A 72,089-nucleotide genomic window follows, 5' to 3' on the forward strand; every position below is an offset into this window, starting at 1 on the left:
AAAGATTTTATTTATTTATTTATTTAAGAGCGAGAGAATGCATAAGTAGGCAGAGCAGCAGGCAGAAGAAGAGGGAGAAGCAGGTTTCCTGCTGAGCAGGGAGACTGATGTGGAGCTCCATCCTGGGTCCCTGAGATCATGATCTGAGCTGAAGGCAGACTCTCAAACAACTGAGCCACATGCAACCTTCAAGTTGTATTTCTGATTCTTTTATCTTAGGCTCCTTTAAAGTTTAACCCAGATAATAATTAATGTATTTAAATTTTTTTCACACATGGCACTGACATACATTCCAGACAACTTGATATTGTTTAAATGTATTATTTCCTTAAGGAAATAGGCTCTCAGAAAAAAAAAAAAAAAAAGAAAAGAAAAGAAAAGAAAAGAAAATAGGCTCTCAGGATGCCTGGGTGGCTCAGCAGTTTAGCGCCTGTCTTCAGCCCAGGGCATGATCCTGGAATCCTGAGATCGAATCCCACATCAGACTCCCTGCAGGGAGCCTGCTTCTTCCTCTGCCTGTGTCTCTGTCTCTCTCTCTCTGGGTCTCTCATGAATAAATAAATAAAATCTTGGAAAAAGAAAGAAAGAAAGAAAGAAAGAAAGAAAGAAAGAAAGAAAGAAAGAAAGAAAGAAAGAAAGAAAGCTCTCTGCTCCCACTTAACTGTTGTTCAGATCTTTTCCATTCTGTTTCCCTGGCCCACAATTCCCCTATGTATTTTGGTTTGATATCATTGTGGAGAAAGAAATAAAGAAATACAGAAATACAAAGATGAAAACAATTCCCAGCACACCAACAGCACTGTCCTAGGAATGCTGGGAATGGAGTAAGTTGGTAGAGCTTGGTAGGATCTGGTCCCATGGGTCTACACATAGGACAACAAACTCCATTTGGCTATAGGTCCAAGTTAATAGGTTCAAAGGGGAGTGAGATTGAATTACACGGGCTTTGTGGTGGATGGAGAAATCTCTGGTTTGGACTTGTATCATCACAGCAAGGCGATGGCAAGAGTGGTCTCTCTTCTTAGTTTAAGGGAATGTCTAGTTTCTTGACTTGGAGGTAAATCATCTTTTCTTTATTTTTTCTTGGTCTGCAGTGATAAAAAAAAAAAACATGGAGAGGAGATAAAGAAATTGTGAGGAGGCTGAAAACCAAAATAAAGTGGGTAAGAAATAAATGGAACAACAAATGAATGTAAGCTTTGTCCAGGCTCAGTCTTGCAGTGGATTCGAAGTGGCAATTCCTAAGAAGAATATTGACAGAGCTTGGTGATTAACTAATGTGATGGAGTTGTTCCAGAAATGCTCTTCTGGGGATAGGACTGGCCTATGTTCCTTATTTAAAGTGTTCACTTTTCTATGTAATAGAGGATGTGGGTAATGACTACATTTAATCTTATATTGGTTAAAATGATGATTGCAAAATCTAGACATTGTTATCGTCAGTTCTTGCAAATACAAGTTAAGAAATTATTTTTACCAAAGTGTATTTACTTTTTACGCTTGGGCAAGAGAAAAATCAAATTGCAAATTTTCTCAATCATCTTATCTTTACAAATACCAGAAAGTTGCTGATACTCATTGTAGAAATGTTGCTTTCTTCATCCTGCTGTTCCCGGACATACCCTCTGGACATGCTCTGCCTGATATTAATATTGAAATCTGGAAGAGAGCTGCCCCTGCACCCTCCAGCTCCTCACAGAATTTTCCCCGCATGGGGGTCCTTAGTCTTGCCTCAGCTTCTGGGGCAGGCTAATATGGGGAGTGCAGCAGGAGCCCACTCGAATCCTCTGGCAGTGCTGGGGTTGTCTCTGGCTCCAGATGTAGGAGCCCAAAGAAGCCAGCTGTGCTCCCAGGGTCTCTATGCCAACAACAGTAATAGCAGAAGCAACAGCAGCAACAACAGAAATAAGAATAACATTAGGAACGCTAGCAGCTACAGGAACACCAGCAACAGCAATAGTAACAACAGTGACAAGATTGGCAACAATAGTAACAGTGACAACAACAGCAATAATAGTAAAAATGGCAACAAAAATAGCAACAACAGTAACCACCACCACAGCAATGGGAACCACAGCAACAGCAATAGTAATGGCAGCAACAACAGCAGCAACAATAGTAACAGTGACAAAAACAGCAGCAACAATAGTAACAATGACAACAACAGCAACAACAGTAACCACCACCACAGCAATGGGAACCACAGCAACAGCAATAGTAATGGCAGCAACAACAGCAGCAACAATAGTAACAGTGACAAAAACAGCAGCAACAATAGTAACAATGACAACAACAGCAACAACAGTAACCACCACCACAGCAATGGGAACCACAGCAACAGCAATAGTAATGACAGCAACAACAGCAGCAAAAATAGTAACAGTGACAACAACAGCAACAATCATAACAATGGCAACAATAGCAAGAACAGTAATCACCACAACAATGGGAACCACAAGAGCAGCAATAGTAATGGCAGCAACAACAGCAACAATAGTAACAGTGACAACAACAACGGCAACAATAGTAACAATGGCAATATTAATAGCAACAACAGCAATCACCACCACAACAATGGGAACCACAGCAGCAGCAATAGTAATGGCAGCAACAACAGCAGCAACAATAGTGACAGTGACAACAGCAGCAGCAACAATAGTGACAAAGGCAATATTAGCAGCAACAACAGTAACCACCACCACAACAATGGGAACCACAGAAGTAGCAATTGTAATGGCAGCAACAACAGCATCAACAATAGTAACAGTGACAACAACAACAGCAACAACAGTAACCACCACCACAACAATGGGAACCACAGAAGTAGCAATTGTAATGGCAGCAACAATAGCAGCAACAATAGTAACAGTGACAACAACAACAGCAACAACAGTAACCACCACCACAACAATGGGAACCACAGAAGTAGCAATTGTAATGGCAGCAACAACAGCAGCAACAATAGTGACAACAACAGCAACAATCATAACATTGGCAAAAACAATAGCAACAACAGCAATCACCACCACAACAATGGGAACCACAGCAGCAGCAATAGTAATGGCAGCAACAACAGCAGCAAAAATAGTAACAGTGACAACAGCAGCAGCAACAATAGTGACAATGGCAATATTAGCAGCAACAACAGCAATCACCACCACAACAATGGGAACCACAGAAGCAGCAATAGTAATGGCAGCAACAACAGCAGCAACAATAGTGACAGTGACAACAGCAGCAGCAACAAGAGTGACAATGGCAATATTAGCAGCAACAACAGTAACCACCACAACAATGGGAACCAGAGAAGCAGCAATAGTAATGGCAGCAACAACAGCAGCAACAATAGTAACAGTGACAACAACAGCGACAACAGTAACCACCACCACAACAATGGGAACCAGAGAAGCAGCAATAGTAATGGCAGCCACAACAACAGCAATAATAGTAACAATGGCAACAACAGCAGCAGCAACAGTAACCACCGCCACGACAATGGGAACCACAGCAGCAGCAATAGTAATGGCAGCAACAACAGCAGCAAAAATAGTAACAGTGACAACAGCAGCAGCAACAATAGTGACAATGGCAATATTAGCAGCAACAACAGCAATCACCACCACAACAATGGGAACCACAGAAGCAGCAATAGTAATGGCAGCAACAACAGCAGCAACAATAGTGACAGTGACAACAGCAGCAGCAACAAGAGTGACAATGGCAATATTAGCAGCAACAACAGTAACCACCACAACAATGGGAACCACAGAAGCAGCAATTGTAATGGCAGCAACAATAGCAGCAACAATAGTAACAATGGCAACAACAGCAGCAGCAACAGCAATCACCACCACAACAATGGGAACCACAGCAGCAGCAATAGTAATGGCAGCAACAACAGCAGCAACAATAGTAACAATGGCAACAACAGCAGCAACAATAGTGACAATGGCAATATTAACAGCAACAACAGCAATCACCGCCACAACAATGGGAACCACAGAAGCAGCAATAGTAATGGCAGCAACAACAGCAGCAACAATAGTGACAGTGACAACAGCAGCAGCAACAAGAGTGACAATGGCAATATTAGCAGCAACAACAGTAACCACCACAACAATGGGAACCACAGAAGCAGCAATTGTAATGGCAGCAACAATAGCAGCAACAATCATAACAATGGCAACAACAGCAGCAGCAACAGCAATCACCACCACAACAATGGGAACCACAGCAGCAGCAATAGTAATGGCAGCAACAACAGCAGCAACAATAGTAACAGTGACAACAACAGCGACAACAGTAACCACCACCACAACAATGGGAACCAGAGAAGCAGCAATAGTAATGGCAGCCACAACAACAGCAATAATAGTAACAATGGCAACAACAGCAGCAGCAACAGTAACCACCGCCACGACAATGGGAACCACAGCAGCAGCAATAGTAATGGCAGCAACAACAGCAGCAAAAATAGTGACAACAACAGCAACAATCATAACATTGGCAACAACAATAGCAACAACAGTAACCACCACCACAACAATGGGAACCACAGCAGCAGCAATAGCAATGGCAGCAACAACAGCAGCAACAATAGTGACAATGGCAATATTAGCAGCAAGAACAGTAACCACCACAACAACAATGGGAACCACAGAAGCAACAATAGTAATCACTGCAACAGCAGCATCAGTGACACTAAAGACAGCAACAACAATGGGGGGGTAGCAGTAGGAACAACACAGCAGCAACAGTAACAACAGCAACAATGACAGCAACCATAGCAACAGCAGCAGCTGCAGTGGCAATGACGGTAACCACAGCAACAATAACAACAGCAGCAGCAGCAATAATAACCATAGTAACCATAGCAACAACAGGAACAGTAGCAGCAAGAAACAGCAGCAGCAACAATAGCAACAACAGCAACAGCAGCAGCAACAATAGGAACAACAGGAACAACAACAGCAACAATAACAACAGCAGCAGTAGTAACAGCAGCAGCAATAACAATGATAGCAACCATAGCAACAGCAGCAATAGTAACCATAGCAACCATAGCAACAGCAGCAATAGTAACCATAGCAATCATAGCAACAGCAGCAGCAGCAATGACAGTAAGGACTTCAAAAACAACAGGAATGGTAGCAGCAAGAAAAATAGCAGCAGCAACAGTAATAACAGCAGCAATGACAGCAACAATAGCAACAGCAATAACAATAACCACAACAGCAACAACAGGAGTAGCAGCAGCAGCAGCAGCAACAGCAACAGCAATAATAGTAACCACAGCAATAGTAGCAGCAGCAGCAGCAATAGTAACCATAGCAACAATAGGAGCAGCAACAGTAACAGCAGCAGCAACAATGGCAACAACAGCAGCAATAGTAACAACAGCAACAAGAGGAACCACAGCAACCACAATGGGAACCACAACAGCAGCAATAGTAATGATAGTAACAGCAGCAACAACAGCAGTAACAAGCAACAATACTTAACAGGAACCACAGCAACAAAAACAGTTAACAACAGCAGCAACAACAGTAACTATAGTAATCACAGCAATAGCAGCAGCAGTGACAGTAAGGTCAGCAATAACAATAGCAGCAGGAACAACAGCAGCAATGGCAATGACAGAAAGCACAGCAACAACAGGAGCAGCAGCAGCTACTGTAACAACAGCAGCAACAATAGCAAGAATGGCAACAACAGCAGCAGCCACAGTAACCATAGCAACAGCAGCAGCAGCAGCGCTAACTGACCGCTGTCCCGGGGCCCCCAGGGCCTGGGTTCCAGGACTGGCTCCGCTTTGTCACTTCCCGGCCTCCCGGTGACTCTTTCATGTCTCTTGCCTTCCTGTTTTCGGTTGTCACCGGGCCTAGTAATACTAGCACCTGTTGGAGGGGCCGCCCGGGACCGGGCGAGCAGCCTGTGAGAAGGGCTTCGGAGGCGGGAGCTGAGAGCTCCGAGGGATCTTAGGCAGCAGGCGGGAGGGTGACCTGAGAGGTGCATGGGAAGTCCCCGCGGCTGTCTGTACGTAGGCGGGCTTCGGGGCCGGAGGACTTGGGGAGACCTGCCCCACCCTGGTTTTGCGCCACCGCCTCAGCGTGGGGGCGGCGGCCGGGCTCAGCTCTCCGAGGGACACCTCTGTGCCCGCGGGCTGCTCCTGTTCGCCTCCCCGCCTCCCCCGCCGGGTGGGTTCACCTGCTGCTCTCCTCCGCAGCCCCCCGAGCTCACAGAGGCCTGGCTTCCCTTTCAAGGTGAGCTGGGTTATGGAAGACAGACAGCAGAAAAGCCCAAGTCTTCATAGAAGTATTTGTGGATCACACAAACAGAAAGCATGCAGAAAAACAGGAATGAGAAAAAACAAAACAAAACAAAACAAAAAAAAACAGGAATGAGGTTTGAGATACCTCCTTCGTCTCCGGAGCCAGCCTGATGGGGAAGGAAGCTTCTTACAGGTAGACGTGTGTGTATCTATCAGCGAGCTATGCTTCCCTATCTCAAAACTGTTCAGAATATATTTTAAAATTTGATTTCCAATCGGTTGTCTAGGTACACAGTTACCTGTTTTACAGAACAGCTGTGAAAACTTCTATGAATAAAACCGGTGGCCATGGGACATTTACAAAGGGCCAGGCACTTGACATGCATTTACCTCATTACAAAAATCCAGTGAGTAGAAATTGTTGTTCCCATTTATAGATGAAGAAACCAAGGCTCAGATGAGTCAAGGCCACATAATGGGAAATGTCAAGACTTGGCCTATCAGACTGTACGGGCCACGCTCCTCCCCACCACACATTACCGCCTTCCCAGGGCTGGAGCTGGCTGCCAAAGCCTGGAGGACCCACCTTTAGACATGCTGCAGAAGGAACTCAGCATTTACTTTATAGCTATTTCGGGAACACCTGCTCTGTGTGTGCCAGGTACTGTGCTAAGTCCTAGGGATGCGGCAGTAAATGGGGTACAGTCTGTCTTTAAGTGGAGGCTCGTGTGCGTGGGAAGCTTCACTGAGCTAGGGATACAGAGGGACAGTTGGCCTAGATCAAAAATCTCAAGCTCAAATATACGCAGCAGGCAGAAAAGATAAATGTACGAGGCATGAGGCATGGGGGTATGGTGCACTGCAGCCCCCTCCAGGAGGCATGTCCTTCAAAACACCGAGCCATCGCTCAGCTCCTACAAACCACCAGCAAGAGAAAATGCCTGGGCAGTGTTACCAAATCTGAATTTTTTTTTTCTTTAACAGATCCTGGAAATCCAGTTTATGTGGAATTTCTCACTTTAAAAATGTCACATGGGTCAAGCAAAGCACCTGAGGCCCTGAGGTCCTGTGGGCCACCAGTGTGCAACCTCTGGCTGAGCTAAAGGCCTCTCATAATGCTGAGCTCCAAGCTCGCTCTAGAAAAAGCCTCAGACCACAGTGATGCCTCCCCAGCCACATCTGCCGCGGTGCTGAGTATGTTAATGTGAACATTGTGGAGAAAGGATAAAATTCAGTTCAGTTCATGGTGCTCATGGGCTGGAACTGGAGTATAAAATGAATTTAAAAAGCGTCTAAGCATATTGCATCAAGAAGCTTGAGGGCAGTGTACCCTATGTTTTCTTTGCTAGACTTTCTTAAGTTTAATTTTTGAATAGGTTCAGGTGGTCCAAAATTCAGAAAGTACAACAAAATGTGCATTGGAAATCCCTCCCACCTGTGTTCCACAGCCACCGATTCCACAGATAGCCAATATTCTGGTTCTTGCATATTCTTCCAGAGACAAGGTAAATTTATTTTTATAGAAATAGTAGAAAATGTACTTTCTATATTTTTCTTTTTAAAAAATTAATTAAGTAATTAATTGATTCATGTATTTATAAACATGAGGTTTGAGCTCACACCCCCAAGATCAAGACCTGAACTGAAATCAAAAGTCAGATACTTAACTGACTCGGTCAGCAAGGTGCCCTCCTCTTTTTAAAAATAATAATATATCTTAGAGGGCTTTCCTTCTCAGTGTGTATAAAGCTGCCTTGTTCTTTTAATGGCTTAGTATTTTATTGCATGACATGCCATGATTTATGTAAGTGGTCTCCAAATCAATGAACATTTAGGTTGTTTCCAATCTTTTGTTACATAAAAAAAATTGTCTTAAATAGTGATCCTGTACATATGTCATTTTGTACATAAAATTCCTAGAAGTGTGGAATTGCTAGGTAAAAAGAAATGTACATTTTTGATACTATTGTCATTTTGCCATCATAGAGATTTCAGATTTCACTGGCAACGTAGGACAGTGTTTCCCCACATTCTTCCCCAACACAATGTTACCAAGTGGGTTGATCTTCAACAATCTAAGTTGTAAGTAGTACAGTGTTCATTTGTACTTCTCTCACTACGTAGGAAGTGAGCATATTTTCATATCCTTAAGAGCTGTTTTTATTTTCCTTTCACTGAATTATCTGTTCAAGTCCTTAACCCATTTTTTTTCTTTTGCGTGGTTCCTCTTTGTTAGAGCTCTTTATATACTAAGAAAAGTAGCTCCTTGTACAGGAGTGAATATTTTCTCCATGTTTGCTATTATTTTCTTAACTTATGTTAGTTTTCAATACAGATGTCTTTATTTTTATAAAGGCAAACTTATTGATCTTTTTAAATATGGGTCCTGGATTTTTTTTGCTGTACTTACATAGTCCTTCCCTTTTATGAAAGTATAAGGGTATTCTCACTATTTTACTGTTTCTTTTTTTTTTAAAGATTTTATTCATTTATTCATAAGAGACACAGAGAGGCAGAGAGATATAGGCAGGGAGGGAAGCAGGCCCCCTGCAGGGACCCTGGGATCATGACCTGAGCCAAAGGCAGGTGCTCAACCACTGAGCCACCCAGGAATCCCTATTTTACTGTTCCTTTGTTTGTATTTTCCGGTCTTTGAGTTCATGTGACTTGATCTCAATGGATGGTATGAGGTATAAATTCAACCTCATGTTTTTTTTTTTTCTTTTCCAACTGGCTACAGAGTTGGCCCCAACCTGTATGGAGGATTTCAGCTCCCTACCTCTGCATGTTTTCAGCTTCATCAATAGTCTCAGGCAAAGCCTTCCCTTTGGTCTCCGGGAGCAGCAACACCAGTCCCCCAGCAACCAAGCCAACCACAGCTGGAAGCCAAACAGATGCAAATCACATTAAGTGCTAGAACACACAGGCTTTATAATCAGAACTCCTCTTACTTCTTAAAAGTTTTTTTGCATGTGATTTTCTATACTTACAGATTTCTTTGCTATCTCTGACTGTCCTATAAATATTTTGCTGATTCCAAACTCCGTTGGGTTACAATTCCTTATAGGGAGATGAAATACTTAACATTTTAAGTCAAGGTTATTCTAGGCTAGAGAACATTGCCATAATATTAAGATACATTGGAGTTAGAAAATAACTCTGAAAAAAATCCACTCTAAGGAAAGGAAGAACATAATCCTGCCAATATAAAGCACTTAGTAATGAAAATGAGTCAGAAACTTGGAACATGACTAGCATCCAGAAGTAATGAATCATATATTACTGCATCACAGTGTTTAAAAGTATAGCCAGGCTTATGCTTTTAGTTCTAACTGGAGTGTTCGATAAATTCCTTTTGTTCCTTTTTCCTTTGTCTCTGGCTGTAATGTTTAGCACATGCTGGGGGCTGATAGTAAACAGTAGAGTGTTTATGTGTCTTTAAATTCTCATTAACGTTTTGGGTTTTAAGATTCTGTTTTGCTATAATAGAATGTAGGAAATAGATGAGGGTTGTTCACTAGTTTTGGAGTTCCAAAAAAATGCACACTGTCCTCCGTTTTTACATCTTTACAAAATGATGGAAACAGAGGCCACAGAGCTCAGTGGTTCTGGATGCTGGCTGTGGCTCTGGGTGCCTGGGGTCCCATTCTGAGCCCCCACTCACTGGTCTCAGAGCCCTGGGAAATTCAGCTCTAGGTTCTCGGCCATCAAGTGGGGTGATATTCCCACCTCACATGCTTGTTTGAGACTGAAATGAATTCCTGTTTGTTACGTGGCAATGCCTGCCACAGAATATGAACGAAGTAGCCACCCTCAGCAGAGTCTCTCCAAACATCTAAAGAGTCACTCCGCTGTAACTCATGCAAATAATAAATATATCACTCTGGCTTTGGTTCTCTGCAGTGAGTGAATTATGAAGAGAATATAATAGATGAATCAAATTATCATCCCTTTAACTTTTTATATTTGCAAAGGTAGGCTTAATTAACTAGGGTATTTCTTAACAGTTTTTTTCCAGTGCTCTTTCAACTGCTCATTTGTTGATTTTCAGGCTTCTAGATAACCGCTTCTGACTACTTCAAGACCACAATCATCAGTATACCATCACTGCGTGCAAAAGAAAGGGAAAGGAGTAAAAATGTCCAAATATTAGTTTTGTTTTGTGCTAACTACTCAGATTGGTGACAAAAGAAGATGGAACTATAAGTATCAATAAAAGTGGGAGTTGGCTTTGAGTTTACTTGAAATGGTGAAATGTAGTTAAAATCCTTTATCTTTTCCAGGGATGGTAAATCCTGAGAGAGAGTCAACAGAGGCTCTGCTAGGTCTGGACTTTGCATCACACTGTTAAATGGTACTTAGAGAAATCTGAAGTCTCTGTTCTCCGCCCAGAAATGTCTCACTGTCCACCTAAGGGAATGGCCAAGACTAAGTTGCCTCCACCTTCCCTGAAAGGCAGGGGTACAGAGTGTTGTGGTACTTTCCCAGGATGGAAAGAGGCTCTGCACACGTCCCTCAGTGTTGGGAGAGGAAGACTTCCAGGGTCCCCTAAGTGGTACCAGCCACTCTGTTGCCAAATCATGCTTATACTAAGATAAAGAGCTTGTGTTCTATCAACTTTGGCCATCTTGCTCTTATTAAGTTGCAATGTAGAGGCATTCATTGGGTCTGTTTTGAGGGTGAGTTTTATCAGCTGTGTGGAACATTTGCTGGCACATCTATAGCAGTGGAAAATTCCCCCCTCACAAATCCCTTGAGAAGAGGAATAAGCAGAGATGCTTATGTGCGACAATGTGGAGCGGTAAGAGAAAAGCCATGTGGGTGCAGAGCGTCTTGTCCTCCCTATCCTCAAATTAAGTGAGTGTTGTAGGCCCATGGGGAAAACTGTTACATTTTTGTCAAATTAAAAGTGGCTTCCAATGGGTCTAAAAGAAGACTGAGCTGGGTGCCTTGAGGCTTTCTGGCTAACATGAAGAGGTGAATGCTATGTGTGTGAATCTGAGCACTTCTCCTCACACCTCTCTGTGGTGCACAAGAGGTGGTCTGTCCTACTGTCCACAGTTGTGGAGAAAGGAATGGACATGAATAAATGGGAGTGTCCAGGATTTCTGGACCCCTTTCACAGTCTGTAGACAACATGTTCAACATCGGCCTCTGAGTGTTAACTGCTGATAATCAATCAGATTTGTCCCTGTCACCTTCCATGCTACAGGCTGGGCAGTGGGGGGAGGAGGAGGGCTCTATATTGGTACATTCCTTCAGTATTGGAGGGAAGGGCTGTTTCAACCCTCCTTCAATCTAACTGCCCAAGGAATTTGAGGAAGGGGTGCCTGACACCAACATAGGTGTGCCATTACGCTAATATATTTCCTTAATGGTAGTCTTTGTTTCCCCTGGGTTTTGAAATTGCTCTTTGCAAAATTTTAACCACTTTCTTTGAAGTAATGAAGTGAAAAACTTTGTACTTTCCCACATTTGGCCATAAAGGAAGCAGAAAGGATGAGCTCTTCGGCAAAGGGACCCAAGGAGGGGTGGAAATTGGTGAGGAGAGAGTTAGGGGTGTTTTTCAGGCAAACGTCTTTCTAGTTCACTCCTTGAACATTGTCCAGCTAAGGCCAGGAGTCCTAGTGGCTCCTACACTTGAGTCTTAGTAGCTACTAATAGGATTACCTATGCTAATATTTAACACTAAGAGTAGGTACTAATTACTAGCTGCGCTTGGTAGTGGCCAGTATGCATGATGCCTATTTTGAGATGGAACAATGGAGGTCCCTAGAAAAATAGATTTTCATTCAAAGACACATCTGAGGATTTGTTACCAAAAACCACCAGTGGGAGCTCATGCCAGATATTGGTAAGCCGGTAGACCAGGAAGGGTGTGATGATGCCACCGATGTCACACATTGAGGAGCAGACAAGGACACCAAGATTCCTGAAATGCAGGAAACTGACTTAACTTCCAGTTTCTCATCGGACAGTAGTTATCTCCCACCCAACCCCCAAGTAAATTCTTCCCCAAATCTCTAAAATGTCTGTGAACTGAAAAACAGTGTTCACATTTTTTTCAACACACAGATGGTGTATGATTCATAATTCCACTCATATTCTGCTATACTTGTGTTATATTAGCTTTTCTGGATATTTTTAATTTAATTTTCAGTTTTTACATTGGTCATCTGGCTTCCCTACACTGTTCTATGGTCCTGTTCATACCGTTTCCTTTCTTTTAGGGTTTTTTTTTTTTTTTTTTACTTTTTATTTATTTGAGAGAGAGTGAGTTAGAGAGGGAGACAGAACGAGCTGTTGAGGGGAGGGTCAGAGGGAGAGGGAGAAGCAGATTCTCTGCTGAGCAAGGAGCCTGACTATGCCTGGGGCTCAATCCCAGGACCCGGGGATCATGACCTGAGCTGAAGGCAGACACCTACCCAACTGAGCCACCCAGGTGCCCCCTGTTTGTGCTGTTTCTGATTACTCTCTCCCATGGCCATTTGGTAATCTCTCTCTCTCTCTTGCAATCAATACCTCTGTCTCACCACACAGTGTCTGTATTTCACCCTAGCCTATAACTGAGATGTGGCCTGGCTACTGTCTTTAAATGTCCTTGTCATAACTCTCTTGCCCTGTGTTTTGAAAAGGGAGGTGCCCTCTGCTGGCACTTGTAGTAGTTCTAGCCAGTAAGTAAATGTCCCATTCACCCTCTTCGCGTTGAGGAAAATGCGCTCACCTGATGAACGTAGGGTACAGTTCCGCATTGACCAGGCAAACCATTTCGAAGGCCATTGTAATCCCCATTCTACCCAAGCACGAGACCGTAACTCTTAGCCACTGTAGATCTGAGGGGCAAAAATGCACCACTTACACACACCACATACAATCCCTGGTCTGCGAACCATACTCCAGAGGTGTGCAAGGGGAAGTCCACATTCCATAATGGGATGAGAATGCAAAATTCTTCTTCTCTAAACTCAAGACTTTTGAACGAAATCTCCCATGTCTGTTAGTTTTAACCTTGGGCACGAGTCTAACACTCTCTTTAGATCTCAGTCACTAGGGAAAACAGGATTTTACAGGTTTCCAGAGCTGAGCCAACCCTAGTTTATACAGGTTACCCAAAAGAAACAGCAAAATATGGGCAAATCTTAAATAATTGCTAATAACTAAAGGGTTCAAACAAAGTTCCATGTTGCCAATAAGATTCTTTTGTACAGGTTTTTGCTCCCATTAATTGAGAAAGCACTTTGAAAGGAAGGAAAGGAACTAAATAGTTGTGCATTGTTTGCATTGGCCTAAGCTTTCTTATTTTTTCTGCAGGATGATGCAGGGACCTCAAAGGAGTTGCCTAAATAGTAGTTGGGAAATGCTGGAAGAAGCCTTCACCCTGGGCCTGCTCTACCGCAAAGCCCATGCTCTCTCTGTTCTGGGCCAGCTTGAGGGCCTGTAGCAGGTGTTCTCTTAACCTTTCTTGTTATAGTATATTAGGGAACAATCAGGTATGATTATATTACACCAGGCAACTGTTGGGTACAATTGTTCTTAAAGACAGGGTGGCGACATGGGTTTGCTCAGGAAGGTCCCAGATTCTTTCCAAATTGACTTCGATGATAAATTACATGGTAATTTATCACATCAGAGAGCTGTGACATCCCCTCTTCTCAAGGCCTTGGAAGACAAGAACCCAGCTTGGCTTGACACTCACCTTCAGGGATGAAAACCGATGCAAGGCAGGCTGCCCCTGCCACTATATTTGATGTAGCCCATGGATACCGACGACCTATACGGTCAATAGTGAGGATGATGATGATGGCAGCTGGGAATTCCACCAGGGCAGAGTAGAAGAAATCCAAGTAGATATTGCTCCCTGCAAGGCCCATGTGCATGATGAGGCCTTGGTAGAGAACAGAGCTTGTGAACCTGAGCAAAGAGGAGAGCTCAGGTCAAGCCAAACACCAAAAGCAAGTCATCAACAAGGAGAGCCTTCTGGAAAAATAAGAACTGATTGTGGGTCACCTTTCTTTGTCACCTATTTATTGCTATTCCCTCCACTCTACTGCTTTTACATTATCTGATCCACTGTGGTGGCTGACTGTGACCCCAGAACCAGGAAAGGAGAAGAAATCAGGATGGCATTCCCTGGCTGAATTGAAAGGTAGGAAAAAAATATCTTTCTAGAGTGATTTATTTGGCTAAACTGTATCAGGTTATTAGTGGATGTTAATTATTTCTCTCTTTGTGGTCTTCTAATAGAATTGGGATCAAGGGGATTGACTACTTAATTCAAATTTTAGGGAACGAGAGAACCAAATGGGTACCAAATAACCAAACAGGTAAAACCTCTCCTCTTGCTGATTTCTCTCCTGACATAATACAGACAGCATTTTGACATTTTGTTTTGTTGACCGGAAGTGTTCATCATCTGTAATGGCAAATATGAGGACACTTGGCAAGAGTCAAAACTATTCAGAAAAGGGAAGGATTCAAAGCCAAATTTCCCTGCTGCATTTTATATGCAGTATTATGCAGTATTGTCAAGCTTGCTAAATTAGTTCCTGAGGAGCTTTGTTTCTGTCCGTGATTCCAAATCTTCATTTGGCCAGTGTAAGTAAGTCCTGGGGTACACCGAAAGGAAAGCGGGCTGCACTAAGCAAGGCTTGGTGCTGAATGAAGGGCTCAGAGCCCTAGGGGCAGCCTGCAGACAGTGGAAACCATCATGTGTCAGCCACGAGATTGTGCAGCCAGTGGATTACTCTTTGTGGTTTATTCTCATTTATAAGTTTCTTTCTTTCTCTAATAGACAAGACAGAGAAAAAACCATGTACGATAAGAAGAGATCTATACTCATCGTAGGTATAAAAGGAATAGTTCTCAGTTTGGGCTGTATATCAGACTCACCTGGAGGATGTTAAAGTATTGGTGCCTAGACATTTCCCTGGATCAATTCAATCAATATTTTCTGGGGCCAGGGTGTGGGTTCTGGTGTAGGCATTTTATAATCTCGCAGGAGATTCTAAGGCAATGCCAAGGTTGAGAGTATACTTATCTATACTTTGAGACTGTAAGCTGATTTTAAACACCTGCTTGAAAAAATGATATCAGGAAAAACTGCTTTGAATGAATCCCCTTACTGTCCACTGTTAGTAGTTATACTGGATCGAGGCTGTGTGACAGTGCTCTCTTATTCGTTCCCCTAATGTGGATGATGGGGCTTAAAAAACGTTTTTAGAGTGAAAAACATTCCTTACCAGTTGTACATCAAGATCAAAGTGTGTTTTCTTATTTGAGGGGTTCTGATCAAGTCAAGAAATGACGGATTCAACTTCTCATCAACTTCTTCATCAGGTCTGAGGCTCTAGGAATGGAAACAGGAGGAACAGCTTTGTGTGGTTAAAGACGACATCCCTGGGTATTGCAGGGAATCACAACAGTATCTGACCCTTGCTGAGGGCTCATAGTGAACTTTTCATACTTACTAGTTCATTAAATCTTGGCTATCCTGGAAGTCGGTTTCTATCTTTTTCACCCTCTTCCACAGAAGAGGAAGCTGGGATAAGGGGTTTTAGGTAAGTAACTCATGTGCATATGTCCAGCAACTGAAGGTCAAGCACAGTGGGGTAGAAGGAGGCCCAGCCCAGGGGCTCTGATGGCTGAGGGCACAGGGTGGTGGGTGTGCTCCCTGCCAGACCAGATGTCGCCCAGCAGTCAGGAGGCTCTGTTCTAGGACCTTGGCACTTGGAACAGCTTGGTATCACCTGGAACTTGTTAGAATGAAAGACCTGGGGCCCCTTTCCAGACACCTGAACTGGAATCTGCAATTCTGCAAGGTCCCCAGGAGCAACCTGGGCACAGGTATTAACATTTGAGAAGCCCTGCTCTAGGAGAAAACAGCAGGTGGTGCAGTTGAGATTCAGTCTCCAGGGTTTGGGAAGCAGAACCTTTGTTCCTACAGCAGCGCGGGAGGGTGTGTAAAAGCCTGAGGAGTGAAGGGAAGAACCTCCAGCAGACTTAACCGCTCTCACATGAACTCTGAACTTTGGCAAGACAGTGACTCACATGTGCTTTAGTCCCTGAGCAATCTCCAAGAGGATCTAAAACTTCAATCAGTGCTATGCTGGTCATCAGTGGAAAAAAGTATCTATCCCAACCACCCAGAAACCAGAGAGGAGGTGGGAAAAGTCCCAATACTCACTCTAAATCATGTCAATCATAAATGCTTACTGGCAACCTATCTTAGATCCTTGCACAGAGACGATCACTCTTATTTTGACAGTTTTCTAACCAGTTTGAGTTTTGCTTTTCCATCCCCTGTCAGAGCAAAAGGCTTACACCAAAGGTGATAAGGTCTACCAAAGGCAAACCATGACATGCAGAGAAAATGGACACCCCTGTAACTTCTCTTATTTCAGAAGGCAGGAGACTGATCAAAACATTTAGGGGCAAGTTTTTATCCAGAATGTTTAAAATTCTAAGAAATTATTTATGTCTGAAGACTCTTCCCTCTGGGGAAATCTCCCCTCCCTGAGTGTCTCAGTGGCCATATGGTAAGGAAGACATCGGGTATTTGGGTATGAGTGACCCACACAGCCTTGGGTTGCACACAATAGAAGCTCCTTGTTTGCCTTTAAATGACTGTTGGGTTCCTTTTAGTTTCATGTTTTTGATTGATTTTGAATTTTTTACCAGGGTCCATGAATCCTAGTACAACAGAAATATCCTGTTGCATATGGTGGACCCCTTCTGTGACACTCCCATCGCCCCCCCCATTGAGAATGCATGGCTTTCCCAGATCCTCCTGTCACTGTTCCCCAATCTGATAGTTTAGCCACTTGCTCACCTGAAGGGAGGCAGGCAGAGATTTTCCATTTTTCTTTGCAATGTACTTAAGGATCCTCATGGCTTTAGCATTTTTACTCTGGGAGATCAGCCACCTCGGAGACTCAGGAATGCACCTAGGGTATAGCACAAGTGTGGTCAGTGCTGTTTAGTATGGAATCGGGGGGGGGGGTCTTCCTGAACCCCCATCCCCAGAGGTCGTAATCAAATTTCTGCAAGAGATCTTACACAATGAAGTTAGGTTGGATCTACAAAGGAAATAAAATTGTGTAGGGGCTGGACAGCAAAGGAAATCAACAAAATGAAAAATTAGCCTATTGGATGGGAGAAAATACACAAATCATGTATCAGGAAAAGGGTGAATATCAAAAATATACAAAGAACTACAACTCAAGAGCAAAAAAAAAAAAAAATCTGACTTAAAAATGGGCAGAGGATCCTAATACACATTTTCCCAAAAGACATACACATGGCCAATTCGTACATGAAAAGATGCTCAGCATCACTCATCACCAGGGATATCCAAATCGAAGCCACAATAAGATGTCACTTCACATCTGTTGGAATGGCCAGAATCAAAAAGATAAGAAATAACAAAAGCAAGCGCCCCGTGCGGCCCAGGCATGCCCAGAGCTGGTGCAGCGGCCCCGGCCCTGGGAGCGCCCGGGCGGGAGCTGGCGGCCGGGCTCGGAGGGGCCAGGTCCTTCATGATGAAAGATTTTGAGATGCTTCTTTCTGTGTGTAGTTGGTAGTTTGGGTGGTGAAGAGATGGCTGACAGTGTCAAAACCTTTCTCCAGGACCTTGCCAGGGGAATCAAAGACTCCATCTGGGGAATTTGTACCATCTCAAAACTGGATGCTCGGATCCAACAAAAGCGAGAGGAGCAGCGTCGAAGAAGGGCAAGCAGTGCCTGGCGCAGAGGAGAGCCCAGAGTATAGAAAGGAAGCAAGAGAGTGAGCCACGTATCGTTAGTAGAATTTTCCAATGCTGCGCTTGGAATGGTGGTGTCTTCTGGTTAAGTCTCCTCCTGTTTTATCGAGTGTTTATTCCTGTTCTGCAGTCAGTGACAGCCCAGATTATTGGTGATCCATCACTGCATGGAGACGTTTGGTCGTGGCTGGAATTCTTCCTTACGTCCATCTTCAGTGCTCTTTGGGTGCTCCCTCTGTTTGTGCTCAGCAAAGTTGTAAATGCCATTTGGTTTCAAGACATAGCTGACCTGGCATTTGAGGTATCAGGGAGGAAGCCTCACCCATTCCCTAGTGTCAGCAAAATAATTGCTGACATGCTCTTCAACCTCTTGCTGCAGGCTCTTTTCCTCATCCAGGGGATGTTTGTGAGTCTCTTTCCCACCCACCTTGTTGGTCAGCTGGTTAGTCTTCTGCACATGTCCCTTCTCTACTCACTGTACTGCTTTGAATATCGTTGGTTCAATAAAGGAATTGAAATGCACCAGCGGTTGTCAAACATAGAAAGGAATTGGCCTTACTACGTTGGATTTGGTTTGCCCTTGGCTTTCCTCACAGCAATGCAGTCTTCATATATTATCAGTGGCTGCCTCTTCTCCATCCTCTTTCCTCTATTCATTATCAGCACCAATGAAGCAAAGACACCTGGCAAAGCATCCCTTTTCCAGCTGCACCTCTTCTCTTTGGTGGTTTTCTTAAGCAACAGACTTTTCCACAAGACAGTCTACCTGCAGTCTGCCCTGAGTAGCTCAACCTCTGCAGAAAAATTCCCTTCACCGCATCCATCTCCTGCCAAACTGAAGGCTGCTGCAGGCCATTGATTGCCTGCCATCCAGAGGGGATGGGTGGATTGGAAGGAGGCTGTAGGAGCTCTTTTTCTTGTCCCCTCCTCTGCCAGGGAAGGCAGGACCCACTCTGCCAAGGGCCCTTTGCATATTCCCTTGTCTCTGAGGAGCTGGGATTTTTGTCTCTGGTGTGCTTAAGGCAGAATCTTCCTGACACCAGTGTGTGGATTTTTAACACCGGTGAGTCTGAATGGACCACAGGTTTTTCTGTAGTTCTTTTCTAGCACTTGCCAGCCCCCGTGCCCGGACTGATTGGAATACGTTTTTGGTCCCTGTGCCATCGATCCTCCCAATTCCCTGTCCTGCCTTCCACCACCCTTGGATGAACGGATTTTGTAATTCTAGCTGTTGTATTTTGTGGGCCTGTTTTTGTTGTTGTTGTTGTTCTTGTGTTTTTCTGTGAAGCACATATATTGGATGAGGGAGATAAAGGAGTATCTCATCTGCTCCTGGTCACTCCCTTTATAGCCATCACTGTCTTGTTTCTTGTAACTCAGGTTAGATTTTGGTCTCTCTTGCTCCACTGCAAAAATACAAGCCTGAAGAGATGGGACAGGAGGAAAGACCTCACAGTCAGATGCAGTTCTATCATGGGGGGTAGAGCGAGTATTTTATGTTTATTATTCTGAGAGCTGATTTCTCAAAGGAAGGGGTAAGAGTTTGAGGTAAGGTGTCGCAGAGCTCACAAGCGAGGCTGCTGAATTTAGCAGAACACTGGGATGCTTTAATAGAAGCTCCTTGTTTGCCTTTAAATGATTGTTGGGTTCCTTTTAGGAACCCATATCTCCTTGAGCAGGACTCTAGCCACTTGGATCTGTGTTTGGAGAGGACTCTTGGAGCAGCTGGTTCAGGGTGGGTGGTAGGAAGAGGGACTGGCTGGAAGGAGTAGCAGGACCGCCCTGGTGGTAGTTCTGGCCAGGAGTTGGGAAGGCTCCAGGTCGGGGCATCACTCGGAGAGGTGGGGCTCAAAGGTAACTTGGGAAGGAAGTCTGTGGGAGTGCAATGGAGAGAGGAACCAGACACAATTCCTCAGTTAAGACTTGACATTAGGAACAAAAATGGGGTGTGCTCAGTGGCAATCAACCCACGGCCCACAACGTGCATCTTTTCCACTGTGATGCCCTAGGGAGATTTTTCTAGATCACATTTGGTGGGGGTTCAGCTCAGTCGCCCACACCTCAGGAAGCAGAGCCAGTTCGGCCAGGGTTGCAAGAGCTGAAGAGCCAAGAAGGTGAAGGACTTGGGAACCAGGTCAGGAAAGACGGGAACCATAAATGGCTAGCCTGCAAGGGAAACATCTGGAAGGACTCTCAGTGGCATATCCAGATAGTTCAAGAACTGCCCAGTAGAATAGAAATTAATTTTTTGAAGCTCTAAGTGCAGAATTGGTAACCCCCTGGGTAAACTTACTGAGAATGTAAATTTGGTTGAAGCTCATGTTTTTTTTTGTTTGCTTCTTTTGTTTTGTTTTATCCCAGAAACATGGACCTGGGCTTTCTGTGGAAGGAGACTGAAGGACACCTTGGAATTTGGAAAGATGCTGTGCATTCGGAGAGTCAGCTTTTCAGTAAAATGAAATAGTTTAAGTTATTTCCTGTTTTGTTCCAAATAGACTTACCAGTAATAGAGCAAGAAGCAGATGTTGGGCAGAGTAACAGTGAACTGCAGCCACCTCCAGTGAGGAAGCACATACGCCACCCCAGCCAGCAGCAGGAGCCCAACGGTGAAGGCCACTTGGTAAACGATGCCCACAGTTCTCCGATAGCTCCGCCCGACAAATTCTGTAACTGCAGAGAGAATCCAAATGGTCAATGTAAGTCAGTATGACAATGAGTTGGCTGCCCGACTCTGGGGAAGCACCAATGCCAACCTCAAAAACGAAGGCAAAGGGCACCTGAGTGGCTCAGTTGGCTAAGCAGTTGCCTTTAGCTCAGATCATGATCCCAGAGTCCTGGGATTGAGCCCCTAGTTTGGCTCCCTGCTCAGCAAGGAGTCTACCTCTCCCCCAGTTCATGCTCTCTCTCTCAAATAAATAAATATATATTTTTTTAATAGGAGGACAAATTCTAGAGTTTTTTTATACAACTTTCTGAAAAACTTTCATGTTCTTTGGGGACTATTTTGTCATGATTATTGCTGTTATATTAATTAATATAAGATCTTGTAATTCCACATTGGGTGGGGTGAGAGGCCTGCCAGTGTGAACAAAATGTTTGATTTATAGGGTCATTTCAAGGGCAATTACACCTGAATTTAATATGTGTGCAAAAAAATTTTTTTGAAGCAATCCAAAGTTGTTTTTATTTTTTTTGTTTTGCCTTTTTTCTAAAACAAAACAAAACAAAACAAAAACCCAACAACCAATAATCCAGTTGTTTTATTTGCAAAATTTTGATCAAGAATAGTAAGGCAATGGTAATTTAAGACCTGAATAAATGGATCAAACACTGACTTGAGACTGTAGGTGATTTTTATGTAAATGAACATCTCAATATAGCTTGTTGTCTTATATGAATTAAGTATTTTCTTGGCAATCCTGATAATGTGTGTAAATGGCTTGGAAACCTGGCAGTGGGTTTCCATACTGATTGGTCAGCTAGGACTCACTTGCAAGAACTGATTTTTAAATCTCCAGGAATTTTGCAAGCTGGTTATTAAATGTATTGGTATCTTAAAGCCAGTCATGGTGGGAATATTTACAATTTAGAAATCAGACAACCCCCCAAACCAGGGCTTTTTATTGTCCAAGAGCCAGGTTATCACATACCACTGCATGTGGTAAAAAAAAAAATATCAGCTTTATCCCATTCCATGAAGTCTGCAGTACATGGATTTAGGGACTAGTCATTTCTGCATCACAAACATACTAGAATTTAAATTCCAGATATTTCATGAGCCACAGATCTTTTGTTTTAAATGTTTCGTAATCATGTTAAATACATCAACTATTTATAAACCATATAGAAATGCATCCTAAAATGTTTCTATATATTATTGCAAATTATCAAAAAGTATTTAAAACAGAGTTAAACAAAAGCCTGTAAGTGCTCAATAAATAGAAATATTTTGAAGTGGTTGGGGTCACAGGCAGGGTCTGGGGATGGCGGTGCAGAAAAAGGTCGTTCAGAGGGCCTGGAGAAGAAATAATGGGTAGAAGGCTGAAATTTAAATTTACACATTTAAATTATACATATTTCTGCATGTTATGTGTTCTAAAAAACCGAATTACTGATTGAATAACTGTACTTTGATATATTCCTTTGCTGCTCGCATGGAGATTAGATGCCTACCACGACAGCACGTAATAGCATCCAGCATCCTTCTTCTGTATCTCACAGAGATCCCCAAATTAACTTTACCAGCTACAGTTTTAAACACACATATTCTAGCTGTCAGGGGTAATACCGGTTTTATGATAGTGATGGTTTTAATTTCAAAGCATCCACTTCCCTTTGTATGGATGCTATTTGACTGTAGCTGAGAGAAAGTAAAGATGGAGCTCATTCCCAAGCTCTAATTATGATGCTAATTTTTAAAAATATGGCTTTGAAGATGTTATGCTGTTAGGATTCAAATATTCTCCTATACTCCATGGAGCTTCAGCATAAGACTGGCTGCTAGTGAGTGGGATGGAATGACGTTCCTGGTCAGAGGAGGCGCTGGGGAACTCAGGCTCCCCACAGGGCTCATATTCTCCATTTCCGGGTATATCAAGTAAGTATAACAGTGGTTTCCTAGAATCCATTTATGCAAAGCAGTAAAGTCCCCTATAAATCTGACGTATCTCTCATCATTGAATTTTTCTTTATGTATAGGTCTGGTAGGCCTGGTTTTCTCTGTATGTAACACCCCAGGGTACAGAAAGCATTTTTCTAAAAAGTTATATGAGAATCTGGATGGCATGACGTTTACTCTCATTTCTGCCTTCATTGTTTTCTTTATAGGAACAATGTAGAATGAGTTGACTGAAAAGGCTTTAGAAATCCTTTTGATACAGAACAAAAAAGTCTCTCCACATTCTCTTGAAGCTGGGTCCATTCTTGGGCACAGCCCCCTCCCGTCTCTTGAGGGTTTGGGCAGCAACATGGCTTTGTTCTCACAGCCACAAGCAATTCTTACTCTGGATGTAGCCTATTAACCAGCCTGCCTTGCTGACCAGCCCCTGGATCAAGCGGAAAATTAACACCCATGTATAGTTTGGGGAGACAGCCATGAGAACTCCAGATGCAGTGTTTATGAGGATTGTGACCAAGAGGCAGAGCTTACGGCCAAACCTGCAAGGAGACAAACAAAGAGAAAAAAGAATTAGAGTAGACTCATGAAGGTTGTAGAGAGTGCATGGAAGCTACAGAAATCTTAGGTGGAGGTTTACTTCAGCATTTTCCCCAGGGCACTCTGAAAATCCTGTGCACAATGAGCCCCATTCACCCCAGGGCTTAGAGAACCTTCTCAGTCCCACACTGTGGAGAGTATTCAAGCAGGGGTGATTCTTCCAAGGCCACCCAATGCTGAATGCCCTAGGGGCCCGTCTGGGTCTTCCATCATCGTAGGGGCTGGGGCCTTTGCGCTAACAGTCTCAACCAACTGGCCACCCAAGAGAAGTTTTTGCTTTAGGAAAAAGAAAATTCAGTGTTTAATATACTTCCTAATCCATTTTCAACACTGCTTTCTGGCTTTGTGGTGTTTGCATGTCTCCACGGAAATGGTCTCTGGTGGGGGTCGGGATGGGGAGCCTTTGTCTTGGAGCTTTCCAGCAAGATAACTTCCACCACACCTTCTTCTGTCCAAGGAACTTGGGTTGTTTGTTTGTTTGTTTTTTCATTAAATGTTTTTTTGGAGGGTTGGGACTTGGGTTTCATCAGCTGAGGGACCCGGGAAATGTCCCAGGACACAGAGGAGAGGAAAACTTAGAGATGTGGGTTGAATCTTGGCTTTATCACTTACTATACATGTCAGCCAGTTACTCAACCTTTTTCAATTTCCTCAACTGATGAAGACCTATCTGACCTAGTTGACAAGAGGATTAAAGTGAGATATTACACATAAAGAGTTAGACACTTGGCCTCCCCCATTTCCTGCCTTCTGTTTGTAAGCAGGCTCTCTGAAAGTTGACTTGGAGCAACTTGTTTATGGTGTCATTATGTCATCATGTCCACCTCGTTTTGTTCTAAGACACCCCTTAATTGGCCATTAAAGGATATTTTAAAGATTCTTCATAGAAAGCAGTGTTTTGTTTAATCTTTACTTACCTACTTCAAACTGAAGAATCACAAGGATTTTATGTCATTTGCTTTGCATATTCGATGGTGGCTGAACATTTTTTACCAGCTGCTCTGCTTGTAGGCAGCTATGTTCTAGTGACCATTTTGATATCAACTGACCATGTGAAAGTAATCCACAATGTCATTAACAGTTATTTGGGCTGTGAATGTTTTAAATCTGAAATTTAGAGATCAAGCAGTCTCATAAGTAATTAATGTAAACTACTAAACTTCTTAAAACCCTGTTTAGATGATTCATTTCTTAATTCTCAGTTAATGATTCCCCACTGTAAATATCTGCCTTCTTGGCCTTTTTTTTTTTTTTTTTTTTTTTTTGAGATAGAGCAAGAGAGAGAGAGAGCACAAGTAGGGAGAGAAGCAGAAGGAGCAGGGCTTGATCTCACAACCCTGAGATCATGACTTGAGCTGAAACCAAGAGTTGGATGCTCAATTGACTGAGCCGCCCATGTGTCCCTGCCTCCGTAGCCTATTATTCAAAGTCTTCCAAAGTCACATCTCAACAAAGTGTTTTAGCCTTTCTTCCCTTGTTCTCCAACCAAACCCCATCCTTTACCCTCATGGAATTCGTAAACATTTGCTCAGAGGATGGCTCTCTATCTTCCAGAGTTGACTTGGGCATACCATACCAATCATGCCCCCACAGGTGGATAAAATCCTGTGGCTGAAAAGAGGGAATATTTACCATTGGAAACTCAGAGCATGGAAAGCTTCAGAACATCAAATCTATGATGCAAAACACTTCAGTGGGGGACATGTCTCAAATGAGGACATAATGCTGTTACAAAAATATGGCGTGGCTGGAAGAAGTTTTGAAGACCTGGGATAGTGGTTTGAGACTTTTTCTCCCTGCAACAGAACCATGTAAGTGGTAAAATGAAAAATAAAGAGATAAAACAAGAGAGAGGGGTGGACTCCAGCACTGCTGGTTTCATAAATCCTTTAGCTCCTTGCTACTCAATGTGGGCCAGGGCTCATCAGCATCACCTGGGAGTGGTTTGAATGCAATGGTTTGAGACTTTTCTCTCTAGACCTGCTGGATTAGAATCAGTTTTAACAAGATCTGGGTGGTTTGTATGCACATTAACATTGGGAAGCACTGCTTTCATTTCACTGAATTTCCTCTTCTGCAAATGGGGGATAAGAAAATAATTTTTAAAAGGCTGTTATGATCATAAATGACATATAGCACACAAGGATACCTGGGACATTGTGGGTAGTGGGGAGCTTATTTTGGAAGATTTTACATAGTTGAGTAAGTTTGACGATGACTCACTGGGACTTTGATTCTGCCCTGACCTAGTTCTATCAGGAAATACAGACAGTGGGTACTGGCTTTTGCAGCTAATTATTAGGCTTTCAGAAAATTTGTGAGCTAATTGTTGAACACGGCCATTGTTAAAAATTAAATCATACATTTAAGGAAAATATATTAAAAACATGTGTGATAAATATGCAAAAACATTGCTTCCCAATTATTTTACCATGACTGACCATTATCTATGCTCATGAGATAATTTACCTCTGTCGTATTTGTACAGTGGAAATACTGTAAAATGGTGCATATTTGTAGCCAATTCTGTGTTCAGTGACCTCACTTTGGTAGCTTGAAATGACCATGGTGGGAGCAAATATACCATGGAAATGAGCAAATGCTAACATTAGGGCTTTATTCCGCAGAAAACCAGTCATTGGACTTTTACAGGCTTGCCAATAAATAGAGGACTTACAATTTCTGATCAGTGGAGTAAAAAAAATCTAGAATTGGTGAAACATTACTTTTTTGTGTCAGGTGACACTAAAAAACATTTTTTAGGAGGTTTGAATGATGACATAAATTAGACATATTATAAAAGGTTTATTTTCAAATTCTCTAACACATGCTCATCCTTCCTTCCTCCTGTCCATTTGCAAACTGACCTTCAGAAAGTTGACATGGTGTAAACCTCAGTATCCCTATTTACAACCTTTTCATAATATCCTTCCGGTTTTCTTCTAAAAGATAACTTAATCAACTGTTGGTTCATATTTTTCAAAAGCATCATAGAAGACAATCTATTTTATTTAATATTGGTTTAATCTGTAGCATAAAATGCATTTTCATGAGATTTTTGTACCCTTGCATAAAATCTGAATATTATCCAGAAATAGGCATTAAGTATGCAGCGATAACTTGCCTTCTCTTTTTCACCCACTGGTTGTTGCCTTACTTCCCACTCTCCCATGCACACATGAGTAGAACAGAAAAGAAGAGGAACAACTACCAAATCTTCAGACAATTTATGAAAAAGAAGTGGAGGTTTGGGTATCTTTTTTTGGGGGAAGAATAATGAGTAATCAACTTTGCATAGAAGATTTCAACAATAGGAACAAAATAATGAGATCATCCAAGAAGGTAGATAATTGAGTGAGGCTTATAAAGTCAGGAATGCACTGTCAGGTGGGGAATTATAACCGGTCTCCTACTCCTTGAGTGGGATGAGAATAATTAACTCATTTATTTAACTAGCTGTGAGGCTCAATCACCTATTTGCTCACTTCCATCCTGGCAGCTGAATGTTAGGATCTACACCATACAGGGAGGCAGGGAGTAGACATGGGCCAGACAGCCACACAAGGGAGCAAAGCAGACTTTGGACTGCCCCTTGCCAGCAGCTCTCTGGACTTAACCGAGTCATCTCAAACCACAGACCTCGCTTGTGGGGCAGTAAAAATAAAAGTCAGTCACTTTCCTTTTTACCTCATAAGCCTCCCACATGAAGTCCCAGGAAGTACCTTTGAAGAAAGACTGAGCAGACAGTTATAGAAGTGGCATGATGGACAGAGCTGCCTTGTGACCCAGTGGCCTCAACTGCCCTGCCCCTCTCCCTCTTGCTGCTACAGCAGATGACCCTGGGATGGGACAGACTAACCTATCATAATTAATCTTTAACTCATTTGCAACTTTTCCTCCAGCCTGACAATACAGCAGCATAATCAAAGAAAATATTGGATTTACATTTAATATAATATCACAGGTTTCGGTTTCTTTGCATCACAGAAATAGTTGGGGAGGGCAGCAAGTATAAAGTATGTTTGCTATTTATTTTAGAATTAAATATATACTTATATTTTGTAATAAATTATAAATTTATTAAATAAATTGTATTAGATATATTTATTCTACAGTTATATATCACGAGCTCATGGGTGGCTGGCTATTAAAAAGGATGATACTATCTAAACAGTTGAACATGGTGCGTGGTACCCGGAAAACACCCACTAAATGGTCAGTATTATGAGTGCTAAAGTCCCAACTATAAAGCACATTTTTCTGTTCCTTTCCCTTTGGAGACTCCTAAAAATATCTAATTAGCCATCAACCTAGTAAAGATGTATGTTATAAGGAACTTCCAGAACACCAAATTTGGGATTACAAAGTGATTGATAGATAAGACATACAGGCACAGCTGGATTCATACAACTCCTTGAAAGCTGGCTCCCTGAAGACACAGACTATATGAGAGGACCATTTGCTGTATGTTCTACACATAGAGATCTTTCCTCATCTCACTCCAGGGACACTAACATTGTGGATATTTACCTCTGTCAGTGTAGATGGACCCAGTTTCCCTTTTACCAGATCATATCCTGGGCTCCTCACCTATAATTACATCTGGTCCCCAGTCCAGGATGCCTGCAATGCTGTGGGCCAGGCAAGGACAGCCGCAAGGAGCGTCTACACTGGCTCTGGGTATAGGAGGGGCAGGAAGAGGAAGGAAGACCCCAGGGGCCCTGCAGGCTCAGGAATGGGGAGATGGTGATGAGGCCCATGAATCAGGAATCACACATCAAGTCATCTATTACTCTTCTTTCTGACCCCCGGCTTCCGGATAGCCCACAAGGAAAAAACTGCTGCTTAATGTAGAAATATCCCTCTATTCTCCAAGGAATTAGAATATATTCACATTGCTCATGCTGATCTAAGCCACAGAAGAAATCTCAAATTGTCAAGACAATGACATGAGGCCAGGAAATTGTGGTCTGGGTGTTTGGGGAAAGGATGCTACTCAGGCAGGGGCAGGAGAATCCAAGTGCTTTCCAGACCTTCAGGAATACTCAAATCCCATCACATTAGTGCGGCACCTACCTGTCTGCTAGGTAGCCGATACCCACAGAACCGATAAAAAATCCTACGTTCACAGCCGACTGAAACAGGTCCAGCATCCAGGAATTGGCACACACTAGATTAAACTGCAGAGGGGCGAGAAGTTTCCCGGGGTCGGGAAAGAAAACAAAATCCTCTTAGACACAGCTCAGCCCGGGAACTCATTGAATACTCCTCTCGTTGAACCAATGTGGCTGAACGACAGGGCAATAAACGAACTGTTCTCTGGCTTATGTGAATTTTCTTTATACAACTGAAAAATTTGTCCCACGATCTACTTGGCATTCCCTCTGGAAGTGTGTCATTAGGCCAAATTCTGTTGTTGGCTAAATCAGTTGAAAGCAGGTAAGTACTCCATTTACACCCCACTCTCCCTCTCTAACTTTGATACACAGAAGCAAATGGGTGTGTAAATAGGATACAAATGCTGCCCTGAGGAAGCTGGGCTGGTCGGCTTCCCTTTGCTGTCTCTTTACTAGTAGAGGAATCAGGAGCATCTCTACAGGCTCTTACATTTGCTCACATTTGGAACAAGAGGCAATGTTGAAGGAAAAACAGGTGCTGGCCTGGAAGTAGGGAGATCCAATTTCTAGAACGAACTGCTAACTCTCTCCCTCTGTGGCCTTGGGCAAAATCTTTCTCTGTTCTGGGCCCCAGTGTCCTCTTCTCTGTATGAAAGGGTGAGATCAAGCCACGCTGTAAAGCCTCTTAAAATTGTATGGCGTTGTGACCTGTATCTGTGACTTCAAATAACTACTAGACCATTTGAGAAAAGCTCCTCTACCTAAATATCTGTTCGTACAGAACATCCTCACGTTATCTAAGCGGTCCATTTAAATTAAGCCAGGCAGCTAGCTTTCTCTGTATTTTTAGAATAATTCCATTCTCCTATTTCTCTTTGTCTCCAATAAAAGCAGGTCTCCACTTTTTTTTGCTGTTTTCTCTATATTTATTAAAATGAGGCTTCATAATTAGATGCTAACATCAACTGGAGTTTTTAATAAAGGAATAATAGTGCCTTAGTCAAAGCTCCAACCCCAGGTAATTATATGCAATCATTTTGAGCAAATCATAGAGAGAAAAAATAGCCATCAAGAGAAAAAAATGTATCCCATCACAGGAAGGCACCATTCAGGTAAGTTCCATGAGCTTTCAGGTATCTATCTGTTATGCTGGCAGAATGGAGGGCTTCCAGAAAAAAAAAGAAAAAAAAGAAAAGAGCAAGCTTGAACATTTCCCCTTTTCTGGAAATTCTGCTACGCTTGGTTTGTTTCTTACCCCTGAAACTTGCATGAACTGGAATCCTTATTGTCAGAATTTGATGAAGTCTTAACTACTTCGCTCCTACTCCAAATACGAGGTTGCATGTCTTGGTTGGAAACTAGGATTTTATAAGATACCTTGAGTCCAAGGAGCACGTCCAGACAGTGTTAAGAGCGCAGCCTTACCTGGCTTCTTCCTTAGGAGCTACTCTGCTGGCTTTTTCCTGCTCTAGGTCCTGCGCTCACTCACCTCGGTCACGATGGAGGAGCCGGGCGTGTCGTAGGCCCAGCCGTGCAGACAGGGCCCGAGCGGCAGGTGGCTCCTGTTGGTGGCCAGGCCGGCCAGCGGGTCCACGCAGCCCAGGGCGCTCTGGTTCCAGTCCACCGCGTAGCTGCGGCACTGGCGGGGGAAGGCGTCGCCCGCGGGCCCCGGGCCCGGCACCGTGTAGTTGAGCTCCTCCGCCGCGCTCCAGCCGCATCGCCGGCCCAGCTCGGCCGCCCCGGGGCTCAGGCAGCGGTGATCCGGGGTGAAGGCCAGGAAGACGATGCCCACGTAGACGGGGGTGAACGCTACAGACATGAGCGCTAAGAGGAAAAACGTCTGCTTCTGGAAAAAGTTAAATTCCCCTATGTGCTCCAGAATGTCATCCACAGTTGGCATTATCTCCGGAGGCAGGAGAGGTCCCGATGCTTTTCCCTGCGCTGGTGCGAGGCCCTGGCCAGCTCAGCACAGCTCTTGAGCAAGAGTCTAACGGTGGGAGGGAGTTTATTTCAGAAAGTGACCAGCCTTTGATCCAGACCTTTCCTGGCTCAGGCTGATTTCCAGCCGTGCGCCCTCGGGTGGATGTGGGTCCTGCTGCTCTCCCCAAACGCCCCCAACGAGTAACAGGGCGAGATGCTGTGTTCCTTGTAAGGTCACACTCCGCAGGTTTGTGCTACCTCATTCCAGCACCACAAACAATCCCTCCTCTGTATCAGTCGGGGAGAAATCAGAGAGCTTTCACCTATCACAGACCTGTTAATCTTTCCCTAGTAAACTAAGTGTCCAGGAAATTAATATATTCCTATCTCACCCACGCAGCCAGACTTTCCTCTAAGGTGCTACAGAGAATGCACACGCATTTGGCTTTGCTGACCTAGTGTAATGTGAATCATGGTCTTGGGTCAGAGGTCTTGTCTGGGTTCAAAGCCGTTTGCAAATTTCTACAGCTGGCCTCATTCTACAAACAGCAGTGCACTGGGGATCCATGCTGTGGCTGCTTGTTTTGGTTTGTTCCCGGATTTTATAATTCTGCTTTTTAAAGAATGCTGATGTGGCATTCTTGCTTTTCAACCCTGAAGTGTCTTTCCCTTGATCCATTTGGGAGGAAAGAATAAAATGTTCACCACACGTGCAGGTCAAGTGCAAATGCAGGCTGGAGCATCTTTGTTCTTCTTTGGACCTAGAATTTTTGCCCATGGTCAGGGATGCCTCTTTATAATGGGGTTGGATGCATCCAAACACAAGACAAACAGTCTGTCTTTCCTGGTGTGTGAAAGGATCCTTGCTACAGCGGGAAGCAGCCACATGGAGACGGTGGCCTGTTGATATATCTGCATTCTAAAATACCAGAAATCTGGAGCACCTGGGTGGCTCAGCAGTTGAGCATCTGCCTTTGGCTCAGGTCATGATCCTGGGGTCCTGGGATGGAGTCACATCAGGCTCCCAGCGGGGAGCCTGCTTCTCTCTCTGCCTATGTCTCTGCCTCTCTCTGTGTGTCTCTCATGAGTATATAAGTAAAATACCAAAAATTAAACCTAGGTTTCTTTCTTCCTTGTCTTCTGTTGAACAATTGGTGGGTATGATAGCCCGAGGATACTCTTCCTGCTGCAGCTTTGAGCCTCTCATTTTCTTGAAAAAGCAAGAAGCAGGTGCCTGTTGGGCCCCCATCAACCTCTGCTGCACCTTTGTTGGCTCACAGGTGTGCTCTGCTTGGTGGCATCAGGCTGGGAGGATCTCCACCACTGCTAGCCCTAGTTTGCCCCTGGCTAAGTGAGTGGGTTCAGACTCTGTAAAACCAAGAGTTCAGGGGTAGTATTTCTGGCACAAAAGGTATAATGACAAAGCTCATCTCCAATTATACCCACTGACTATTCAATAGGAAACAAAAAAACCCAACAAGAAACGGATAAAATTTCTTGGCCAGGAGTAGGCTGCAGTGAACAGGGATCTTATCTTCTGTGAACACCAACTCCTGGGAAGCCGTGGCTCATTCTGTGGCCATCATGGGTGCCGAGGAGCATTTGTGAGAGATGAGGCTGCGGCCCAGTGTGGCCATGCATCTGAGATGCATTCCAGTCTATGCACGAGGAGCTCCCCAGATATAGATATAGTTTTCAAATAAAAAAAAAATCATCGATAAAATAAAAGGAAGATAAATGAATAGTTCCAACCAGCAAAAAGATAAGGCAATGTCAAACAAGAAAATATACTTTTAACTTTTGCTTCCAGGAAAAATAGAGTATGTGTACTTTATTCTTCCCCCTGAGAACAATGAAAATCTCTGGATACCACTTATGAAACAAGTGTAAGAGACTGAGCAGTGGAAAGAAGGCAAACTGCTAGGGACCTCTGCACCCAAAGGCATGGTGGAGGGTTTCCTCCCTGGGTTTTCTTTCTGCTTCACATAAAACAAACTGGGTGCTGGAGAAGCTGGCAAGCCAGAAATACCAATGGGCATGGGCATCAAGATCCTCAACTAAAGCCTGCTCTCTCTAGATTCCCAGGAATATGTTCAAGCTCTTTTATAACCCCTGTGGGCATCTCATCCCCCCTTTAAGTGTTTTGGCCAGTCTCTTGTCAACTTCAAATCATGTTTGTCTCTTCAAATAGTCTTAAAACAATGTCAGAACGCCATGCAACACAGCATTGCCTTAAAAGTTGCTGTCTGCAATCCTGCAGTGGGAGTTAGTCATCCTAACAAGGGTGCTGAGCACCGTGGGCATTATTCACTAGCTGGGAAGAATTGGCAGGGGCCAGCTGTTGCCTAGACCAGCCTCTGTCAAATGTATGGTTCCCTCAATAAGATCCTCAACACACAGCCACTCAACGTTGGAGGCTTGCAGCTTCACTGTCCAATATTTCTAATAAATGGGAAGTTCTATCTTATATAACACTGGTGTCTGTCCCTGTACAACCTCGACCTACTGGACCTAGTTCTCCCCTCCAGGATGACCAGAACCAGAACTCCTTCCTCTTAGAGGTGACACCCATCATGTGATAGAGATCTGTACCATTGCTGTGACTGATGTGAAGAGATTGAGGTGGTCTGTCGTTTCTCCTAGGAGTCAAGCGTGTGCGGCTGTAGCTTTGGTCTTAGCATCACAACCTCCACCTCTAGCCTCTTCTCTGACCCCAGGCACTGAAAGCAGAGGTGGACTTACAGAGTGTCACTGCCTGTGGCCGAGAGCATGGCATGGAGGAGGGGGACGAGGGGAGCTCCATCTCCGGAGCATGTGTTCTGCTCCAGGCTGTCTTTGAGGTGCCATGTTCCCCTGACTGCTCTCCTTTAATCTGAAGAACATCCTCGTGTGGTGGATATGAATATTCCCTTTTCACAGACCAGGACACTAAGGATCAGAGCAGTATAGGAACTTCCTCAGTGTCAGACAGCCAGGTAAGGATGAGTCAGACTCTGAGGCTGTGGTGCTCATTTCCTCTCTCTCCCATCATTCACCAGAGATGCTTATAAAATAAGCTCTTAAAAGGTGACCAAGTTCATGAAACTTGACTCCAATCCCAGGATGTGGTCCTGATTGCCTCTTACTAGGACATTTTACAAACACCTGCACCCTAGATTTGACTTATTGACATGATCCATTTCAAGACACCAGATCTTCATGCTGTGAGCAAGGGGCACCAGTTTCTTTCTTTCTTTCTTTCTTTCTTTCTTTCTTTCTTTCTTCTTCTTCTTTTTTTTTAACCATTCACAGAGTTTTATTCAGGGTAACTTCCTGACAGGGAGCATTGGGCAGACAGACAATCCAGGTGGTACCCAGCCATTCTCTGCCCCATCCAGACCTTAATCCCCAGCTTTTATGGAGCAGGGGGCATAGTGGTCTGTGCACCCAGTCATCTCTACCAGTTACCAAAAGTGAAGCCTTCTGTGTGCCACCTTAGGAAGATCAGAACAAGCCTTCCCTCATTCTGATCAGGACATACGTTAACCTCCACAGGGCCAAGGAGATACGATATTGAAATTCACTATGAATTACTTACAGTGAACGATCAGATAAGGAGAAGGTAAGAACTCAGATCCCTAACGGCAATTGGTTTGCCCATCGTCAACAATTTTCCTTGGACTGCTAGCACCAGGACAAAGCCCACAGCATGGCTGCCATAACATCCATCCTTGGCAGGTGACAGACTGGACTCCACAGCAAAGCCAAAGGCAGTTGAACAACTAGAAGAGAGAAACCACAGAGGGGGGTGGGGGATGTAGGATAGAGCTAACTCAGAATTTAAATTTGAATCTGGTCTCTTACACACCTATCACTTCTGTTTGTGGGGGGAGGGGTGGTGCTTACATACAAGTATGATAAGGGGCTAATCTGATCCTCTGGGGAATGAGCATTTAATCCACATAATCTCATGATTATTGTAATTAATATCGGAAGTATTTCTCAATCTTTTATCAAGTTCCTTTGCAATGTAAATAAATATTGTCCCCAGGCTGCTATCTTCTGGAGGCACGGAGGAAGGCTGGTTGTGTCTAGACTAACTTTCTCAGCTCTCCCCACTGGAGGACAGGAACTGGTTCAAGTGGGCAGTTAGATTCCTACCCAGCAACAAACTGGGCATCAGTTTCTTGGAGGACAATAGGACAGAAGTAGGTGACCTATCAGCAAGGGAGAGAGGGGTCTTTGGTCCCATGCCATGCAGGATGGCTTTAACACTAGATGTCTGATCCAGTGATAAAGCAAGATGTGGCCTTGGGTCAGCGCTGCCCCTTGGGTAAGTTGAAGTCTACCCGAGACAAAGATGACTAAAGGCAGATTGTCTCATAGTGACACATGTCGTATGCTCTCTGTGGCTCACAAGGATGATGGCAGAAGGCCAGGTGGGGCCAGGAGGGCCCAGTCCACATAGCCTGGACTGTGGTCCAGCCTTGCCCCAGAGCATCTGTGTCATCTGAGCAGCCTCCTCACTTATAAACTAGTGGCTGGACCCTAGTCAGAGAGCTAACGAACAGGAACACACAGGACTACCCAGCATAGTGGCTCACACTAGTCTAGTCACTCATGAGTCGTTCCTCACTCCTTCCCTTCTCTCGTCTCTCTCCTCCTTGTGCTCCACCTCGGCCTGCACTTGCTTGTGTCTTTTGCAATTCCCTGTTGCCCATCCGCATCACTGCCAGCTGGTTAAGCATGAGGCCCTGTGGCTAAGCATAGGGGCAAAAGATCTACCCTGACTCAGAACATCCAGGTAGAAAAGGACCTTAGAGGACATCAGAATAGCACTGCGCCTCAATTCCTCACAGACATCTGTTCCAAGTAGTTACACACAAATGCTTCCTATGTCAAGTGAGCCCGGTCCATCATTGGGAATTATAGATTGCCAGAAAGATCTTCCTCGTATTGTATCAGAATTTGTCTTCCGGAATCTTCTCCACGTTTAGACATTATTCTCCCGTCGGGGGTCAGGAAGGTTAAGTTAAAACTTTCCTATACAGAACTTCAGAGATTCGAAGATGACTATCTGGGGTACCTGAGTGTCTCAGTTGGTTAAGCATCTGCCTTCGGCTCAGGTCATGATCTCAGGGTCCTAGGGTTGAGCCCCATGTCCAACTCACTGCTCAGTGGGGACTCTGCTTCTGCTCCTCTCCTCCTTTCAAATAAATTCTCTCCCCTTTTCTCTTTCAAATAAATAAATTAGATCTTTAAAAAAAAAGATGAAGATGACTTTCTTTGACCTTGGCCTCTTCTCTCTTCTGGAGTAGATCACTCCATTCCCACAGAGCAGGCGTTCAATTCTCCCCACCACCAGGGACAGCCCTGGAGTGCACTATAGCTTCTTTCTTCCCTTAAGGTGCTGCATCCAGGACCCTGCACACTACTCAGGTGGGAGTAACCTAGTGTGCTACACAGCTGGGCGGTTATTTTCCAAGCGAGGATGGGGCTGACACCAGCAAAGGAGGTCACTCCTCAATAAGCCCACTGTAGTTACCTTCCTGCTGAGGCTGGCTACAGGAGGGCTGGTGGGAACTCTCTTTGGGCTTCCTTCATCAATGATATCTTTTATTTTGTTTACCTTTATTGGTTCTCTTCCCTACAAAATGATGGCCCTGTGCTTATTTCTTTTAAGTACAAAGTCAGAATCAATGAGCATGAGATTAGGAAGCCTTTGCCAGGAGGGTTCCCTTCCTCTGCTGGCACCTTCTCGTTCCCCTTGCATGCTCAGTCTCTACACCCAGACTAGTGGCTGTCAGCATCACAAAGGCCTGGACCCTGTACTTTATAATACAAGACACATGTTTGACACTGTGACACTGAATCTCCAGGGATACCCAGCAGACTTCACAAGCTAATTTGAAGAGTCATAGGGAAAATCATTTTTTGAAACACCCAGACAGTTAAGTACTCAGTTTCCTTCCTCTTGGACAACACATGTCTTTAAAGATTGTTTTATTTCTTATGGAAAATTAAATGCAGAGTATTGGTTTGGCCTTAGGCTTCCAAGTCAGGTTGAACATGCAACTTCATGTTTGGGCCTTCAGTATTCAGAGCTCTTTGATGTAGCAGCTCAGTATTCTCACACAGTTTTGTTTGCCAAAGCAAACACCTGCCTAATATCCAAATACAATTAAAAATTTCATGGGTGTTTAGCCTTTCTAAAATCCTGGAAAGAGTGAATTTGGTTGGACCGCTTTCTTCAAAAAGATAGTGAATCCAGTTGTGATAAAAGAAACACCTTTTACAAGTTACATGGAGTACTACTGGAGAATGAGAAGAGTCTTTAAGATTTTCATTTCCATAATTCTCAGCTTTTATTTTTTTAAACTTTGGATCAGTGACAAGTTTCCTCCTTGACCAAGTTATTGTTGCTTAAAACCATTTATCCAGAGCACTGAGGATAACAGTGTTTGGAACCTGTCATTTGCTTATGATGTGGGAATTTGGACACAGAGGTGCATGTGAGGGTCACAGGGCATATGTAATGTTAATGTCAATTAATCCCAAGCTGATAAAAAAAAAATTCTTCTGAAGTAGATCTTTTAATTTACAACAAAGCCATAAGCTTTGACTCTGGTGCCTGAGGTCAAGGAAATCTGGTTAGAGAGAACAATATAATTAGTTAAGGTGAGTTCATCCTGGACTACTGTGGGCCCTTGATCCAATATGACTGATGTCCTCAGAAGAAGAAGAGACACAGGGAGAAATCCATGTGGAGACAGAGGCAGAGACTGGATGCTACCACGGCCAGCCAAGGATTTTCAGGAGCTAGAAGAGGGGAGGAAGAATTTTCACTTACAGCTTTCAGAGAAAGCATGGGCGTGCTGGCACCTTGATTTCAGACTTTCTCATCTTTAGGTTTCTGTTGGTTTAAGCCACCCAATTGGTGGTACTTTGTTACATCAACCCTAGCAAATTCATACAGCTACCAAAAGGGGAGATACGGAATCCATATGGCGGTTATTCTTGGTCTACTTCATGTACAGGAGGGCAGTCTTTTCTGACTGGCTTTTCAGAAATCTTCCCTACCCTCACAGCTATAATGTCTCTGTTTCTAGTCATGGAGCCCAAACTCTTCCCTCCTTGGCCTGCCCCACTCCTACACTTAGTCATCTCTCTGGCTAAAGAGAGGCTAGGGGTGCCCAGTGGCTCTAGACCAACATAGATGACAAATACATCAGAAGACTTCCTGAGCCATGCCCTCCAATGTACCATGCAGGTCCCCACCCAGACCGCAGAGCTCAGAAAGCTCTCCTTCTTCATTTGTGCCCAAACCAGTCCTGATGATAAATTTGAATTTCATTTTAAGAGAAGAATTTCCAGTGTAGTGTGGAGTGTGGACCATCTTGATATGTATAATCCATACTTGTCAAAGTATCTAATCCCATAGAATGAAGTTGTGATTAAAAAGGCACAATAATGTTTGGGGGAGGCAGCATATCTTATCAGAAAGTGTTGACTGAAACCACAAAAGACTTGAGAGTAAGAAAAATAAAAACCATAGGCTCAGTTGACTTTTTTTTTGAAGAACTTACATAATTTAGTATCAACAGTGAGAAAGAGTCATACTCATTTTCATTTATGAGTAAATGAAGATGGTTCAGGGAAGCCATTCATCTAACTATTTCATAAAGGTAGATTTTGAAAACTAAAAAGGTTTATTCCAACTTTTATTCTCCAGCATTTCCCAAAGTTTATTCACAACATTTTCAAAACTTCTATTTTTCACTCTGCTGTTTGGTATTCTTGCTAATTTTGCAATCTTGAATTCACTGAATTCTCCATTATAAAAAAATTCTACAAATTTATAGATCTATTGTGATGACTTTATTGCAAAATTATTGAGAGAGGCTTTTGCAAAATACACTATCTTTATGTGAGGTCACATACCTAACCCTATACAGTAAGTGTTCAGTAAGTGTTTATTGATTAACTGGAATAAAAACTAGAAATCCAGAGAGCTTGAACACAAGGCAACCAGTTGAAGAGCCTGTACTAAATGTGAGACTTCTAATTTCCAGCTAGTGTTCTCTCCACAATAGCACATTGATCTTGCTTTTAGATACCTTTTGGTATTAAAAAAGAATCTGAAATGGCCAAATATATGCAACTTAGAAAGATTTTGAGGTGAAGGTCTTTATAGAAACATATTTATGAAGGTAAAAGCAGAAGTGTAAACAGACATTTCCCAGGATGCTGAAGCTATGGCGATGAGGCTGAGGCTACAGGTCATCCTTCATTACCATGTTTTTCTTCCTGGGTAGTAATAGAGCTGTTCACTTTTAGTTGGGAACATGGCCATCCAGAATGCAGACCACGCTTGCAACTGTTCTTTTAGCTAAATGTTGCCCCATGATTAAATCTGGCCAATGAGATCAACTAGGAAATATCAGCTTCTGAGATGCTTTTGTAAAAGACAGCTTGTGACAGATGGTGACTACAATCATGATGAACATGGCGTAATGTATAGGCTTGTCGAAACACTATGTTGTATACCTGAAACTAATATAACATTATGTGTCAGCCATACTTCAGTAATAAATAAATAAAAATTCACACATGAAACAAATCTGTCAAAAAAAAGAAAGGAAGAAGGAAAAACACAGCTGGTGCAATGCCTTTTGCCCCTTTCTTTGTCCTTTCTTGTTTCCCCTCCCTGCAACATTCTGATACTCTCACCTCCACTGTGGACCATGAAGTTGAAGGCGAGGGATGCCTAACCCCTTGTCCAAAGGGGACAAGTTCGTGGTGGCTTCATGGCATAGAGCTGTCCTACAGGTCCTTCGATGGTGCCTTTAGGTTTTTTTTATGAGAAAGTAACCGCCTATTTAAACTTTTGGAACCATGTTACCTTGACGCCTATCACTTAGAAAATTTCAAATGACTCAGCTACTCATTTATCATGTCAATACCAATTGAGCAGCTCAATCTGAATGGCCAATTTGAGAAAAAAATTCAAATCAGGTATCAGAATAATTCATTATAAGACTTGGGCAATAGAATCAAATTCCACTGGGTTTTGAAGTTATAGGAATGATTCACTGATCTCCAAATTAGGGATATGAAAGTCAGTACCCAGCTTTGGTGCCAAAAGGAGCTCAGTGAGCATTGTATGGCACAATGGAACATGTACTGGACTAGAAAAGAATCTGTACTTTCTCTCAGATGGGCTATAACTCACCCAGTTACTTTAGGCTTGTCAGTTAATGGGTCTCAATTTCCTTATGCATAAATAGAAAGGAATGAACCAAATCTCTAAGGATCCTATAAATGCCATAATTTTTGGACTCAGTGATTTGCTAGTGGTAGATCTAGTCTTTTATGTCACATACATATAAAGAGCCTCGTAATGCTTATTATGTTTTAGACCTATCAGCATACCATAAGTATATAAAAATATTTCCCTCTTTCTCTTGAAGGTAGAGAAAAGGTAGAGCCAAGCTGGTTTGTGCAAGGTGTACGGTTCCTGGATCAACAGCTACTTATGTCCTCTTCATTTCCTTGGTTTATCATCTTCACTGATTAAGAGAAAAAATTATCAAGCATATTAGCAATATAATTACTTCCTCCAGAAACTCTGTTTTTTTTTTTTTTTTTTTTTTTTTTTTTTAAGAAAGACAAATTCAAGCTGAAGGCTACGAAAGATCTGTGGCCATCTGGTTGAAACAAGACACGATAGCAAGTGATCCAAGTATTTTGTTTATATTTGAGATTCCCTCAAGATCAGGTCTCAGAGTTTGGGTTTCTTTGATTCAGGAATAGAAGGAACAGAGATGCCAACGTCTTAGTTTTCATAGGATTGAAAGTAAATTAGGTGAACAGCAAGCTGAATTCACTTACCCAGAATAAGCAAGAGAGGAGCACAATGTGAAGTATAGAATTGAGATTTTTAAAAAAAATTAATTTTACCTCTTTTCTTCATATTAATGGGTAAAATAATTCATTCTTTAGAGAAAAGAATTACTTTGTTCCAAAAGCTGAAATTAACAAGTGTGAAAATGAACAAAAGCCACCCACCTTGAAGAAGCAAAGGCTATTTATTCAGCACTTGCTGTAGCAAGGGAGTCAGCCATCATCACTTGCCTTTTGGCGGAGACTCAAAGGCAGGAAGGGTGGGAAGCCTTCTTGGGGAAGAAAGGAATGACTTCAGGTGTGTGCTGATGGAAGCCGTGGGCGGGGAAGCTAGAGGCAGCTACCTAGAAGGAGGGCTTCCATGTTGTTGCTTAGGGGTGCATAGCTGGCTTTTCCTGGCTCCTCCTAAATTGGAGGCATTAGGAAAGCTGTCAATTACTCATCTGTCCTGGCCATTTTTGTTTGATTGCTACAGGCTGTAATTTGGCTTCCTGGACTGATGCATATTCTGTCTCTCCCAAACTAGTCATTTGTTAGAAAAAGCCTTAGCTACTGTATGCAAAGAAACTAAACCAACGTTGGTTGGGGAGACAGAACAACGTGATGGGGTTGTGGTCACAGAAAAGAACATATGGTATCATGTTGGGGGGTGTGATCTTCAGATCTCCTCAAAAAAAAGCATCAGGAAAAATATAGATCTCAGAGCAGAGAGAATTTTCATGGAAGCAACTTTCTTCTAGTGTCTCCTAGACTTTAGATCACTGAGATTGTAATAATGCAATCAGCAATCGAATTTTCCTGTTTCACTGAAGAAAAACAACTCTAGCAACGTGAAGGAAGAAGTCTGGGAGGGATCTTTATTCCAGAAAATTCTCTCCCTTTTTTCCCTTCAAATATTACTTCTTTTTTTTCCCCTTCAAACATTATTTCTGTTCCATCTCTCAATTGGAGTCTTTCTTTTCTTTTTTCAAAATAAAGTTTTATTTATTTACTTAAGAGAGTGAGCAAGTGAGAGAGAGCACAGAGGGAGAGGGAGAAGCAGAACCCGCACTGAGCAGGGAGCCCAATTTTGGGCTCGATCCCAGGACCCTGGGATCACGACCTTAGTTGAAGGCAGATGCCTATCCAACTGAGCCACCAGGTGCCCCAACTGGAGTCTTTTCATAAATAAATTGAAGTTTTTCATTCTTTCCTTTGCTTGAAAAAGCTTTTTGTCTATTTTTCCCATCTCCTTATTTCTCTATATTAAAGTCTATTATGTTCTCAGATATATTTTCCTCTGAGTAGTTTCCTCTTCTGCTATGTTTAGCTTACAGTTTAACTTTTATATGGAATTTTATTTTAATGGCTGAATTTCTGTTTGGTACCTTTTCAATTTCCTTGTTCTAATTTTAATGTAATTTTGCATTTTTGCAATATGTATTCACATATTCAAACCTTTAAAACCTACTAATTTAAAAATATTTTTCCTTTATTTTTGTGTTTCTGGGGGTGAATTATATCCCATCTTTAGCTTTATTTTGGGAGCTCTGTTTCAGCTGCTCATCACATACAGGGCTTAAGTCCATGACTTGAGTTCTTCCTTAGGCAGTAAATTCCAGTGCCAAGGGGTTTATGGCCCTCCATGGGCTCAACTCATGTTGAAACTCAAGAGCCACCTCTTTGATTTCAAATTCCTTCTGTGATTCAGGTCTCTAGGGATATTCTTTCTTTGCTTTTGAGCTTGGCTCTCTATCCAACAGTGATTCTGTCCAGCATTTCTCTGTGCAAGGATCAGTGAGATCCATTAAGTCTGCCATATTGACCAATGTCAACTAATATTTATGAAGTGGCTGTTGTATATCTACTGTCACCAGGTGCAAAGGATGAGAAATAACAGGACAAAGACTTCTTCCTCAAGGTAAGTAGAGTCCAGAAAGCCAGCCAGACAAATGAAACATTTATAATAAATACAAGAAGTCTAATGCTGCAAGTATCCTGGGGTACACCTGGGAGGCAGCATCTGACTCAGGCTTTGGGAGAAGGGGTTTAGCAAAGAAAACGCATATTCTTCTAAACAAAGCCTCTATTGGAAAAGACGAATGTGTAGGACATTTGATGGGGAAAATATTTTTGGCTTTATCTTATTTTAGCATCTGTGTGTGGGCCTAACACCCACAGTCGCAGACAGAAGGTCTTGCCTCCCTCAATCCCACAGTCTAGATGTTCATAAACTTCCTGTTTCTTTAGGCACCAAAGATACTATTTCATGAATCACTTATTTGGCAAACATCATCCCAACAACTATTAAGGTAACTTCCCAAAAGATTAATTTTATTGCTGGGATATATGGATCGTAACCTGGAAGACTTTGAATCATTGCCAACTGTCATGGTAAATATTTATTAGAAGGATGTTCCCAATGACTAAGAAGCTTTGTTCTGTTGTTGTTAAACTTTGAAAAAGTGTTTATTATGCACAAATTTTTCGTAATATGTGAAATCTATCATTTATATTGAAGAATAAATAATTTGGGAAGATATATACTGAACTATCTCTAGGCCCATAGGATGTTTTGCTGGATATTACTTTGTTGAAAATCTAGTCCAATCTGATTGAAACCAGGGTTTCTCAATCTAGCAGCATCCCTGGTCTCTTACCCACTTGATGCTCTTAGCAGCACCCCCACGTTAAGTCATGACAGCATGTTCCAGACATTGCTGTCTGTCTCCAGATGTCCCTAGAATCCCAATTCTTTATTTTAGAGATGAGAAATGGCGGCCCAGAGAGGGTAAGAAATGAGCCTCAGATTTTGCAGGAGTTGGAAACAGACTCTGGGAGAGCTACGCTGGTCTTCCACTGCCTCTCCTCAGGCTGTTTCCGCAGAAATTGCAATAAGAGCTGCTGTCTAATATTAGTTAACCAAGCTATCCTGTTTGTATCAGAGCCCTGGGTCCAGACCCTCCAAATAACGTCGCTTCTACTGAAAGACTCAGGCTTGGCAAGCTTGTACCATGTGAGTTGTCTCCAATTCACTTAAGAACCAGGACTTTAAAAAAAAAAAAAAAAAAAAAAAAAAAAAAGAACCAGGACTTTTGTGAAATTTCAATGATACTCATTGAGTTGATTTCTAAGTAACCAGGATGTTCCTTCCAAGTTCACATTTTCTTTGTGAGAAAGTATCTCTTTTCATCTCCTTTACTTGTGAAAAAACAAATGCCTTGAGCCAGTCTCAGAGGATTTCTGTATACCTGATGATTTTCCACAGTACTTGTGATTGGGTGATGGGGTGATCATGTGCTTGCCAAATGGTAAATAAATCCATACACAGCTTTTGTTCATCTGATAACTGGTTGTAATATATGCAAAGTCAGAGTTTGCTTCATGAAAACACCCAGTTTTACTTGAGGTCTTTCTTCTAATCAGTACATTCAGATGCCTAGGAAAAATAAAACACCCCCAAATTCACATTTTGAAACCCTATGGTCCTGTCATTTGCCTCTTAGTCATCATGTTGACAAGGAGGGAAAGGAGACAGCAAAGGGGGAATGGAAGCAGCCTCCGGAATGTTCTTCTTTATCCTTTAAAGAGATTGTATCTCTGTGAACCAGCCCTCCCTGGTTAGTGAAAAGCTCACTCGCTTATAGGTTGCTCAGGGTCACTGGGCAGGCCTGGCTCAGATTCTGACCCTGCAGAGCCTTTGTCATCGACTCCAGAGGCCTGTGGCTGGAAAAGACCAGCCGTGATGTTCTAGCTCCGTTCCAGTTTATGTCAGTGTGCCAGTGACAAAATTCACAACTTTTCCTCAGCGCTGCTGGGTATCTGTCTGACAGGGCAAATCCTCACTGACAACCAGTGCCAGTGGCCACAGCAGGTGCTTCTTGCCCTTAGCTGAAATGGCCCGCAGCTCTGGGAGAAGCTCAGGAATGCTGCTGACGCCATCTGGGGCTCAGCACCCTTACCTGCTTACATTGCAACTCTGCCCGTCAGTAAGAGGAACTGTGTTTCCGTATTGTGAGATGTCCTCATTGCACCAGATGATGAATTCTGTGCTGGCTTTGTGTAGAACCCAGAAATATCCATAGTCAAATTGAAGTCTGGGGGCAGAAACAAAATGAGGTCAATGCTGCATGACCAGCATATCTAGAGGCCCTACAGAGCACCAGTCTCCTTCCCTGAATTACTACATCTTCAACATAATTCCCAGAATTGTGTTGCATTCAAGTCCAGGTAGGCAAGGCCAATCTCCTGGTCTCTTTTCATGCAGAGCATGATCTCCGGTGTGGCAGTGTGGGAGAGCAGAAAGATCACTAATTGAGTCTGAAGGCCTGGATTCCATTCACGCTCTGACAGTTTTTATGAGCTGGGGTAAGAAGCTCAGTTGCCGGGGGCAGTGCTTCCTTTCAATTGTCTGGAACTGTGGTTTCTCACTGCTTTTGAGTGTTGACTGTGCTAGCTCACGGAGCTGTGTGCTTCCCCTAGGAATCTGGCCAAAAGTTAAAGTCACTTACTAGGCTTCTGAAAATATGGTTAGTTCAGATGCTCCAGTTCCTAAGATCGTAACTTAGCTCTTTTATTCTATGCCCATTCAGGGTCACATCACCAATTTCATGAAGAGCCAGTACTGTTGTTTGCAGTCCTATCAGAGCCTTTCCATTTGTACATGATATAGATACGTGTGTATTTGTGTGTGTGTGTGTATTAGTAGTGTAGAAACATGAAAATACTTTGCAATAAAAACTTCATTGTGAACCAAGATTTTTAAAATGTAAACATTTTAGCAAAATGACATATTTTCTGGGCACCCTCACCTGCTCTGATGGGTGAGGACAATGAGGCCCTAACTGGTAATCTCTTTGATACTCTGGAATTCTCCCTGCATATCCATTGTGATGATGTGTCTTGGCTTAGATAGCACCTGATCAGATGTCACTGAGGTCACTTAAAAATATACGGAATTAGGCAGCTGGTCTCTGCCCTACGGAAATTTTTGCAATGACTAAAGTGTCCTGTGTGTGGACTGTCCAGGATGTTAGCAAGTGGCCACCGGTAGCTATGGAGCTTTGAGATGTGACAAATGCAATTGAGGTACTGCACTTTAAATTTTACTTAATTTTAACTCATTTAAATTAAAAGTTACACAGATGTGTGGTTAGTGATGACAAAATTGGACATCTCTATTATTTTTACTATTTTCTATTTCATTGATTGTTTTTGTTCTCATTTGTAGTATTTCTTTCTTTGGCTTACTTCGGGTTTAGTCTGCTCTACCTTTCCTAATTTCTGAGGATAAGATCTGAGGTTATTGACTTGAGACCTTTAGTCCTTTCAAATATAGGCTTTTAGTGTTATAAATTTCTCTCTAAAAAAAATTCTAAGTAGAGCTTTTGTGTTATTCCACAGAGTTCGCTCTGTGATGTTTCCATTTTCATGAAGATCAAAAATGGTTTTAAAATTTTCCTTCCAATTTCTTTACTAATTTATAGATTATTTAGAAATCTCTTATTTGAATTTCCAAATATCTGAGGATTTTTCAGTGACCTGTTATTGATTTCTAATTTAATTTCATTGTGGTCAAGAACATACTTTGTGTGACTTGAATCCTGTTAAATTTATTGAGACACATTTTATGGCCCAGAATATGACAGCCTTAATAATTGTTTTGTATACACTTGACGGGAATGTGTATTCTACTGTTGTTGGCTACAGTGTTCCATAAATGGCAATTAGGTCAACTTGATTGTTAGTGTTCTCATGTCTTAAATATTCTTTACTTTTTGACTCCTTGCTTAATAAATTATTGATAGAGTGATATTTAAATCTCTGATTATAGATTCATCCATTTCTTCTTCTACATCTACCAGGTTTTGCTTCATGCTTTTCAAAGTTCTGTTGTCAGGTATATAAACTTTTAGGATCGTTATATCCTCTTGATAAATTAATCCTTTATCTTATTGAAACAACCTTTTAATCTCTGGCAATATTATTTGCTCTATATAAATTTACTTTGTTTGATATTAGTATCCACTCTAGCTCTCTTTTGACTAGTGTTAGCAAGTCATATCCTTTCCCCATCCCTCTTCTTTTCACCTACTATTTCTTTGTATATAAAGTGTATTTCTTGTAAACAGCATTTAGTTGGATGTTGCTTTATTTATGTACTCTGACAATATGTGCCTTTTACAACTCTTGACTGAGCTCTTTAGATCATTTACATTTAATGTGATTACTCACATAGCTTATTTAATCTATTATCTTGCTATTTATCTCATCTTTTGTTTTTTTTCTATGTTCGTTCTTCTTTTGGATTATTTATTATTATTCTATGTAATCTCTTTCGTTGGCTTCTTAGCTAAAACTTTTTATTTTGCTTAAATAAATAAATAAATAAATAAATAAATAAATGTGCTAAGATAGTGGTTGCTTTAGAGTTTATGATATAAATACTTTAAAAGATATTATGTGACTCCCATTTAAGCAAGTATATATAGTAGTAGAACTCTATTTTCCTTTTCCTGCTTTCATGGTATTGTTGACATACATTTTTACTTAAACTCCACAAACATAAAATCCACAATCTTTTTGTTGTTGCTGCTGTTAAAAGGTTAAAAAGATTTTTTGTTTTAAAAGCTGAAAACTTAAAATTTACATTATTTTCACCTAAAAAGTTAGCTATCTTTTAAAATAATTCTTATTTTAAGTAATCTCTATGCCCAACCTGGGGTTTGAACTCACGACACTGAGACTCAGTCTCATGCTCTTCTGACTGACCCAGCCAGGCACCCCCCAAAATTTAGCTATCTTTTAAAGAGATAATAAGGAAAAAATCTGACATATATGTACCAAGGTAATAGCATTTATGGTGCCTCTCATTTTTTGGTGTAAATCAGTGGTTCTCAATGTGACGTGATTCTCAACTGGGTGTGATTTTGCCCACTGGGGACATTCAGCAATGACTAGATAAAGAATTATCCAGCCCCAAATGTGACCAGGGCTGAACTTGAAAACACTGGTATGAATCCTTATTTTCATTTTGTTTCACTCTCCTTTAGCGTGAAGGAACATTTCCTATAATGTGGATCTGCTGGTGAGGAATTCTTTTTCTTTCTTTCTTTCTTTCTTTCTTTCTTTCTTTCTTTCTTTCTTTCTTTTTTTTTATTCTTTCAACTTGTTTAGAATTTGGTTTTGGGTGTAGAACTTTAGATTTAAGGGTTGTTTTTGTTTTTGTTTTTTTCTTTTAGTACTCTAAAGATATTGTTTACTATCTTCTTATTTACATTGTTTCCAAAAAGAAATCTGCTGTCATCTTTATCTTTGCTTCTGTGTATCCATTATGTCTTTTCTGTGGCTGCTCTTCAGATTTTGTCAGTGGGTTGTGCAATTTGAATATGAAGTGACTTTGTATGATCTTGAAATATTTCTCATTCTCAGGATTAGATAAGCATCTTGAATCTGTAGATTTATACTCTTCACCAAATTAGGAAGATTTCATCTATGACTCTTTGAAATATTTTTTTCTGTTGTCCCCCTCTCTACTCTTCCTTATGAACTCTAAATTTATGCATATTAGGCTATTTGAAATTGTCTGTAGTTCACTGACTTTATAACTTTTTTAAAGTTCTTTTTTCTTTGTATTTTATTTTAGATAGTGTCTATTGCTATGCTTTCAAAGTCATTTATCTTTTTCTTTTGCAATGTCTAATCAGCTATTAATCACATCCAGTATATTTTTTGTTTAATAGTTCTTAGTTTTCATCTCTAGAAGCTGGATTTGGGTCTCCTTAACTTTTTCAACATCTAGAATGCAGTTATGTAGCTATAATAACTGTTTTATATCCTTGTCTGCTAATTCTAACATTTAGTTAGTTCTTAGACATTTAGTCATTTAGTTGGATTGGTTGGGTTTTCTCTTTATTATAGGTATCTTCTGTTTCTTTGCCTGCTTGGTAAATTTTACTTTGGCGCTGAGTATCTTTGCATATCTATGAACACTTTTAAGCTTTGTTTTGGGATGCAGCTAAATTACTTAGAAAAAAATTGATTCTTTTGGGTCTTGCTTTTAAGAATTTAGTTGGAAGTTTGACAGCATTCAGGCTCAGGCTATTTCACACTACTTATAAAAGACTACTTTGAATACCCTATCCAATAACCATTTATTATGAGGCATCCTGTATTGCAATTGGGACAGGCACTTTTTCTGGCCCTGTGTGAGTGCTTGGCACTCTTCCTTCTAACTCTCTCAGACAGTTCTTTTTCCCGCTTCAGAGGTTCCTCATGTGCATGAGGCTATCAATTCTTTGTTGGATTCTTGAGAGGTTCCCTCCACAGACCTCAGGAATTCTCTCTCCCTGCAGATCCTCCTCTCTGGCACTTTATTCTGCAAACTCAAGACATCTTGGTCTCTTACACTTTCAGCTCTGTTTAGTCAGTAGAGCTGTGTTTACTCAGGGAGTCCACTGGGCCACCACCTGGATTCCCCATTCCTGCACCATGGCCTGGAAATTCTCATGGCAGTGAGCAGGGGTGATCCTAGGACTCACCTTTTCTATTCCCATCTCTCAGGATCACTCTCCTTCATTGTCTCATGTCCAGTGCCTTGAAAACTCCTGTTTGATTATTTCATTTGATTGTTTTAGGAGGCAATCTGGTCTCTGTTACTTTATCTTTGTCAGAAGCAGAAGATGTAAATAAACCATTTTTTATTTCCTTCTAACAAACATGTATGTGTGCAGTTATGATTTTACATTGTACATGTATTTAATAGATATTTTTGAAAGCAAAATTGATCCTAGTTTTTTTTTTTTTTTTACTGGAGCTAAACATAAGGTTTGTCTATGAGATGCATCACACCTGCCAGGTACTGAATCCATTAGAGACTTCCTGTCCTCATGTATCTGCCAGTCACTGATTTGCATCCAAAAACCTCTTTTCCCATGAAGGGAATTATTTTTCTGCTCAGTGAAGTGCTTCTTTTGTTCCTAATAACTACCCACTTGAAATTTGGTTAAGTTCACTTTTTAAAATGTCAATTTTTGTTCCCTTGAGAATTTTATGAACTGACTTCTCCTAAAGGGATCAGAGCACATTTCTAGTTTTAGAAATCTAAGCCTAAAGTAATACAACTTCTTAAAATATACTTACTGTGATAAAATCCTCAAGCATGGAAATGTCTAGATATTTTACATAGATATTTGATAAGTAAATAGTTCACATGTAAATGGTGGGATTTCCATGAAGGTGTTCCTATGTCTGTAGAGGGTACAGAGATCTATCTTGAAAGGAGAAAAGGGAGCAGGACAGCCCATTCCGACACAGAAAGTCTGTTCTCTACAGGAATGGAAAGCAAGGCAAAGCCAGTACATTTTAGGAAGTTGCAGATTTATGCCAATGACTTTTTCCCAGCTTATTTTTGGCATTTTTATTTTAAGGATTTTTAACTTACACAGGTGATTAAAATTTAAATAGATATTTTTCTTTTATTTCTTTACACTGCTTTTATGCTTTGACGTTCTTTTATTAGGGATGTGTGATAAGAAAACAATTTTTCATTTTCCAAAATGTCAAGAAATTTTCCCAGCACCATTAGTTTAAAAATACTACCTCCATTGACTTGTGATGCGATTTTTGTAAAATATGCACTCCTTAGATATACTAAGATCTGTTAATGGGCTTTCAGCTGTGTTGTTTTTTTCCCTGATTTATACATTTATAAAGCTACTCTCAATTATAGAAAAGGTTACTGAAGAAAAGACCTGTCTTATTCCTACGACCTATCTTTCAACTATTCTTATTCCTTCAACCTATCTTTCAGATACATTTATGTTAGCTTTTTCAGGTTCAAAAAGAACCTGCCATTAAGATTTTCTTTGGGATTAAATAGAACATTTCAGCTTTTTCCAAGAAGAATATTCTTACAATACTTTAATCTTCTCATTCAGAAATGTGTGCAACTTGGTTATATAAATAACTAAAGACATCTTTATATTACTGAGATCTGTATATTTCCTGTGCATTTCTTACCAGCTTTTTCCCCACATTGTTTTTGTTATTATTGATAATGCAGCTGGGAACTTTGGGCCTTAAACTGATTTTTGCCGGTTGATTAGAAAGATGTCAACGTCTATATGCTTTCCATCAGATGACTCAAATCATTTCCTATAGTTTTCAATAGGTTCTGTATGACGTTTTCTTTAATCTACAGGTAACTTGAAACTTAAAATTCTCTTGACTTAGATTCTATGTAATGACACCAGGAAGCACCATGAAATGCTGAGCTGGAGAGGGGTTGTACTAACAGCAAACTTCGGAAATATCCACACTCTATGATGCATTTTGAATAAAAATCCTAGAATTCCTCAGGGACGAGTGGAACTTTAGGTATAACAAATCTAACTCTTTCATTTTCAGAGAATGGAACAGAGTCACTGATAGATAGCTGTTAAAATGCCAGATGCTGGGGGGCAGATCAGAGAAAGAAACATATGCAACCACCTTATAATGAGCAGCCATCACAATTCCAGTACATTCTAGTAAGGTTATACTTTTCATATGACCTATATTTTTCTCCTTAAGTGATTTCAGCAGAGCTACCTTTCATCTCAAAATGACACACTTTATGTCAGAGCAGAGGCAGAAAGGAAGGTTCCACAAGCTCCCTCAAGCTCTTTTTCTAGGCTGTTTTCTTAGTACACAGCACACCATGGGAAATCCTATTGTGCTGGCCATATCTCAGGGAATGTCTGTAAAGGCCAATACAAACAAACTTCAAATCTCAGTGCTCAGAGTCAGATTTGTCTGGGAGTTCTCAGGGGTGCCTGCCTGGAACTCAGGACAGCTCCATGGAAATAGACCCCCCGATGAGAACTTGTACCTTTAAAACCACTAAACATGCTTTAAAGAGCTCTGTAAGCACCTACTCTGAAAGATGTGGCTATTCAGATCCCCTGGAGGGAGCCAGCTTTGCAAAGTGGTTGATGGGAGTGAGCCCAGAGATCAGAGATAGATAAGAAAGATTTTTCTCAAGTAATCTTGCTATCCTCACATCATCTTTGCTCCTGTTGTGGCTTGAAAGCCCTCTGAAAGAAAGTCTCCGGGAGGAGAAATGAGCTGGACTCCAAGGATCAGTTTCCTCAGATGGCTGAGGGCAACACATTTTTGTAGCATAACCTCCAAAGGTCACAAAAAAGGCGATAGGTGTGGGATCTCTAGTTTCACAGAAAAACATTCATTAACTTATTCAACAGATACAGAGTGAACCTGTTATGTGCCCAAGACTGAGTTATAGAGGATGCAGGAGACCTGGTCACAGGCATCAGGGAAATCATTACCTAAGTGTGGGCAAGAAGTAGGGAGAGATTCACATTCAACTATAGAGACTTTATTACTTTCCACCTGTAAGTGTCAAGCACTGAGCTAGACATGAAACATGTGGAATAGTTAGAAAGGAGTAAGTTATCAGTGAATACAGCAGCCCTTATGCTTGCTTATCATGTGAGGGGGGAGGTTATAAGGGGAAAAAATAGTGGAATCTATCAGAACACCAGGGCTGGAATCTGTGCTCTTATCACCCCTGTAATCCGGAACACCCTGAATGTCTGTTTCCTCTTCTGTAAAATAGACGTAATTGTATCTATGTCATAATGTTATTGAGGCATTTATTGAGAAAATGTGTGGGTAAAAGTTTTGTAAACAGAAAGTCCTCCATAAATACAGGTTTGAGTGGTAGGTTCTGGTAGAAATAGTTTAGTTGAAATTCACCAGCATTCGTTGTCACAGTGCTAATATCATAGTGAAGCTACCAGAAGTGTATAATGAGCAATTTGTATTATAAGCATTTATGACTATTTTTGTAACCACAGTATAAAATTATGATTTAAATATATGTTTATTTTATGAGCCTACAAGAGCCTGTATGTATAACCTTTATTTCGCCAGGCTAAATAAAACTCCCCCCCCAAAAAAGAGCAACACATCAGTTGGATAAACCTTTGGTTTGAAGGTTTAGAGGGAAGACTGATTATTTTGGTGGTTGGTAGACCTCTGTAGAAGCGTATACAAACCATACACATGTGTGCCAAGAGGCTCCAAAGTGGGTTATATAAGGCAGGATGACTCAGGAAGACTTGCTAGGAGAGGCGGTTTCTGGCATAGCTGAGGGAGACAGAGCCAGGAGGAAGCCTGAGACACACACTATCACCAGGAGCCTTTCCACTTTTTTCTTGGGGTGGAAGAGCAAGCCCTTGGCACTCTAAGATGGGGTCAGTGTTCTGGTGATTGAGTCATTACACTGGCATTTGACACACGGATTACCCCCTAAAGGTACAGATACATGGCCATTTGGCCGCCACTGTCTAAAATTAAGCAGGGAAAAAGAAAGTGTTTTCCGATGAAAATAAAGAACCCAAAGTGTGGTTAGTAGCTACAACCGGTAATTTACCCTTCCTACTTACAGATTTTAAGACTTTAGTATGTTGTTTCATGGATTATCAGAGACCTGGCCTCAAGGACTCAAAATCAAGAATTGTCTTCTCATATGGGGCCATTAGATCGAATTATTCTATAGCCTGTACCTCAAAATATTTTTGGTGAATAAGTTAATATTCCACATCAGTGCGGGCATTGATTTTATATTTATATACCAATCAAGTATTTATTATTTGGGCCTCCTGTGTGTTCACCTCTCACTAGATCATGAGCTGCGCAAGAGCGAGCAAGGATGACGACGTTCATGTGTGTATACTCAACCCATAGCACTGTGCCCAGAATAGGGTAGGTTTCAAGAAAGGCATGAGTGAGTGAGTGAAAAGAAGGTAGAAGAAACATACAGCACATTCCCCATCGATTGTGAGCTGGTGGGGACTGGGCAGTGCTTGTTGTGATAGCTTCACGAATGTGGTCTGGGCTGCTGGGTGAGTGGGGCAGTGTGCTTGACAGAGGTGATCACACTTGGCAGGGAGATTGCACTATGATCAGGGGCAGAGCTCCAAGGCTATCCTCTTTCTGAGGGAGGCTGAGCCGTTGACTCCACCTGGTGGTGTTTGCAGAGTCCTCAAGGACCTGACAGGAAGCAAACAGAAGACAGCTGCTGAGCCAGCAGCACAGCAAGAGGCCACTCAGGGATGTACTTCCCAGGGAGAAAGACCCTCAAGGAGGAACTGGTGGGGTGGGGGATGCTGAGTGAGATCTGGTTTCAAAAAGCCAGGATCCAAAGCTCCCAGGAGCTGTGGGCTCCACTCCCCTGATCTCACCTCAAAGAGCAGTGTCCCTAGGGAGATAGATAGCCAAACAGGATAGTGAAGCATCTTGGGAAAAAGCTGTCTGATGTCCCCTGGACAGTCCAGCTGTGCAATGGCCAGCCATGAGGGTGGCCCTGATATCTTTGTTTTCCCAGTGAACAATCTGAGGTTCAGAGGAAAGTGCCGAGGGGGAGACCTGCACTCGGGTCTCTGTCCCCCCAGCCAGCCCTCACCCCTCCATCACCCTAATGCTCCTTCTCGCCTTCTATTTGCATGGGGCTCTGCCATTGATAGGCACATCTGTGTGTACCCCACAAACTAGCTGGCCATCCTGAGAAGACATAAGCAGGAGTGCCGTTGTCCACAACGTAGGTGAGGAGCTGGACAGATGAGGTCATCCAGTGGACAGCAGAGTATGGCTAGACCGGGTCCAGTGCTCCTTACGCTCCCCCAGAGGCTAAGTATTCAGAATCCATCCATTCCTGTTGCTGTGCGTCCTTGCAAAATGTCCACACTCACAGCCTGCATTTGGTTTGAAGAATGATACAACCACGTAACTGGTACGACTTGGTCTATTTAGCAGAGCTATGCAGGGAAATATATTTCCGTCTACCTCATGAGTTGCACATCCCATTGGAGAGATTCGAAAAGGGAAAAGGAAAGATCTGCCAATCTATTGGAGGTGTTTCTAGAGCAAGTAAAACACTTCCCGCATCTCTGCGGGCACAATGAGACAGGGAATTGAGACGCCATAACACCAAATCCACAATGAGCATTCCAAAGAAAATGCAGAAGTTTTTTGGTTTTTAATAGGTTGGGCTTTGGAAACTGTGTATTTCTTTTTTTGGGTTGTTTTGGACTGTTCATTCAGCATGGGTGTACGTAGAACTTCGTTTTGGGAGAAGACCTTTCCAAAGGCATGAAACTGAACTAGGGGAAGCCAAGAAGTGCAGGAGAAAGAAATCTAAGTGGGGGTGGGGGTGAAGTTGTTTTGAAGCTATCACAGAATGATACACAAGACAGACATGATAGGAGCGAAGGTAACAACTTCAGGATGAGTTGTACCATTAGTGAGTGGCTGGAATGTGATCTCCCACCATTTCACTCTGAAGAGAAGAGGACTCCGCAGTTTCATAAACATCCTGTTTTCAGAGAGAACTACCCTAACCCTGATCATTTACTTAGTCTGGATTTACCTAAAATGAAGCAAGAGCCACTATTGCTTTCAACTGGAATTAGGAAAACTCAGGAAAACACACAACCCTATAAAAATATATTTTTTTTAAGAGCAAAAGTCATAAAATCTTTTTCAACAAGCCGAGGACAAGTCATGATGGATGCTTGCTTGGACTGGGAACACATGGGTTGATCAGAGACAAGGCTTTTGTGTGAGCATGTGCACACACACGTATTTGTACTGATTTGGGCTGGGTCCTGTCCCTCCCAAATTTGTCTGTTGAAGTGCAAACCCTTCAGACTTCAGAACGTGATCGTATTTGGAAATAGAGCCTTTAAAGAAGTAATTAAGTTGAAAGAGGATGTTAGGGCGGTGTTTTAATAAGGAGGAAATTTGGACACATACGGAGACACCGAGGTTACAATGCGTGCGAGGAAAGTCCGAATGAGGGCGGACCCCAGGAGGCAGCCGTCTGCAAGTCCAGGAGAGAGCCCTCCAAATGAAACCAACCCTGCCGACACCTCAGTCTTGGGCTCCTAACTTTCAGAACTGTGAGAAAATAAGTGCATTGTTTAAGCCGCCCAGTCTTGGTGCAGAGCAATACACACGCATGATTTTACAAGGGTGAGGTAATGGTGGCTTACAGTGCATATTTTACATTTTTAATGTAGTCTTTTTCTTATTCTTATGCTTGATTCCTTCTCTGCTCCTGCCTCTAGCCAAGGTCACCTGTGTACAACTCATCACGTAGGAGTCCATATTTCTCTGTGTTGTCGGGTATACCCACATACGCACACATAATACATGTATATATCATGTGAGGGCGGGTCATTGTTTTACACAATTAGGATCATTATTTCACACAGTTTTCAACATCTTTCTTTGGATTACTCTTTTACATATTTTCTATTTTGAAACAATTTCAAACTTACCAAAAAGTTGCAAGTACAATACAAAATACCTGTTGCTATTGTTTTTAAGCCCTGATCCATTTGGACTAAGGTGCAGACATGATGCCTCATCACCTCTGATGACTTTGGTGCGTATTTCCTGCAAACAGATTGGCATCTTTGGCAGGAACATTACAGAAATGATGCGGATTCTTCTTGTGGAGCCCTGTTGGTGGCGTACAGATTCACTTACTACTACTATTGACATTCACTTTATTTACTTAATGGAGATGGTGTCTGCCAGATTTTTTTTTTATCACGTGCTCTTTTTCCCTTTGTAATTCATAGTTTGTAGGGGGCAGCCCTGGTGGCGGAGCGGTTTAGCACCGCCTGCAACATGGGGTGTGATCCTGGAGGCCCCGGATCGAGTTCCACTTCAGGCTTCCTATATGGAGCCTGCTTCTCCTTCTGCCTGTGTCTCTACCCCTCTCTCTCTGTCTATGAATAAATAAAATCTTAAAAAAAATAGTTTGTGGGGAGGCATCTTGACTCTCTGTAAATATCTTGTTCTTCGTCAAATGTTTAGTTTACTCATTTATTTACATCAACAGGATTCATGGTTTTCTGTTATATTTGAAAGGTTATAATCTGTTGGCTATTGTTCTATATTTTGATGTCCCTGTCTGTGTCATTTTGGCATGTCCTATCATTATTTGAATACCTTCTTGTTTTCTGATGCAAGATATCTCAAGCCCATCTTTTACTTTTTCTGCCCCACAGTGGAATCTATCATTTCTCTAAGGATGCCCCCTTCTTTTTGCAGAGATGGTATTTAGAAGCCAAGATTTGGAGGTGCCTGGGATGCTAGTCAGTGAAGCGACCAACTCTTGATTTTGGCTCAGGTCACGATCTCAGGATCATAAGATTGAGCCCTGTGTCAGGGTCCATGCACTGAGTGTGGAGCCTGGTTAAGATTCTTTCTCTTGGGACACCTGGGTGGTTGAACGTCTGCTTCGGCTCAGGGTGTGATCCCAAGATCCTGAGATGAAGTCCCACATCGGGCTCCCTGCAGAAAGCCTGTTTCTAAAAAAAAAAAAAAAAAAAAAAGCCTGTTTCTCTCTCTGCCTATGTCTCTGCCTCTCTCTCTGTGTCTCTCATGAATAAATAAATAAAATCTTGAAAAAAAAGGAAAAAAATCTTTCCCTCTGCACCTCCTTGCTTGCATGTGCTCTCTCTCTAAAACAAACATACAAAAACCCCAAATTAAACTTAAAAAAAACAAGGTCTAGGTGCTAGATGCTCATTGCTATAGGTGAGTGGCTGTCCCTAGGCCGTAGAGTTAGAGATTATATATAGATGTACACACACACACACACACACACACACACATATATTCACATAGATGTGCACACACACATATGTATCTACACATATACACATTAGAATCTATATTTACCATGTATATTGACAATCATGAACTCACATTGATAACTTTGCTTCCAACTTAAAACTGCTGGGTTTATTCTAGTTTTTGAGTATTCCTATCTGTAAGTTCCATCTCTTACAGGGAGGAATATTCATAATAGATCTGCTTGTATGATGGATCCCTTTGCATGTAAACAGTCTCCCATTGTGCCTCTACATCCTCTCCTATGTGGATGTTTTCTTCACCCACCACCTTCACTCTGCATCAGTTTCTGCCCCTCTTCCCCCAGCTGGAGCTCCAGCACTCACATTCTAGGGGGCTCCCCCAGGCTTCTTACCACATGCTGGGACACCTCTGTGTGAGCACTTCCTCACCGTTCTGGGGCTCTGAGACCCGAGGCCAGGCTCCCTTTGCTGCAGGATCTCTCTTTTCCACTGAGTCTCTGACATACCTTGCCAGGGCAGCCTCTATAAATAGATGCTCTCCTCACTCCCTCAGGCTCTGACTCTCCCTTTGGGCCACCTCTTTACACTTTCATCTTCCTCTCTCTGCTTAGGGTTCCCTGTGTGTGGACACCCTCTATGCCCTGTTCAGAATCTGACTTGTCTTACAAGGGTGTTCTCTTCCACCTGAGTAGGCCCCAACATCACATGTGTGGCTGCCCACCCTGCTCAGCCCCATTAGAGACTTTAGAGCTGAGTTGCTCTGGAAGGGACAAGAAGAACAACGGAAGGGAAAAACACATCTTACTACCCTCACTCGGCAAGACATCAGGCAAATCATTCCCAGTCACTTGGTGGAGGTAGGTAGTCTTCTTCCCAATAGCATGGGCACTCGTGGTGTGGATATGTCACAACTGTTCTGTGTGTGCCCCTCAGGAGCATTTTTGTTGTTTCTAGTGTTTTACCACCACGAACAAAGTTGCAACAAACGTCCTGGTGTATGACTTATACATTGTTATATACTTTCATCTCCCAGGAATGGGATTTCTAAATCAAAGGAAAGGTTTTAATAATGTCTAGTGATCCTGTGACAGTCTCTGAGAACATGAGTTTTGGTTCTTCATGTGGGGGCACTGCAGTGCTGAGAGGCATCTGAGATTCTTAGTAGCCATTGAGCCTCACCAGGTGCACAAACCCAGAGATGTTGGAATCTTCTCCAGGACCCATGGCAGCCAAAGAGGGTTCCCTCTAGTCCTTGTGGGTCCCCATGATGCGGCAGAGTGGGCAGAGTGCACACCGATCCCCCTAATGTTCAGCAGACTGAGATTGGCAGGCTAATTGAAAGCTGGGCATGGAGCTAGACACTGGGGGACAGATGTATAGGCTCACCGCCTACTGGGGAGGTTGACCAGCAAGCCAGTCCTTGTCCCCACATGTAACAAGGCTGTGGGGATGCAAAATGGGGGCAGCTGGGATAAAGATGCTGGCAGCAAGGCCTGCGAGGGCTTTCCCAGAAGAGTGACATATGACCCTTGTCTTGAAGGTCAGAGAAGTGCCAGCTGGGCAAAAGAGAGGCAGGGTGTGTCCCTCAGAGGCAACAGGTGAGAGGGAGTGGTGGCCCATGGGGTAAACAGAGGGTGCACACCCTCCGGTACCACCTCCTCTCTTTCCACCTGGCCCCTGCTCCTAACTGACCCCCAAATGCTGCAGTGGGCTCCCCCTGGTCTCAGGTATTTACTCCCCACTTTCTTCCCAAGCAAAGCTAATTTCCAAAGACTTGGTTGCCAGCTCACACTTGAAACCTTTCCTGGCTGCCACAGGTCACACTTATCTCTTGCCCCCGGAACAGTGAGCCCAGTACCTGGCACTTGGTGTTTATCAAATCACTGCAGCACTTGTTGTCAGGAACTCTCCTGTGCTGTGAAGTGGGTTTGAGGTTTCCTGCTTCCCAGCTAGATGGAAGCTCATGGAGAAGCCAGCCCTTGCTGTACACAGAGATGGGACTCAGCTGCCTGGGTGCTGAGAAGCAGCAGCCTGGTTCAGTTGTCTATGGACATTTCAGAGGCCTCATCTACTGAAAACCATCCACACGGTTGGAGACTTTGCTGGGAATGTGGATACATAGGCAAGATCCTCCTCCAGCTTTTGTTGTTTGCAAAGTGACCCAATGTCCATCCAAAGGGCTTCCCATCCAAAATGCTGGGGAGGGGAAGTGATGCTGCAGCCACGGAAAGAGAAGAGCAGTTTTCTTTCATGGTTTCTCTTCCCAACAAGGCACAAAGGGACCAAATGTTGGTGAGCTAGATAATTCTTGTCTCTTGCAAGCTTAGGATTTAGTTTAAGTACTTGGTTCAGGGAACTTTCAGGTAGATCAGGAGCATGTTGAAAATACAGCTTGTAGAGTCAGTGCAGCTCCAACTTGGTGAGTGGAGGAAGCAGGGGTCATGAATAACCCCACAGCTGGGTTCCTCCATGTTTCAGAGCCTTTTCTGTGCTGTGTCAGGCAGCGGCTGTGCTTCCAGCATCTCATAGTTGTCTGACCAGCCACTGACTGCCATCCTGGCAGTGATGGATGAGGACAGCTGAGACCTACTCACGCTGCTGAGACAGAGTCCATCCAGCATTTTTGAGGTCTTCCCTTTGAAAGAGTTACTAAACTTGTTATAAAGCTGATCCCTAAAGGCCACTTTCTGTGGGCAGGATTTTATGGCCTATACACAAGTTGCACTTTATTTCAAATTGAAATAGTGAAAATAAGGTTCAATTTGATAGTGAAGATTATAGCATAATAGGAATAAGATGTTTATGCTAAGAAGTATGAACATCTGGGGCACTGTGGTTTGAAATAAGTGTGTTGGGCTGCTCAAAAGGATTAATGAGCTTTCTGAAATTATTAGACAGCAAAGGCCTAGTCTATCCATAGGGTGGACCATTTGCAGGTGCAAAGTGTGTGTGTGGAGGGGGTTGTGATTTCAAGGATCCAGCCAAGGATCTGCCTTAGAAATGGCTAGCTCAGAGAATTTTGATGGGTTCTGGGAAGAGACAATCTGTAGGAAACTGCTATGCCTGGTAGCCAATCTCCACGAGGACTCTCTATCTGAGAGATGTCACCTGATTAGATTCTGAAAACACCCAGTAAGGGTTAAGTTGGTACACTGAAACCAGCTGGAGGTTCTCCTGGAAATCTTAATGGGAGAGTGGTGTGCCCAACGTCACCAACACTAGCAGGAAGAGACAGGTGGCTGGGTCTAGTCTCTGCTCTTCCCCAAACCAGCTATGTGACCTTGGGCATGTCATTTAGCCTCTGAGACTCTTTTCGGCCCTAAATGTTTTGATTCATTAACGTTTTGGAGGTAGTTACAATGTGCTGGGTAGGGAAAGGCATTGCTGGTGAGAAAAAGAGAAACACATATTCAGTACAGGTTTTGCTTTCTATCATGAGCTGGTCCTATTTCTCTGCATTAATGTTATCAAATTGTAATCACTTAGATTACGGTGACTGGAACAGGGAGGAGTAATTCAGGAAAGGTTTGTGATAATAGGCAAGTCTTCACTTGAATTTAGAGGGAAGGGAGGAGCCTAGCCTGGAATGAGAGGGATGTTCCAGGAGGGGATTAGGTTATCTGGTGCCTTTGGAGGAGCAGCAGCTGGAATGAAGAGTGGGTGCTAGGGTTTGGAGGACGAGAGAAAGATTGAGGGACTGAGATCATGGTAAAATGACTTTAATTAATTTGCTGAAACAGATAACACATAGACTTGTTGGCAACAAGAACAATGGACTTGAATGACAAATCCACATTCTCTCCGCTCTCGTTGGTCATACTTTATGGACCAGGAAAATAAATTTAAAACCTGCCATGACCAACACGGGGCTGCCAGCAAGATATTCAAAAGCAAGAAACAAACCACAGCAGCAACAACAAATTTTCTCCTATTGCCCTGACTTAAAAAAAATTTTTTTAAAAAGGACACCTAGAAACTAGAAATTATAGGCATCATTTCAGAATTTAGATAAAGAGTAAATGTAGCTTTAAAAACATTGAATGAGGGATCCCTGGGTGGCGCAGCGGTTTGGCGCCTGCCTTTGGCCCAGGGCGCGATCCTGGAGACCCGGGATCGAATCCCACATCAGACTCCCGGTGCATGGAGCCTGCTTCTCCCTCGGCCTATGTCTCTGCCTCTCTCTCTCTCTCTCTGTGACTATCATAAATAAATAAATAAATAAATAAATAAATAAAAAATAAAAATAAAAACATTGAATGATATCATTTCTCATATCTTCTCCCCATTTTGACAGAAGTCAGCAAAAGCTGCCGAAAGCCAGCGCCGATCCAACTGACCCATTTTACAGATGAGCTGAGCCTGAGAGAATCCTACACGATGTACCTTAACTTTCAGGGGTTATTCAACTTACAAAGCACTGTAGTGAGATCTCTGAAAAGAAAGAATGTGTCTTGCTTTTATTTACAGGGGATCATGGAGGGGGGACTTAGCAAGAGACCTTGATCTTGTACTGTCTTGTTAGCTCTTAATTCTGAAATATATAATAAACTCAGAACTTTTAGAATTAGAACTGTATAATCATGGAAATACACAAGCCTCATCGGTCTGGTTTGTCTTATTTATTTATTTATTTATTTATTTATTTATTTATTTATTTAGATTTTAAAAATTTATTCATGAAAGACACACAGAGTGAGGCAGAGACATAGGCAGAGGGGGAGGGAGAGGCAGGCTCCCTGCAGGGAGCCCAATGTGGGACTCGATCCCAGGACCCTGGGATCACAACCTGAGCAGAAGGCAGACGCTCAACCACGGAGCCACCCAGGCATCCTTATCTTCCTATTTAGCGAATGAGCTAAGGGAACCTGTAGAGATGTATTCACGATTGGTTCAGCTTGGTATCCGACATGGAGCTAGACACAGAGGCCCACACCAGAACTCGGAAGCCATGTGCTGACCAACAGTGCTACAATGAATAGTTGTGGGGAAGGGGAGCATATCAAATTGAAACTTTTCTATGTGAATGTTTATTATAGGAACACATTAAATAGGAGACTAAAATTGGTACAGCAGCACATTGATATTTGTGGAAGAACTCTAAAGTAAATATCCCACAATATCACCTTCTTTTTTAAATTTTTTAAAAAATATTTATTTATTTGAGAGAGAGGGGGCACAAGCAGGGAGAGTGGCAGAGGGAGAAGAAGACTTCCTTCTGAGCAGGGAGCTCTATCCGGTGCTTGATCCCAGGACCCTGAGATCATGACCTGAGCTGAAGGCAGACACTTAACTGATGAGCCACCTTGACTTGCTAATGGAGTTGGCTGAGGACTACAGTGAGCAGCATAAGGGACCCTGGACACTCTCCAGCTCACCTGCTTTGTGTTCCCTGGGGACAGGATAAGGGCACTGGACAGTAGGGGCAGGCAGGCTGCTCCACCAGGATGCCAGGCTGGATCTGTGCCAGCTCATAGCCAGCCAGACAACACAGTGGGCCTGTTGAGCTTTCACAGGATCAGAACGCAGAAGGATCATTCTAGGTCTCCCTCATGGACTGGCCATTGTTACTCACACCACACGCTGCTAAAGGAAGCGTTGTCTCTAAAATAGGATTGGTTTAAAAATAGCAATCGAACCTCGGGCATGGAATGTACTTCTGCTATACCAGACACCATCACATCTGCCTACTTATTTGATCCCCACAATGATCCAACAAAATTGACAGGGGTGTCCAGGAGAGAGACTAACTCATTTCTGGGACAGGTATCTGGCAGGAGTTCAGCTTGTGCTTGAAGAAAGGAAAAAAGGATGGCAGGAAGTGAGGGAGGGAGGGATCAAAGCTGAGGGTTGTGTCTTGATTTTATAGAGAAGGAAAGCTCAAGGAGAAAATGATCTACCCCAAGTGACAGCACTAATTGCAGTGGGGAGACTGTGGAGTCCTGGTCTAGTGCTTTTCCTTCCAGTGCCTCTCAGCTCTTTGCTGACAGGTGTACTGGGGGGTGATCTTTTAAAAGTGAATTGGCCCACAGGGTTCCAGTCTTCCACTGATAGCTGTAAAGGGGGTAAATCTATCCTTCTGTAAAGTACACGGGAGCCAGCCACTCCCAGGAAATGTCTGAGAGAGAGCAACAGGGTGGCTGTGCGATGCCACCAAAGGAATTCTGGTTATGTCTACTCTATAATACAAGCTCACAATGTGCCTTGCCAATCTCTGCCCCTCTCCGGGCCACAGTTTCCTCAGGGATATAAATAGGGTCTTCATGACCAGCGTATTATTTCCTGTCTCCAATCTCTGCCTTAAAGTCCATCCTGGGTACCTTCCAGAAGTTTTCCATCTTGCTGATGGCTGAGTCTCCCACACTGTGCCCAGGATCAACCTCAGGAGAACATTGTGGGGCTGGGGGAGGAGCTTGGGAGAGAAGGCTGCAGGAGTCCTGGGGTGTATATTGCCATCACCCTAAAAGTGTCTTGCTGCCCCCACCTCCCCTGTGGCCTTGTTAGCATAGAAGAAGAGATTCTACAGCCAACAATCAGCATCAGTGGTCCCTACAATAAGACTGCTTAGTGTTTTGACTTGTCCTTTTAGGTAGAAAGATATGATTCCTTATGACCTTATTCTTTGTTTTTATTTTAAAACTATCCTCTCAGAAATAATTCCATAGTACAGAATTTTTTTCTAGGATTCAAGATATGTGAGGAAAGAGAGGAAGGAGGGGTGAACAGAAGCAGATGTCTAAATCAAGAGGAGAAGATACTTGCTGATGGTAACTGGGTAAACCCTGAGTGTCTGATTGATACAAATCAAATGTATCCATCCAGCAAACCTCTCCTGGAAACTCATTGTTTGCAGGATTCTGGATGGACACACAGGAAGTTGACATGTATGTGGCAGCCTTCACCCATATGGAATCAGGAAGTCTTTGGGCAAACAATAACTTGCTTATGAACAGAGTAGAATCTATGAGCCGGCTGAGTAGCTACTAAGGAGCCTGAGCTCCACAAAGATAATGGAGGGTGTCTGGTGCCGTCATGGGCATCCAGCCTACCAGATTAGAGAGATCTCACTGAACATCCCCAATTTCAGCTGTCACACAGAAAAGGTCACACTTACGAGCATGGCTACTCTGGCTGCAGTACAGCCTACTCTAGACTCATCCTAATAAAGCCTCATAAGAATCAGACTATATCTACCAATAAATTAACTGCCTGTTGGCACAAAAATAGATGGTTGCTAGATGAAGACATCATTATTTGGAGTCTTAACAATGCAGCATTCATAATTCCAGCATAAAGTCATAAATTGATGGACATGTGATAAACAGGAAAATGTGAGCCACAATCAAGACAAGAAAAGCCAATAGAAAATTACCCTGATAAAATCCAAGTGTGATAACTAGAAGGAGACAAGGAATTTTAAAAAGCCATTATAAATATATTAAGGAATTAATGGCAAAAATGCTTATAAAAAACAGTTATAATATTTCAGGAGAATAGTGGAAACTGCAAAAAGAGCCAAACTAAAGTGTAAAATGTCCAAAATGAAAATTGAATAGATCTAACAGATGACATAAAACATAAAACAAAATAGTCAGTGAAGTTGCAAATTGATTAATGAAAATAATCAATTCTAAAAGAGAAGAAACAGGTTGAAAAAAATTGACTTGTGAGATGAGATCAAGCAATCTAAAAGTGTGTAACTAAAGTTCCTGAAGGAGAAAAATAGGGCAAAAATTATTTGAAAAATTAGCATTTAAAATTTTTCCAAATTTGATAAAAACCTATAACCTTATAGATTCAAATAGTTCAGTGAACCAATGATGTCTTCATCTAGCAACCATCTATTTTTGTGCCAATAGGCAGTTAATTTATTGGTAGATATAGTCTGATTCTTATGAGGCTTGATTTTAAACTTTATTAGGATGAGTCTAAAGTAGGCTGTACTGCAGCCAGAGTAGCCATGCTCATAAGTGTGACCTTTCCTGTGTGACAGCTGAAATTGGGGAAACTTTGCCGTTTCCTCTTCTCTCCAAGAAACCCACACCCTGGCATGTCATACTGAAAATCAAAGATAAAGAGGAAATCTTAGAAATGGCAAAAAACCCCACAAAAACCAAACAAGCCTACATTGACTATAGGTAAGCCAAAACATGAATAATGACTGACCTCACAGCAGAAAAAAAATGGAGACATGAGTATAATGGGGCAACATCTGGAAAGTACAGAATAAAAATACTTGCCAACTAATAATTAATTACCCAGTTAATGCTCTTCAAAAGTGAAGGCAAAGACCTTTTCAGATGCCTAACAATTAATAGAATATATTACCAGCAGATCCACATTATAAGAAATAAAAGAAGCTCTTCAGGCTGAAGAAAATTGACCCCAAATACAAATTTAGAGCTACAGGGAAAGAGAGAGCAAGAGAGCGAGTGAGAGAGAGAATACTGGGAATAGTAAATATGTTGGCAAGGAGACAGGAATACAGTTTTTATTCTCTTAGTTTCTTTTAAAGGCTTATATGTGTAATACTGTGTGTGTATGTGTGGGGGGTATAAAGTATGTAGATGTGGTGTATGTGACAACAATAGAACCAAGGATGGTGATAAATGGAACCATATTGCTACAAGGTTCTTACATTCTGAGAATAGGAAGAATAGGAACTCAGAATAGATTGTGAGGAGTTTAGGACTTGTATTGTAATCCCTACAGGAACAGCTGAAAGAGTGAAAACCAATGTAGGACTTGGCAGACACTGAGCTCTGCCTCCTACGTTCCCTTCTGATGAAAGACTCATTGCCCCAGGGGCTAGGAGTGGTGTTGGCAGATGTTACCTACAGAGAGCCAACTTGCCCTCCCCTTTCTTGGGCAGCACACATGAAATGAAATGACCCATCAGTTGAAAAGTATAAGGGTCTGCTATTTTGGCCCAATCAGGACAACACTGAAGGACCAGTGTAGTTCTAGAAGTTTCTGTGAGGTCTTCTGAGGCTATTGTTGGACCAGGGGTGTACCTCAACCTCTCCCCCTACCCCATTCTCCTTCTTTTTCCTTCCTTCTCCGGGCATGATTCTCAAGGGCATTCCTGAACAAGCCACCGTGCATGCTAATTTTCATCTCGGAGACTTTCCCAGGGAATCTAATCTGCAACAATTGGTAGCAGGAATGGGCTGAGAAAGCAGGTAAAAAAAAAAAAATGGAGTTTTGGAGTAGGCAAATGAGGTAATGAAGACCCCATCACACAGCCCCTGGTGGAAGACAAAGTCTAATGGTTTAAACCTCTGGTGGTAAACTAGGATGGCATAACAGGGAAAGGGATGTGCTATAATATAGCTGGTATGATGTATCGGGTATTTGAGGTCGCTTAACAAGCAACTGAAAGCTGCTATGGGTAACATATCAAGATGCTCCTGTCTCTTGCAGCAGCAGGGAACCCAAAACTTAGGATGAGTTCCAAACTTAGTTATCAGAGTGGCCAACCTCCAGAGAAGGTTAAATGCAAACCAAGGCAGGATGTAATGCCAGAGTTGGGGACCTTATGGGAAAGAATATGACTAGGAATCATGGAATAAGGTCAAGAAGTCAATGTTCCTACAAATATTGAAGAAAAAAATTTTTGAGATAAAATTCACCATCATAATGATTTTAAGTCTGCAATTCAGTGGTTTTTAGTATATTCAAAATGTGCAGCCATCACCACTACCTAATTCCAGAACACTACCATCATACTCAAAAGAAACCATGTCCCCCACCCTGTTTCCTCTTCTCCCCATGCCCTGAAAACCACTAATTTATTTTCTGTTTCTATAAATTTGCCTACTCTGGATATTTCCTACAAATGGAGTCTTACAAAATGTGGTGCTTTGTATCCAGCTTCTATTGCGTAGCATAATGTTTTATAGGCTTATCTACGTTGTGCCATGTGTCAGGTCACTAAAAATTACACGTATGTTTCCTTCTAAGAAGTTTATAGTTTTAGGTCTTTGACTGAGGTCTCTGATTCATTTTGAGTTAATTTCGTGTATGGTATGAGGTGAGGTTCCAAATCCATTCTTTCACTTGTAGATATCCAGTTGTTCTAGAACCATTTATTGAAAGATTCTTTTCTCCATTGAATGGGCTTGGCACCCTTAACGAAAAACAATTAATTAGATGTATTGGCTAATTTCTGGACTTTCAATTCTATTCCATTGGCTTATGCATTTATTTGAAGCCAATACCACACTGTTTAGAAACTGGAAAATATGAGTTCTGTTACTTTTTTTTAAAGGTTCTTTTGGCTATTTGGAATTCTTTTTTTAAGGGTCTTTTGGCTGTTTGGGGTCACTTGCATTTTCCATATGAATATTAGGCTTATCCTGTCCATTTCCACAAAGAATATTTTGGAATTTCAATAGGCATTGAATGGGTTCTATAGATCAATTTGGGGAATACTGCAATTCTAACAATATTAGGTCTTCCAATCCACAAAAAGAGACATGCTTCCATTTATTTAGTTCTCCTTCAATATCTTGCAATAATGTTTTATTTGCAATATTTTATTTAGTGTACATGTATTTTATACTTTTTTGATGAAATTTATTTCTAAATATTTTATTATTTTTGCTGCCATTGTAAAGAGAAATTTTTAAACTTCATTTTTCGTTTGTTGATTGCTAATGTATAGAAATACAACTGATAGTTGCATATTGATCTTGTATCCTGAAACTTCTCTGAGCTCATTTATTACCTTTTTTTTTTTTTTTTTTTTTTTTTAACATTTGCCTGTGTTTATGACAAATACTCCCAGAGTATGGCTTTAGCTCTAGGTGAGTTTCAAATTAGGCACCATAAAGGCAAGCGTTTTGAGCTGGTCTTCCTGGGATCCAGCAGACTGATCAAAACAAATAATACAGTTTTTGTGAATAAGTCTGTTCTGCTCCCTCTGGACTGGTGGCAGGGATACAGGATGGGGTTTTCAGGGCTATCACTGAGCCGGAGCATGGTGGATAGGATTAGGCTAAATTAAAAAGCAACAAAGCTTGCTTTTCTTACTGAGATTCAACTGTCTTTCTTGAATAAGTGTTCCCTTGGTTACTGCAAGCTTTTGGTTAGTTTCCAGAGTTGTGAAAAGCTGATTCTGCTAGTTTTTGCTAGTTTTTTTCATTGCTTTTTATGAGGGATGGACTTTTGGAGGTTTCTGTTTCACCATTTTTATAGACATCAAGTTCTCCACCACCTCTACCTCTCATCTTCCCCCATCTTGAATCTGGATTCCTCTGAATTCTTCTGAGCCTATGAAAGTGGTTTACCCCTCTCTCTTATTTGCAAAAAATGCAAAGGTCATTGCCTCACAAGACAACATGTGGCCCCTCAGCTCCACAGCCTCCTTCCCTCCTAGCACCAGTCTACAGCTAAGGTTAAATTACAGGGGACCCAGCCCAGGGTGCACTGATTCTGACAAGGGAGGAAAGGGATTACCCCAAAGAAGAATCATCAGCACTGTAAACTTGAGAGCTGGAAGGGGACACATAAGACTGCATTCTAAAGGTGCTGTTTTGAACAAATTGGTCAAAACGGAAGGTTGGGTAAAGGAGAGCTTTTTGATTTGAGCGCAGTTTTCCGGGTTGCAAGATTTAAGTCTCTGGCAAGGACCTCAGAATACAGCATGAACCTGCTACTATGCAGGGTTCCCAGAATCCTAGAAATAGTGATGGTCCATGCTAGGTGAGGTGGAAATGCCAGAATTACCATGGCTGACATTGGAGAAGATGAAAAATCTCAGAGAACTGGGTGCTCTGGGGTGGATAGACTCTGTAAGATGGAAAACTCACTAAAAGCAAATGTGCCATGGGACGGCCTTAGGATTTGCCAGGGCCATGAGGAGTGCGCTGGTGTGGGGAACCAGCATCCCTGAGAGCTTTGGGATGGATCTCCTCTGCAAATCAGGGCTGATCTGGGGAGAGGCTATGACAGAATTTGGCTCACCGATAGCAATGGGGCAAGACCCAAGACCCAAAACCCAAAGCCTGTGGAGGAACTTAATCACCCAAAGCCAGATGAGTGTAATCACTATAATAAATGGCAAAGTTGGAGGGTTGGTCAGTTGACCTGACTGCCCAAGAGTTACAGAGATGGTTTATATACTATAGCACTCTTAGGGGAAAACTAAATGTGCTGCCAACAAGGTTACCGCTCAATCTGTGCCAACAAAAGAAACCATGAATGAATGATCAGAGGAGATTTGGGAGCAATTGCTTCAATAAGTCGTCATGGTTATTTAAGGAGTTGCTGAAACTGAGCCAATTTTTTAACCTGAAACTTATCTATTAATAAGTGATTGGGTCTCCAGGAGGAAGGATTCTGTTATCTCACAGTAAATGTACGTGATGATGACTACCCCAGTCTTTCCCTAAAGGGGCTTATGGCCATTTACTCGGGTAACTGTGCACTAGAGAAGGATTTACAAGGATTATTGAACATAGGGCCAAAGCTGACATAGATATACAGGAACTCAAAGCATTATCATGGCCCCCATATAAGAGGTTGGGCATTTTTCGGGTGGGTAATAAATTGATTCATGGCCTAGGTTAGGTTCTCAGAGTCCAATGATCATTTCCCTGGTCCCCAAATGTACAATTGGAATAGACATCCTTGATGATTGGCCTGACCTCCACATTAGGTCCTCGGACTATAGGGGTAAGAGCCCAAGTGAAAGCCTCTGAAGTGGTCTCACCCCACCTCTTGTCTCCATGAAGATAGTAAATAAAAAACAATATTGTATCCTCATAGGGAGGGGTGATGGAAATTAGTGTCCCTCGTAAAGATCCAAGGGGTATAATGATGGTGTTTTCCAACATATCTTTATTTAAGGCACCACTCTGGGACCTGAAAAGCCCAGGTGAGTTCTGGAGAATGATAGTAGACTACCACAAACTTAATCAAGTAGTAGCCTGACTTGCAGCTTCCATGCAAAATGTGTTATATTTGTTAGAATTTGCTAGAACAGATTAACACAGCCATAGGTGCATAGTATGTGCCTATTTATTTGGCAAATATGTTCTTTTTCATCCTTTGCAGTAAAGAGGGTCAGAAAGATTGTACATTCACATGAAATGGTCCATAGTATAAATCTGCAGTGTCTCAGACCTATACTATTCTTTCACTCTTTGTCATATAGTCCAAGGAAATCTGGGCTGTTTGAACACCCTGCACATTGATTTACTATGTCAATGGCATCATGCTAATGGGGCTGGATGACAGGATGTCTCAAGCACTTTGGAATCTTAGGTTAAGCACATGTATTCCAGAGAGTGCCACCTAAACTCCAGAAGATTCTGGGGCTGGTCCTATCAGTACAATTTTTAGTGGCCAGGTATATGCTGTAATATCCCATCTAAGAACAGGACAAATTATTGCATCTCCAATTCCCACCATAAAGAAAGAAGCATAACGTCAACCCATGTGCTGCGTCGCATAGGGGCCACCACGTTGGAGTGGCATCCACAGCAGGAAAGGGCTCTAGAGGTGTGGGCTTTGATACAAGCAGCTCTGCCATTTGGGCCACACAACCTGGCTGATATCGTGGAAATAGAGAATCAGTGGTGGGAAAAAGTGCCATGTAGGCTTTAAAACCCATGTCCTAATGGAGGAATTATAACACTAACCCTTAAATTTCTGGGGCTTAGTCATGCCATCTACAATGAGAGCTAGATGCCTTTTGGACAACAACCAGCATGCTGCTGAGCCTTGACTGTGAGGTGCCAAATGATGGCATGACAACAATTGCCTACCACGAGCTGAGTTCAGTCAGAACAACCAAGTCATGAGATCAGGTAATGGGCCTTTGTGTGATAGAGTTAGTACACTTGGAGTTGAATAGGTGCTGAGCCAGAGGCACATGTAAGCTTATGAGCGTGTGGCCATGTCACCTACCATTGTTGCACAGTGCCTGCCACCTGCCTTATATCTGTGGCTATAGGGAACATCCTCAGTGGCTAGCTGGAGGGGGAAAAAACCCAAGTATGGCTCACAGATAGATTAGGCTTGCAGTGTGGATGCAAGCCACAAGCCGATAGCAACAGTATTACAACCTCTCTCAGTGGGGACTCAGAAGGCCATGGTGAGAACTTTAGTTAGTATTCCTGATCATCCAATTTATATAGAACAGTAAGTGGCTTGAATTAGGATTCCTGGTCATCCAATTTATATAGAACAGTAAGTGGCTTGAATTAGGATTCAAGCAAGCATATGGGCAGTGGTGAATGACTTGGCTAACTGGTCAGTGGCCAGAAAAAAGAACAGTTGGAAGGCTGGAGACAAAGAGGTCCTAGGCAGATGTGTGGAAGCGTGAATATCTCCATATTATATGTTTTACGCTCACTAGAAAGTATGGGTCATGGAAGAGGAGCCAGACAACCGAGGCAACAGAATAACTAGGGCAAGTGATGCCAGCCAGCCTCTGTCACTGGCCACCATAGCACCAGCTTACTTCCCTGCTCTATTTTTAGAGGACAAAAGGGAAAAAATGACCTTTCCTTCATTTTTATATCAAAACATATTGTTCCCCCCAAAAGTCATATTGTTCCAGGTACAGTGTGGTGGATTGAACGGTGGCCCACCAAAACAGATGTGTCCATATCCTGACCCCTAGAAGCTACAAATGCAGCCTTATTTGGGAAAAGGGTCTCAGCACATGTAATTAAGGTAAGTATCTCAAGTTGTGATCATTCTGGATTATCTGGACAGGCTCCACATCCAAAGACAAATGTCCTTCTAAGAGACACAGAGGAGACACATGCTGGGAGAAAAGGCGAGGGCCATGTGAAGACAGAGGCAGATGGCATGATGCAGCCTCTAGAATATGGAAGTGATAGGACTGGATTCTCCCCTCAGACCTTGATTGTAGACTTCTGGTCTCCAAAGCCATAAGAATAACTATCTGTTGTTTTGAGCCACACATTTATTTGTTATAGCAGTCACAAGAAACTGATACATATGTACCTCAAAGCAGACTAATACCAAAATGAGCAATGAAATAACTAACTAAAGGTGGAATATGAGAGTCTTCCTCATTCTCAACTGCTGGCAGCCCACTGAAAGATTCGGGTGACGATGGACTCATGCGGGAACTCATCTGAGACTCAGTGAGATTTATTACTCACTTAGGAGTTATCCATGTCATCATCCACAATGGAGGTTATATCACTCTCGACAGAGGGTGGTAAAAAAGGTGAAAGTTAGGGATGGAAGGATGCCAATATTCTTCTGTGGTTGAGCCAGGAGATGCTGTTCAGGA

At 42.4% G+C, this 72,089-nt stretch overlaps 1 protein-coding gene and 1 pseudogene across 1 annotated transcript; one reads left to right on the top strand and one right to left on the bottom strand.

The window, feature by feature from the left end:
- Window positions 1-593: 593 nt before the first annotated feature.
- SLC22A2 (solute carrier family 22 member 2) lies at window positions 594-30,671 on the bottom strand. The gene is made up of 11 exons (XM_077899167.1): window positions 29,851-30,671; window positions 28,321-28,424; window positions 23,032-23,186; window positions 20,531-20,699; window positions 17,100-17,214; window positions 15,511-15,617; window positions 13,968-14,182; window positions 12,996-13,104; window positions 12,091-12,203; window positions 9,051-9,150; window positions 594-1,088 (listed from the first exon to the last, which is right to left on the bottom strand). Exons 1-11 carry the CDS (start codon window positions 30,259-30,261, stop codon window positions 1,022-1,024), a joined length of 1,665 nt encoding a protein of 554 aa, XP_077755293.1. The 5' UTR covers window positions 30,262-30,671; the 3' UTR covers window positions 594-1,021.
- On the top strand, window positions 17,766-19,114 carry LOC144314704 (etoposide-induced protein 2.4 homolog pseudogene; annotated as a pseudogene).
- Window positions 30,672-72,089: the final 41,418 nt, after the last annotated feature.

Source organism: Canis aureus, chromosome 1 (assembly GCF_053574225.1).
Source record: "Canis aureus isolate CA01 chromosome 1, VMU_Caureus_v.1.0, whole genome shotgun sequence".
NCBI classification, from domain to species: domain Eukaryota; kingdom Metazoa; phylum Chordata; class Mammalia; order Carnivora; family Canidae; genus Canis; species Canis aureus.

Bases quoted from the DNA above. Each gene is read 5' to 3' on its own strand.
- SLC22A2 (XM_077899167.1), bottom strand. From the start codon at position 30,261: ATGCCAACTGTGGATGACATTCTGGAGCACATAGGGGAATTTAACTTT. The intron at 23,187-28,320 runs GTAGGTGCCGCA...GTCTCCTTGCAG, and splicing joins ATCGGCTACCTAGCAGACAG to GTTTGGCCGTAAGCTCTGCC. The intron at 13,105-13,967 runs GTGAGTGTCAAG...TTTGCCCCTCAG, and splicing joins ATCGGTTTTCATCCCTGAAG to ATCTACAGTGGCTAAGAGTT.